The following is a 72089-nucleotide window of genomic DNA, read 5'->3' on the forward strand; positions in this document are numbered from 1 at the left end:
CACATTGAGCTCACTTTAGAATGCTGCCATTCACAGAACTCATCAGGGGGCCCTCCCCATGACACAGTCCTGTATGATAAAGAAAGATCTGAGGCTGGGAAATCAAAGACTTCATGCACTGTAGTCTGTATTTCCAGGGGACATCTACACAGGAGTTTACAGCACAGGCTGGGGAGAGAAATGAAAGGGATGTTTTCATTATAAAATAAAACACATTGTTTTTTTACTCTGTGGGTGGAATGTGTTTATTTACTCTGATGATCACAGAGCACTGTGGCTTATTTAGTGCCAAAGTAAACAAAGATTCCCAAGACGCACGTTTCATCTCCATCTGCCATGTTATCTCTCAGACTCATTTACTCAACGTTTTCATATGCTCTTGTTACTTAACAGCTGGCCTAAAGGTTTCCATATTTTATTGCTTTAATAATGTATACCCCCCCGCTTGGCAGCGACGTGATCGGAACTTTCTGATTTGAAGGCATATTAATTCACATTGTCCCCAATGCACAATGCCCTTCTCCCAGGAGAGCATTCATTATTGAGGAATTTAATCACAACGCCAAAGTCTCTATGCTGCATAGGCCTACTCTTTAGATTTGGTTGCGACAGGGAAAAGTAGTTCTGAAAGTGGGAAAACAATTGAAACAATCTGCCCTTGATTTAGACCAGACTTGCAATTATAGATCCAACTGCACTGTGTTACTAGTTAATAGTCCTGCAGGGGTGTGCTCTTGACAATTGTAGTATATAAAAAATAATAATACAGTAACTGGCTGCTTCTGAACAGCTGTAGTTTATAGACATACCGTTGCTTAGCTAAATGCTCCTCTTTGATTTCAGGTGTAAGCATATTTGCATAACATTCTTAGAAAGTGGTATGAGCTTGTGGCACTTATTGCTTCTAAAGATGAGCCATGTGTTATATTAGGCTTTGTATTCTTTTTATTCAAATTCTTCAACACGCAGGCATTTTGTTTTAATGTAAAAGTAATTACAGCATGACCATCCTCAGAGGCCTGTGTAGTTGATGTCTTTTATGTGGGTTTGTGTTGAGGGACTAAGTTTTCTTTGTCAACGTTTCATGCGTCTTCGTCATGATGCCTTTCAGTGATTGGTTAAGATGCTGATTAGGGACTTTCTCAGGGGGCCATGTTCCACAGTTTGGGAAATGTTCTACAACCACAAATACCTGCATTTGAATTATTTTGGTTTAATAAAAGTGACATTGTGGCCAGGGGGAATGTCAATCATCAATGCCAGAAATGACAGTCACATTTGAATGATCAGACTGTTGAAAATGTGGCCTTTTTTAATCTTTCTCTTTCTCCTGCCCAAGCCCCAGCCAGGATTAGGCTGATTGAAGTGTGCCAGCCGATGCCAAGGCTGTGAACGCAGAAAATACCAAATATTCCTAAAATACCAAGCATTTTGCATTCATCAAAAGGGGTTGGGAATGTCTGTCAGCAAGTCACACTCTGTGACTCACTATGTTCAAAAATAGACCCTTTTGAATATATTCATGAAAATGTTTATCACGTGGGAATTATGAATGTACTTGAATGCATCAAAGGTTGCATTGTTAGTCATCACATTATCTCTGTAATGTATACTGCCAATGCATTACTTAATGCACCTGGAAATGCTGTGGAAATTGAATGATTACACTGTCTTATCACTAGCATTATAGAAAAATACACTAGCATTATAAAAATTACACATAGAAAAACCCAATAGGGATCCGACCCCCGCGCCCCTCTTTCCGCGTTCATGGTTCCGGAACTGACACACCCATTCATTTTAAGCATACACATTTCAACAACATGCTGGTCGCGTGGTTCCAAATGTTGAATAGGTACAAACATTTCCGGGGTGAACCATTCATTCAAAAGATTAGAAATTGCATTTTTTTATTTATTATACTGTATATGAAAGAAAAGTAGAGAGTACAAGACTGTGTATAAACTACTCATCCCATACAGCATTGCGGTCTGTAATATCCCATCACAGAGCAGATACAAGTCACTTGACCACTGGAATCGTTCCTTGCGTTTCCAATGTATAGTAATTTAGCTAGCTAAGTTACTATACACAGCCCTAAAATAAACCATGAGATATGTTAGCGAACACATGATGGCACTAGATTGCACTGTCACAGGCGCAATCTGAATTTGAAGGGTCTAACCAAATTACCCAATATTTTATTCGGTGTCCACAGAGCATAACGGCGGGCTGTCAAGCTCTCGCATATTCCTCTCTTTGGATTGGTGGATATATCTCATTATTTTAATACCTTTTTGAAAATTAGATGAGGGGTGTTGACGTCAACCGCCTGTATTCAATGGAGAGTGAGCTGCTATGTTAGCCTCATGCATATGCATAGACCATCTCGAATTTCAACTCCGATATAAAGTATTTTTTCTCACAGTTGCCGGGATGTCACGTGCATCACACTTACAGTATATCAGTACACTCGTAACAACCTAAACATTATGAAACTTCTATTAGATCAATTAAGCCTAATATATCAAAATAGCAATTTTACCTTGACTAAATTCGACACTCTCTCATCCCCCCCATACAAAAACTCCTAACTTTCTTAATAATTAATGATCTGGACAGATTTTGTACGGAGTAAACCCTTTCTCTTCGCCTCTTCATCTCTGCCCAGGGTCTGCACTGATATTGGGCGATTAGGCCTGGCTCGCAGTCGGCGTTCCAATGCATCCCAATGGTGTTAGATGGGATTTATGTCAGGAATCTGTTCTGTGAGCTTGTGTGGCCTAACACTTCGCGGCTGAGCCGTTGTTGCTCCTAGACGTTTCCACGTCACAATAACAGCACTTACAGTAAACAGGGGCAGCTCTGGCAGGGCAGACATTTGACGAACTGACTTGTTGGAAAGGTGGCATCCTATGACGGTGCCACGTTGAAAGTCATTAAGCTCTTCAGTAAGGCCATTCTACTGCCAATGTATGTCTATGGAGATTGCATGGCGGTGTGCTCGATTTTATACACCTGTCAGCAACGGGTGTGGCTGAAATAGCCGAATCCACTAATTTGAAGGGGTGTCCACATACTTTTGTATATATAGTGTATGTCACTTCAGATTTGACTCTGTATTACTAAAGGGACAATACAGCCTTAAGATGTAGGTAACTGACAGACTGACAGGTTACAAAAGGTACACTCAACATGAGGTACAGTACAATACATTTAAATGTAGCCTATAGCATACTACATTGAAAAGCTGCAATGTTATTCTGTTGTAATTGTAACAGAGGGGTATGTGGTTTGAGTAACATTAAGTACTGTACAGTACTTATGTGTTTATACTTACTGTAATATTCTTAGACATTCTGATTACAACAGTGGGAAAATAATAATAAAGACATCTGAAAACATTTCACAAATGTTCTGTTTTTGTTCTCCTTTCAATATAAATATTATTTGGGGCTTGATTTTTGAATTTATTATTCCCATTAGCTGTCACCATAACATCCTGCCAATCATCCTGAGGTCAATCACAGAACAAAAAATACATTTCAAACAATGACAATTTACATAAAACAGGTAGGCATTAAAGCTTATTAATATACATTTACGTCATTTAGCAGACGCTCTTATCCAGAGCGACTTACATGAGCAATTAGGGTTAAGTGCCTTGCTCAAGGGCACATCGACAGATTTTTCACCTTGTCGGCGCGGGGATTAGAACCAGCGACCTTTCGGTTACTGGCCCAACGCTCTTAACCACTAAGCTACCTGCCGCCCATATACCAGACAGGTGATACATTTAACATTCAGTAGATACTCTCTGGGATTAGTATCTGTCCAGTTATATGGTCAATCACATTAGATGTTATTTTATTGTTTTCTTGAAGGTGGATTTACTTTTTGCCTGAGAGATGAGTTGGTTAATAATCCCATTCAGTGATGGCTCTGTATATAACTGTAGATTTGAGGAGATTTGTCCTTTGCCTGGGGGTTATCAGAGGCCCTGAATTTGCCTCTCTAGTTTGGTGGTTATGTTTGTTGGTAGTATACACTAATTGGTCTAAAAAATATAACATTCCTGAAGAAAATCAAGAATGGATAGTAATCTGCTTTCAACGGGAAGCCATGAGATATTATGATGCATTCGGTTGACAGTAATACAGATATAGCAATGAAGAGCTACTCTGGGAGTCCTGTTTGGAGCGAGTTGGAGCTTTATTAGATATTTATTTGCTGCAGATGACCATATGACTGGACAGTATTCTAGGTGGGATGGAACCAAAGATTGAATAACCTGATTCAGAGTGCTGGCTGTTACATACTCAGAAAATGTTATTGTTACAGCAATGCCCTCATCCATTTGATTTACAATATTATCTACATGTTCAGACCAGGACAGAGCTGCGTCCAACATGACGCTAAGTAGTTTGTTTATTTTTTAACTTCTTCTACAGTTACAATTGGGGGTCACCAGCAAGCTTATCTTGGACAAAATACAATACATTTTGTTTGATAAATATTCAACACCAATTTGTTCATATTATTAAGCCACTCAGACACCATTCTTAGTTCTTTGCTCAGTACATCTGTTAGTTCATTACATGCTGATGCAGCGCTATACATTGTAGAGTCATCAGCATACATAACCACTCTTGCTTTATTCATTGCTAAGGGTAAATCATTATTAAAGATAGAGTAGAGGAGTGGGCCTATGCAGCTGCCTTGAAGAACACCAAAGTGTAAGTCTTTACTGTCTGAAAAGCTACCATTAAAGAAAACATTTTCCCTTCTCCGTGATAGAAAGCTTCCAATCAGGAAAGAGCGGCAGACATAAAACCATAACATTTGAGTTTACCTAGCAACAGTTCATGACCAATTACATAAAAAGTCTAACAACACTACACCCACTAACTTTCTGTCATCCATTCTCTTTAGCCATTTATCTGTCATTTACACTAAGGTTGTACTTGCAGAATGCCCTTCTCTGTATGCATGCTGGAAATCCGTTATCAGACCATTATATGAGAAATAATCCTGGATTTGTACCGATTTTTTTTCTCCAATAATTTACTTAACACTTAACCTTTGACTCTTTCCAGACTTCTGGGCACACCCCACACATCAAGCATCTTTTAAAAATATGACAAATTGAAGTGGATATGTGGTTGGCTGTAACTAAGCAATTTTCCATCAAGATTATCTGTATTCTGTACCTGGTGATCTATAATCAGAAATAGACAACAGCATCCTCTCAAACTCATCTTTTAAATTTGCAATGCCTCTCATTCATGATACAATGTTTTATAAGGGTATATGAGAGAGAGCTATCAGTTGGACTCATAGTATTTCTCAACTTGTCCACTTTGCCCTTAAAAAAGTCATTAAAGTAAATTGCAATGCCACGGGGTTTCGTAATAAATATACTCTCTGATTCAACAAAAGAGGCAGATATGTTTGAATTCCTACCCATTATAACATTCAAAGTTCTCCATAGTCAATTTTCCATCACTCTTGACTTTGTCCATTTTGTACTGATAATATGAGTGGTTACTGTATGGCTGTAGGAATATTGTAATATTATACCAACTCCTCCACACTATATTGAAAATCTTCTATGGAAGTTAAAAATGCTTTATTACTTTCAAAATGACATCCTCCTGATGGACAGCCTAAGCATCTCATGATCATGTATCTGCGGAGTACATGTGTGTGTTGTCAAAAGTCCGATTTTGTGCCAGTAAGTAGTATTCCATTGCTGGAACCAATTTCCCTTTATCCTTGAAAGCAACCACTTTCGGTTTCTGTGATAGCAGTTTAGGAAGATAAATCCTTGCATTCAATTGAGTCCCTTTTGCAAATCACATGGAGGAAGATTAATTGATTGTGAAGACAGGGAAGACAAGAGAAGGTCATGAAAGCTAGAGAAGCGAGAGAAGAGAGGGAGCCTCTCCTCTATTAGAGCCGGGCCTGGAGGAACTCAGCTAGCCAAATGGGACAGCTCATTAAGTCACATCAGCCCCTGGCTCACCATCAGTGCCTGACCCACCAACTGTTCCAACTTGCTTCTGTTGTTCTGTTTGTTGTTCTGTAGCACTGGAGGAAGTGGATATAATGAATGCTTTCCAGAATGATCGTGGTGATGCTGGTGGTGCTGGAGCGAAGATAGACTGTTATTCTATTGTTGTGGAAGAGGGTTGGCATGGGCTACCCTGCAAGGTTTTGTTTTGTTTTCCATCCTTCTATTTCAAATCAAATCAAATGTATCATATCAAATTGTATTTGTCACATGCTTCGTAAACAGGTGTAGACGAACAGTGAAATGCTTACTTATGACCCTTCCCAACAAAGCAGAGAACATTTTTTAAATAATCTAAAAAAATAACTCAAATAATAAATTCACAATGAGTAACTCAAATAAAATAAAATAAAGTTTTATTGGTTGTGTACACATATTTTGCAGATTTTATCGCAGGTGCAGTGAAATTCTTATGTTTCAAGCTCCAACAATGCAGTAATATGTAACAATACTAAACAATACACACAAACCCCAAAAATTTTAAGAAATAAATTAAGAAACATCAGAATGAGCAATGTCAGAGTCCGGAATATAAATATACAGTTGAAGTCGGAAGTTTAGCCAAATACATTTAAACTCAGTTTTTCACAATACCTGACATTTAATCCTAGTAAAAATTCCCTGTCTTAGGTCAGTTAGGATCACCACTTTATTTTAAGAATGTGAAATCAGAATAATAGTAGAGAGAATGATTTATTTTAGCTGTTATTTCTTTCATCACATTCCCAGTGGGTTAGAAGTTTACATCCACTCAATTAGTATTTGGTAGCATTGCCTTTAAATTGTTTCACTTGGGTCAAACATTTCAGGTAGCCTTCCACAAGCTTCCCACAATAAGTTGGGTGAATTTTATCCCATTCTTCCTGACAGAGCTGGTGTAACTGAGTCAGGTTTGTAGGCCTCCTTGCTCGCACACGCTTTTTCAGTTCTGCCCACAGCCTTTCTATAGGATTGAGGTCAGGGCTTTGTGATGGCCACTCCAATACCTTGACTTTGTTGTCCTTAAGCCATTTTGCCACATCTTTGGAAGTATGCTTGGGGTCATTGTCCATTTGGAAGACCCATTTGCGACCAAGCTTTAACTTCCTGACTGATGTCTTGAGATGTTGATTCAATATATCCACATAAAAGTGAAATAATCTGTCTGTAAACAATTGTTGGAAAAATTACTTGTGTCATGCACAAAGTAGATGTCCTAACCGACTTGCCAAAACTATAGTAAAAGCTTGATTGGTGTAGTGCTGCAGAGATGGTTGTCCTTCTGGAAGTTTCTCCCATCTCCACAGAGGTACTCTGGAGCTCGGTCAGAGTGACCATCGAGTTCTTGGTCACCTCCCTGACCAAGGCCCTTTCCCCCCGATTGCTCTGTTTTGACGGGCGGCCAGCTTTAGGAAGAGCCTTGGTGGTTCGAAACTTCTTCCATTTAAGAATGATGGAGGCCACTGTGTTCTTGGGGACCTTCAATGCTGCAGAAATGTTTTTGTACCCTTCTCCAGATCTGTGCCTCGACACAATCCTGTCTTTGAGCTCTACGGACAATTCCTTCGACCTCAAGGCTTGGTTCTTGCTCTGACATGCACTGTCAACTGTGGGACCTTATATAGACAGGTGTGTGCCTTTCCAATCAACAAAATTGACCAACGGTGGACTCCAATCAAGTTGTAGAAACATCAATGGAAGGATGATCAATGGAAACAGGATGCACCTTAGCTGAATTTCAAGTCTCATTGCATAGGTACCCTATGCAATGAGACTTGAAATTCAGCTAAGGTGCATCCTGTTTCCATTGATCATCCTTCCATTGATGTTTCTACAACTTGATTGGAGTCCACCGTATGTAAATAAGGTATTTTTGTTTTATTTTGAGGCTGAAGAGGCATTGTTGCGCCTTCTTCACCACTCTGTCTGTGTGAATGGACCATTTCAGGTAGTAAGTGATGTGCTAGCCGAGGAACTTGAAGCTTTTCACCCTCTTTACTACGGCCCTGTCTGCTGTTCAGGGCTGCTGTTCACAATCAGTTCCTTCATTTTTTTGACGTTGAGGGAGATGTTATTTTCCTGGCACCACTTCACCAGCGCCCTCACTTTTTCCCTGTGGGCTGTCTCATTGTTGTTGGTAATCAGGCCTACCACTGTTGTGTCGTCAGCAAACCTGAGGATTGAGTTGGAGACATGCGTGGCCACGCAGTCATGGGTGAACAGGGTGTACAGGAGGGGGCTGAGCACGCACCCTTGTGGAGCCCCCGTGTTTAGGAACAGCGTGGCGGATGTGTTGTTGCCTACCTTCATCACCTAACGTCAGCCCGTCAGGAGGTCCAGGGCCCAGTTGCACAGGGCGGGGTTCAAACCCAGGGCTTGATCTTAGAGTTTAGCTTTGAGGGCACTATGGTGTTGAAGGCTGAGCTGTAGTCGATGAACAGCATTCTTACATAGGTATTTCTCTTGTCCAGATGAGACAGGGCAGTGTGCAGTGCTATGGCGATTGCGTCATCCATGGATCTGTTGGGGCGATATACAAATTGAGCGGTGGTGGCCGGGTCGGCGGCTCTGTGTTTTCCTAGAAGCGGTTGAAGAAGGTGTTTATCTTGTCCGGGTGGCCTCTGAGATAGTTATTGACGTATAAAGGTGTCGGTGTCTGCGACATTGCTGGCTTTCCCTTTATAATCCGTGATCATCTAGAGTCCTTGCCTCATACTCTCTTGTCTGAGCCGCTGAAATACGACTCCACTTTGTCCCTGTACTGTCGTTTTGCCTTTTTTAATGCATTTTGAAGGGCATAGCTGGTCTGTTTGTACACGTCTATGTTCCCAGTCACCTTGCCGTGGTTAAATGCGGTGGTTTCCGCTTTCAGTTTTGCACGAATGCTGCCATCTATCCTCTGTGTTTGGTTTGGATAAAATCTAATCATCACAGAGGGAGCAACATCCTCTATGCACTTCCTGATAAACTCAGTCACTGAATCAGTGTATACGTCAATAATATTCTCAGAGGCAACCTGGAACATTTCCCAGTCCGCGTGATCAAAACAATTTTGAAGCATAGATTCCGATTGGTCAGACCAACGTTGAACAGTCCTTACCATCGTTACTTCCTCTTTAAGTTTCTACCTATAGGAGAGGAGGAGCAAAATGGAGCTGTGATCTGATTTACAGAAGTGAGGGCGGGGGAGGGCCTTGTAGCCGTCCCAGAAGGAGGAGTAGCAATGGTCAAGAGTGCTCGATGCACGAGTAGCACAGGAGATGTGTTGATAGAACTTCAGTTGCGTTTTCCTCTGATTTCCTTTATTAAAGTCTCCAGCTACAATAAATGAGGCCTTAGGATATGCGGTTTGTCCAGTGTAGTTCCTTGAGAGCGGTCGCGATGTCGGCTTGGGGTGTAATATACACAGCCGTGACGATGACCGAAGAAAATTATCTTGGGAGGTAATGCAGTTGGCATTTGATGGTGAGGTATTCCAGATCGGGAGAACAAAAGGACTTGAGTTCCTGTACATTACCACAAACACACCATGAGTAGTTAATCATGAAACATACACCTCCACCTTTCTTTTTCCCGGAAAGTTATTTCTTCCTGTCCGTGCGATGGACAGAGAACCCCTCTGGCTGAATGGACAGGGATAGTATATCCGAAGAGATCCATTATTCCGTAAAACAGTATGTTACAGTCCCTGATGTCTCTCTGGAAGGAGATCCTCGCCCTGAGCTCATCTACTTTATTGTCCAGGGACTGAACGTTACCAAGTAATATACTCAGAAGTGGTGGATGGTATGCATGCCTCCTGAGTCTAACTAGAAGCCCACTCCTTGGCTATATACACAGGATACCAGTACCAAGTCGATGTGCAGGGGTATTTGCTTACAGTATTAATATATGACAAAGGGGAGTGATGTAATGTAGCAAAAGTATTTGTTATATGCCGTGGTTGTGCGTTTGTGTGAATGATGAATACCAATTTGATTCAGAGTGATGTTTCTTTCTTCCCCACACAATTTTTCATTTATTTTGTCAATAATCATAAGCAAAAGTTTGCTAACAGCATATATTTTCAAAGGCAGCCTGAAACAGATCTGTCAAATAGCTTAGTGCTAGTGGAGTGGAACGGTGATGAGGGCAGACAGACAACAACATGCCAATCTGGATAAGTGTCACTGTTGCTCTGGAGGAGATGAGGTAAAATTACACATCAGCATAAAAATAACAGTTTTCTTCCTGTACCCATTCTTGTCCACGACCAGCTTCACTATTCCCCAGTTTTGACTTGGAAATAGAGGTCTTGCAGAAAATAGGCTACAGAACAGAACCCCATATTTCCCTACAGATGTTGGGTATTTGAATTAAGATCACTACATTTACATTTGCATTCTAGTCATTTAGCAGACGCTCTTATCCAGAGCGACTTACAGTTAGTGCATACATTATTTTATTTTTTTCATACCCCCCTAGCATCAGCACTGAGAATAATCTTATACTAACACAGTATAAACCTACAGTATACTTCAGTATAATACCACATGCAGGGGCCCTAGTCCCACAATTCTCGAGGAATGGCTTGCTCTTGATTCTTCGTTAAAAAAAAACGTGTTTTTCTATAGGAGATTCCCCTTGGACCTAAAAAGCTAAAGGTGCTCCAGTATATACGTGTCTGCTCTACCACCCGAGGGCAGTGTTGTGCAACATTCCTACATCACATCCCCATATGGCTTCACTACCCCCAAAGCATACAGCAGTCACTAAATTACCATACATTATTGATTTAATAGGAAAAATTATATTTCAAAAATGTATTAATTTCAACCCCTTCTTGGCAATGGCTTAATTTGTTACAGAAATTAAACTGTTGCTTGAAGCCTAGATTGGTCAAGTTTTAGTCCCGTGTAGCTCAGTTGGTAGAGCATGCCGATGGCAACGCCACGGTTGTGGGTTCGATTCCCATGGTGGACCAGTATGAAAATGTATGCACTCACTAACTGTAAGTCGCTCTGGATAAGAGCGTCTGCTAAATGACGAAAATGTAGGTGTGTTAGCTTACATTATCCATTAGCAGTGAAGGCCTAGGGGAAGACACAGACAATGATGTCATATTTTTAAAGTAGAATGACTTGTGGCAATGGTACTTGGATTCAATTGGCACGGACACTTTGTAAAACTGGTATATATTGTATCCGGTCATTTCTATTCAGCTGTTGTACAGTGTACACATTAAACAAAGCAATATGGCTAAATATATCTTATTTTGGCCATCCACAATGTCAATAATGTGAACAATACAACCAAATCTCTTCCAATGCCTGTGAATTTACCAAGAGTTGACTACATTAACCCTTGGATTAAATTGTAATTTGAGTTTTGACCTTCATAACTTTAGTAATGTATGTTGTACAAAGCAGTGGAAGTCTCTGCCACTGTTCACTTATCCTCCCTGCAGACATCAGATAATCATTTGTTAGGCGGCTCAGTGTAGAGTCATTACGGACTATTCCCACCAACGTTATCAAGGGTCCTGATTGTTGCCCCCCCTGCCCATTGACTAAAGTCTCATTCATCTCTTTTCAACAGACCTATTACTGTGTTCGTCCACACTATGAGGGTGGCCAGGGCTGTTTTCATCTCCTATGGCTTTGATGCATGACTTTATTCAGCACAAACATTTGAGAAAGTATGTCGATAAGCTACAGTTTTACGTACTGACCCATATGTTCTTTAGATGTAAAATGTACACAACCAAAGCATTTCTGCCAGGTGCTGGATTAAGCGAAAAACAGGTCACAACAATTAGAATAAAACAGCACAATGTTTTTTTCATAAGGACAACATTTCGACCCATCTTGGGTCTTCATCAAGAAACCTTGACCAATTTTTTAAAAAATCCCTTATTCTAATCACCTTGATTCAATATATTCTATTGTTGCGCATTCCTCTATTTCTCACTTTATTTCCAGATCAGTTAAACAGAACCACCTATGACATTTCCATGGAAACTGAGGATGAGATCAGGTGACAGGAAGTAGCCCCAGACAGTGCAGGAGGTGTCACAGTTCCTGGCTGCCCTTGGGTGCCTCACGTGAGACCAATAGGAGAGGAGAGAGGAAGGGCTGCAACATGACCGGAGGCCCTACCAGACCAGGTGTGACCCCTAAATCCATCAGTACGTACCTAGACTTTTCCACACAGCTCATGACAAAAGGCTTGTGTCGAAAAGCAGCTACTTCCTCTGGGAGTGATGGCTGTTCACAGTACATCCTGTTTGTCATTGAACAGGAACATTGATTCGATGAGTCAACCGTTATTATGGGTGTTGTCGTCGTTTAAAATGTACCGGTTTCTGTAAAGGTGCAATTATTTGCGTTTTTGAAAATATTTGCGTCAGAGGGATGTCTAGAAACGTAACGTGAAAGTAGCGGTAGAGGACATAATTGTTTTATCTGTATTGATTATCCTACCCACATGTACATATTACCTCAACTACCTCAACTAGCCGGTGCCCCCGCACATTGACTCTGCAACGGTACCCCCCTGTATATATATAGCCTCCCTACTGTTATTTTATTTTACTTCTGCTCTTTTTTTTCTCAACACTTTTTGTTGTTGTTGTTTTATTGTTACTTTTTTTGTTAAAAATAAATGCACTGTTGGTTAAGGGCTGTAAGTAAGCATTTCACTGTAATGTCTGCACCTGTTGTATTCGGCGCATGTGACCAATAACATTTGATTTGATTTGATTTGATTTTTGATTTAGGACGGTATAAAAACACGACTCATGACACTTAACCATCAATACACAAGCGTCTGACTGAATCTAATTGATCAGTGGAAACAAGCTCTGTGATTACAGTCATTTACCAGCACTTCCCTTAATCAATAGCAGTGTTGATCAGCTCAAATGAGGGCACCAAAAAATATTGTTTTGAAACTGCAGTAAAAGTGTAGTAACTGCAGTCGACTGTGGTATTTTGGACGCAGTGATTGCAGAATAACTGCAGTGTAACTGCATTTGCACAGCAAAATTACTGCAGTAAAACAAACTGTGTTATTTTGGACGCAATATTTGCAGCATACTGCAGTTATACTGCATTCTAACTACAGTTATACTACAGTGTACTGCAGTTATACTACACTCTGACTGCAATCTTTTTTTGTAAGGGGGAGTGGAGTGAGGATGCCATTAGCAATTTTTTCATTCTCATTACAAATCATTTAGAAAGATTAGGAATTTGGGGGTAGCTTTGCCTCTGGATCTACCCAGAAAGTCTCAATGCGTTTAGTGTCAGGGTTTATTTATGTTTCTATTCTAAAGGCTTCCAGAGGCGTGTGTCTGCTTTCTGTCCCTGGTTTAACGTGACAACAGAGCAGATACGGAGCCACATAACATGCATACTTCCTGTTGGAAATCTAGAAGGTAGATCTCTTCTCAAATTATCAGGCAGTTTCCCCCCTGCCAGAAATCTTTGTCTGGGACTAATTTACACAACGAATGGAGTTGACAGTGGATTTCAGTGCTGTATAATATTCACTAATCCAACCAGAGTGAAACATACACCACTGCATCGAAGTTTGTGATGCAGCACTGGGAGAGATGATGCATAACAACTCACTTGTATGCCACTTAGAAATACTAATTCCTTGTAGCGTGTGTTAATTCCATCATCTGTGGGCAAACAACTGCCTTTCTGATTCCTAATGTTCTTTGATGACCCGTCAGGCTATTTAAAGTTAGCTACAGTCTTCCTTATAAATAAATCTCACACTAGTTGGAGAGAGAAATTAAGAAGAGCTTAAGCTGTTGTTGTGGTCAATACAGTAGTACCGGTACACTGTTTTGTAGATATGCCTTCAAGCGTGAACTTTATACTATATGTCCAAATGAGATTAAGTGTGTTGGTCGTGTAACTGTACAATAATACATCAGCACTCCAGAAAACAGAGCATAACTTTGGCTTCAATAACGGCATGTAAAGGTACATTAATACTGTACAGTCAAACTATTATTTGTTTGGGAGGTTATTTTTATTGATACATTTTTTATTTCATCTTATTTTCTTCCTGCTTTACCAGTTGATGTAAGCCTGTAGTCAGATATGCTGTCTATAATTTTGCCAAATTATACAACAACAAAAAAGAAAAACTTGGCTTAATGTCTCAATAGTACAAAGGGATAGCAATCATTGAGCAGAGAATAAAGCATTTTTCAACAGTGCTAATTAAAATTGTACTGACTAGGACATTGCCTTTGATGTTGCTATACCACATCAACATACAGAACTCTATGGATGTCTCCCTTGTTCATGTATTTTCAAAGGCGATGGTATTATGCCAGCATAAGATATGTAAACATGATATACCTATAAGTATCTAAACTTCAGAATTTGCATTAGTACAAAAGAACATTAGGAATGTCATTAAATTCCTTATGAGGGATTCGGCTATGGGACAATATCAAGACATCATTATGGTCAGAATCAGATACATCTCTATGGGCAAGCCAATACTCCAAGTATGCGCAGTAAATACAGGTACCAGAGGCATCATTTCCCATAGCAAAATAGATTAGATTAGGGTAAGGATAACCACCAAACAAAAACACAGTGTTCTGATAAACTACCAAGCAGGTGTGACCCCTAGTTCCATTTGTGCAAGGCATGCTTGCACAGATTGGAATTGATATACATTAATGAACAGGTTTTGTGGGAACAAACAGTCAGGGAGGGATCAGATGGATTAAGGAGCTATATATAGGACTGACTGGCTAAATGTGATTGAAATAAGTATGGCGCTCATTTCAGGGGATACTTACACATCACATCCCTACTAATCATCCATAAGTACAGGCTGCGTCTACACATCTATCCACAGCACTTTGTGCCCCTATTACTGGCCTGTAGTAGAGCAGATAGCATATTACTGGTTTGGAGAGAAGATATTACTGGCCTATAGAGCAGATTTAATCCAGCTCTATAATCTGGATCACCATACCTGCCTTTTTGTTCAAGGTGTATCAGTGCACTGTAATGTACTTCATATTTATCTGAGAGACTTTTGCATAACTCATATTTGCTCACATTGAAGCAATTGGAATGAACATGTGTTTAATTCAATTTCAGTGTGGGTAAGTGGCTGTGTCATCATGATAAGCGAGTGTGTGTACATGAATGGTGTGTGTGTGTTTGCATGCATGTGTGTGTGTGTGTGTGTGTGTGTGGATGTGTCTGTGCATGTGTGCAGTAAGTACGTGCATATTTATCTGATTTGATTACTTTCAATTTTACTGTGACTCTCACAAGTGAGTATCAGATTGATTCCGACATTGTGTTCACCAAGCAGAATACAAGGCACAGGGTGGCTTAGGATAAAAACTTTCCTCACTAAAACTCACTAGTGTTTCCAATGCACAAAGATGCTATTTTCTGCATTCGTTTTTTTTCTTCTTTGTGCAATGAACTTAAACCTCAAGGAATGCACATTTAATTCAATTAAACCATGTTCACATTTACCCTCTCAGTGGACATCACTGTAGAATTTTGGAGGTCAGTGTATATATATATATATATATATATATATATATATATATATATATATATATCATATATATTACATCTCTCACATTTGAGCGAATGTGTTGTGGTTGAGTGGACAGTATGCCTTAGGAGTTGACTGACTCCAAATCCTAGACTACAGTCGTGGTCAAAAGTTTTGAGAATGACACAAATATAAAATTTTCACAAAGTCTACTGCCTCAATACTCCAGAATGTTATGAAGAGTGATCAGATGAATTGCAATTAATTGCAAAGTCCCTCTTTGCCATGAAAATGAACTTAATCCCCAAAAAACATTTCCACCGCATTTCAGCCCTGCCACAAAAGGATTAGCTGACATCATGTCAGTGATTCTCTCGTTAAAACAGGTGAGAGTGTTGACGAGGACAAGGCTGGAGATCACTCTGTCATGCTGATTGAGTTAGAATAACAGACTGGAAGCTTTAAAAGGAGGGTGGTGCTTGAAATCATTGTTCTTCCTCTTAACCATGGTTACCTGCAAGGAAACACGTGCCGTCATCATTGCTTTGCACAAAAAGGGCTTCACAGGCAAGGATATTGCTGCTAGTAAGATTGCACCTAAATCAACCATTTATCGGATCATCAAGAACTTCAAGGAGAGAGGTTCAATTGTTGTGAAGAAGGCGTCAGGGCACCCAAGAAAGTCCAGCAAGCGCCAGGACCGTCTCCTAAAGTTGATTCAGCTGCGGGATCGGGGCACCACCAGTGCAGAGCTTGCTCAGGAATGGCAGCAGGCAGGTGTGAGTGCATCTGCACGCACAGTGAGGCGAAGACTTTTGGAGGATGGCCTGGTGTCAAGAAGGGCAGCGAGGAAGCAACTTCTCTCCAGGAAAAACATCAGGGACAGACTGATATTCTGCAAAAGTGTCAAGGCCGGGCGTAGGTGTGGTGTGGAATCAATTGCAGGATGCAGATGCAAGTCCAAAAACACTTTAATAAAGTCCACAGAAACAACGGCTATAAACAGAGCCGGTTGAACAAGGGAAAAATAAACGCACTCAGCGTAAAAGTACAACAAACGCACAACGTGCGGACTCTCTAATAACATAGAGCACAAACTGACTGGCAACACCTGCTGACATAGAACAACTACACACAACCACAAGACAGAAACAACGAGAACTTAAAGGACACATAATCAAGACGAAATGAGCAACAGGTGTAACAAATCAGACCAAACCAAACACACACAGACACAACGAACGGTGGCAGCTAGTACTCCGGGGACGACGACCGCCGAAGCCTGCCCGAACAAGGAGAAGGAGCAGCCTCGGCCGAAACCGTGACAAAAAGGTACAGGGATTGGACTGCTGAGGACTGGGGTAAAGTCATTTTTTCTGATGAATCCCCTTTCTGATTGTTTGGGGCATCCGGAAAAAAGCTTGTCCGGAGAAGACAAGGTGAACGCTACCATCATTCCTGTGTCATGCCAACAGTAAAGCATCCTGAGACCATTCATGTGTGGAGTTGTGCTCCTGAGTGGCGCAGTGGTCTAAGGCACTGCATCGCAGTGCTAACTGTGCCACTAGAGATCCTGGTTCGAATCCAGGCTCTGTCGCAGCCGGCCGCGACCGGGAGACTCATGGGCGGCGCACAATTGGCCCAGCGTCGTCCAGGGTAGGGGAGGGAATGGCCGGCAGGGATGTAGCTCAGTTGATAGAGTATGGCGTTTGCAACGCCAGGGTTGTGGGTTCGTTTCCCACGGGGGGCCAGTATATATACAAAAAATATATGTATTCACTAACTGTAAGTCGCTCTGGATAAGAGCGTCTGCTAAATGACGTAAATGTAATGTAAATGAGTTGCTTCTCAGCCAAGGGAGTGGGCTCACTCACAATTTTGCCTAAGAACACAGCCATGAATAAAGAATGGTACCAACACATCCTCCGAGAGAAACTTCTCCCAACCATCCAAGAACAGTTTGGTGACGAACAATGCCTTTTCCAGCATGATGGAGCACCTCGCCATAAGGCAAAAGTGATAACTAAGTGGCTCGGGGAACAAAACATCGACATTTTGGGTCCATGGCCAGGAAACTCCCCAGACCTTAATCCCATTGAGAACTTGTGGTCAATACTCAAGAGGCGGGTGGACAAACAAAACCCCACAAATTCTGACAAACTCCAAGCATTGACTATGCAAGAATGGGCTGCCATCAGTCAGGATGTGGCCCAGAAGTTAATTGACAGCATGCCAGGGCGGATTGCAGAGGTCTTGAAAAAGAAAAGTCAACACTGCAAATATTGACTCTTTGCATAAACTGAATGTAATTGTCAATAAAAGCCTTTTACACGTATGGAACGCTTGTAATTATACTTCAGTATACCATAGTAACATCTGACAAAAATATCTAAAAACACTGAAGCAGCAAACTTTGTGAAGACCAATACTTGTGTCATTCTCAAAACTTTTGACCACGACTGTACAGCACAGGGCCTACATTTAACTGACATTCTACTAGGGCGCCCAAGAATATGAACTGTGAGCCCGGTCTTGACTTCCCAAGGTGCTGACTTGTTGAGGTGAAAGTGCCTGTGAAAATGTGACATAATTATCCAGATTTCAGCAGTCTACCGTTGATAATGACCACACCAGCAGTAAACTGTCATGACAGATTGTCTCTCAGTGACCATTGATCAAAGAGCATGAGGAATTGCCCGGAATCATGCTCAGTCACCAGAAACAGATTTTTTTTTACGATGCTCAGCTCATCCAAATTCTGGGGAAAGAAGAAGGAAAAGGATCATGCCTGGCTTGGCTTTACATGGGAGGATGTGAAGTAGCATTTAATTATGATGAACTCAGAAGTAGTCCTCAAAGAACTCTGAAGAGTTAAAATGTATAATATAATAATTAGCAATAGGGAGAAACATAGTTCTGTCTAAAACCATAGAGATAAATATACGGCAGCAGTGTATGAGATCATATAATATCATGTGGATAATGAAAAGCAGCCGATGTCTCTGACCTTGAGTCAGCCAAGGGGATAATACCAATTAGACAGTATCCCCATCTCTTGTCCTCCTGCATCACACTACTAAAAAACGAACCGATACGTGATGAATAACAATTGCATAACATAATCCAATTCCCTTCTGGTGCAGTGGAATTCTCCTACAGCTAATTGATTGGAGGGAGTCACAGTAGGACGTGAAAGATTTTCCTATAAGCTCAGATTCAAGGATCTGTGAAGAGAAAGGATTCAGATGTTTAATTACAGTCATCATCATGAGAGTTTATCATCGCAATGTAATCAAGACTATCTGCTTTTTGTATTACAAGTCTGAAATGAATAACTTGTAATACACGTTGAGTTAGTTGTCAATGTTTTGCATGAAATTCAGTAGCAATTTAAGGTGTTAACTTGGTATTTATTTTTGAACTATCCCAAAGCCTAGGACCAAGAGGCATGGAGAGGCAGCCTTTACTTATTATGCCACCAGCCTCTGCAATATTCTGTCTGTCACGCACGTTGAGAGACGGGTCGGACCAAGGTGCAGCGTGAAAAGCATACATGTTTATTATATAGAATAAACATACAAAAACAACAAAACCACGTAACGTGACGTGAAAGTCCTATGGGCTATACAACGACCAGCCTACACGGAACAAGATCCCACAAACAAGGACTGCAACCAGGCTACTTAAGTATGATCCCCAATCAGAGACAACGAGCGACAGCTGCCGTGACGTGACGTGACGTGACGTGACGTGACGTGACGTGACGTGACGTGACGTGACGTGACGTGACGTGACGTGAAAGTCCTATGGGCTATACAACAACCAGCCTACACAGAACAAGTTCCCACAAACAAGGACTGCAACCAGGCTACTTAAGTCAGAGACAACGAGCGACAGCTGCATCTGATTGGGAATCATACCCGGCCAAACATAGAAGTATAACAACTAGAATCTAAACATAGATATACAAAAACCTAGAACTAAACATGCACACCCTGACCAAACTAACTAGAGTTCTATAGGTCAGGGCGTGACACTGTCAGAGAACCTGAGGGGGGCCGAAACTGTGGACTTATTTAAGAGATCTTAAAACATATTTTTAGCTTTGCTTTTCCTTAGGGTGCGTTTTAGTCGTTCAGTTTGTGTCATTCTTTTGTTTTTTTATCTTATGTTTGTTGTGTAGTAAATGTTTCAGCTTTTATTTTCATAGTTTTTTCCTGTAAAGCACATTGTGTTGCATTCCATGTCTGAAATGTGCTGTATAAATGAAGCTTGATTTTATTCGATTTATTGTCGGCTTGTGTTGCTGTTTATTGAGCTACATTTCAAAATATTTGCCTTGTTTAAGCATCTTCAAAAATGCAAATGCTCTAGGTTATTTGGCACATGACAAACAGCTTTTTTTCTCTTTGTCACTGGGATTTGATAAAATTATAATGAGAACACATGCTGGTTCATGCAACAACACAACATGAGGACTCAACAGGTGCCACTGCCAGCTAGTAGTGTCAGATATGGCCTGTTGCCCAGGTGATGGTGTCGCCAAGCCCTTGGTCCTGGATAGGATAGGCTGCACATCATCCATGATCCCCTGGATCCCAGCTCATCTTAGATCTAGTGCCATTAGCACTGATCTGGATGTTTGGTGATGAATCCCAAAAATTACAGTTCAGCTGTAGGGCTGGGTGGAATACAGTATTTTACGATATACCGGTATTGATGCACGGACCGGTTTGGGTTTTTACTTTACCTTCTATAACAGTATTTGAATGTTTGGTTTGTTAAATGTTATATGCCGTGTGTAACGTCAATTTTTATAGTTTACTTCGCTACTTGAGTCATCTCTCGCCGCTCTCTTTCCATGCCGCTTTTCACACAGACATAGCCCTGCCCCCTGTCACTCAAGAAACGCATTTGTTTTTCCTCTACCACAAGACACTTGTGTTCAGTCTTTGCATGGTCAATGCAGCACATTAAACAATGCTGTTTTAACCTTGCTTCCTAATATAAATACACTAGCGTTCTATAATTACACTATTTGTTTGTGTTTCTTACATCTGCAAACAGCTAGTTTGTCTTTTCTTAGTAAGTTGTGCCTAAATCTTGTTAGTCGCTAATGCTAATCGCTAGCTAGCTAATAAAGGTACTGAGTCAGAGCAAACGTAACTAGCTATACAGCCTGATAATACCAGTGATGGTGTAGACCATGTTTTTTGTGCAACAGTATCTTCTAAATCAAAGAGGAATACGCTAAACAAGAATATGTCAGCTATATGAAGTAGCTAAGAGAAAACATTCAATGTAGCCAACGATTATAGGGTCCCCTAGGGAACACTTGTCAACACTTTGGTTCCTACCCTTTCACATTAACTCCTCCCAAGTATTTTCATTTGTTGTCATGTCAAACACTATTCAAAGTGGCCACTATTATATTCTAACTATAGAATTTGAATAATCATTATATTTCCATGATTCCAAGTGTTTTGCTCTAAATCACAAGTCAAATGTATGTGTTGCCACCCTAGGGTCACGCACTACTCATAAAGCACATTTTGAACTTTATCATTCAAAAACATAAAATACTGTCAAATACCGTGATATGATATTTTGGCCATATCGTCCAGCCCTATTCAGCTGTGTGTGCCTGTACAGTGAGGGAAAAAAGCATTTGGTCCCCTGCTGATTTTGTACGTTTGCCCACTGACAAAGACATGATCACCCTATAATTTTAATGGTAGGTTTATTTGAACAATGAGAGACAGAATAACAACAAAAAAATCCAGAAAAACACATGTCAAAAATTTTATAAATTCATTTGCATTTTAATGAGGGAAATAATATTTGACCCCTCTGCAAAAGATGACTTAGTACTTGGTGGCAAAACCCTTGTTGGCAATCACAGAGGTCAGACGTTTCTTGTAGCCACCAGGTTTGCACACATCTCAGGAGGGATTTTGTCCCACTCCTCTTTGCAGATCTTCTCCAAGTCATTAAGGTTTCGAGGCTGACGTTTGGCAACTCGAACCTTCAGCTCCGTCCAAAGCATAATGTTTCCACCTCCATGTTTGACGGTGGGGATGGTGTTCTTGGGGTCATAGGCAGCATTCCTCCTCCTCCAAACACGGCGAGTTGAGTTGATGCCAAAGAGCTCCATTTTGGTCTCATCTGACCACAACACTTTCACCCAGTTCTCCTCTGAATCATTCTGATGATCATTGGCAAACTTCAGACGGGCCTGTATATGTGCTTTCTGAAGCAGGGGGACCTTGCGAGCGCTGCAGGATTTCAGTCCTTCACGGCGTAGTGTGTTACCAATTGTTTTCTTGGTGACTATGGTCCCAGCTGCCTTGAGATCATTGATAAGATCCTCCCGGGTAGTTCTGGGCTGATTCCTCACCGTTCTCATGATCATTGTAACTCCACAAGGTGAGATCTTGCATGGAGCCCCAGGCCAAGGGAGATTGACAGTTATTTTCTGTTTCTTCCATTTGCGAAAAATCGCACCAACAGTTGTCACCTTCTCACCAAGCTGCTTGGCGATGGTCTTGTAGCCCATTCCAGCCTTGTGTAGGTCTACCATCTTGTCCCTGACATCCTTGGAGAGCTCTTTGGTTTTGGCCATGGTGGAGAGTTTGGAATCTGATTGATTGATTGCTTCTGTGGACAGGTGTCTTTTATACAGGTAACAAGCTGTAATTAGGAGCACTCCCTCAAGAGTGTGCTCCTAATCTCAGCTCGTTACCTGTATAAAAGACACATAGGAGCCAGAAATCTTTCTGATTGAGAGGGGGTCAAATACTTATTTCCCTCATTAAAATGCAAATCAATTTATAACATGTTTCAGGATTTTTTTTGTTTATTCTGTCGCTCACTGTTCAAATAAACCTACCATTAAAATTATAGACTGATCATTCATTTTTCAGTGGGCAAACGTACAAAATCAGCAGGGGATCAAATACGTTTTTCCCCTCACTGTATGGGTGTGTGTGTGCACTACAGATGTAGGATCTTAATTTGAGCCAGTTTGCTACAGCAGAAAAAGAATCCGGCAGCAACAGGAAATGTTAAAGTGCAATATGTAATGTTTTGGGTGACCCGACCAAATTCACAAAGAAATGAAAGCAAGTCTAAGAAGCGGTAGATCTGTTCAATGTGCGCTATTCCTATGCTTCCTAATCTTAAGTTTCGTTTTTGCGTCTTTTACATTCGGTTTTGTACGCCAGCTTCAATCAGCTGAAAATACTATATTTCTGGTTATGGAAAATATATTTCACAGCGGTTTAGATGGTACATTGATTCTCTACACTATACTTGGTTCTTTTGTCACATAAACTGAAATTAAGCGAAGTATTAGAATTTTTGCAACCAGGAAATGGCCGAGCAATTTCTGCATACTGCATCTTTAATTATTATTTGGATTATAATTAATGGCCATTTTTGTAGGGGTTAATACATTTTTCGTAAGGGAAAATCAAGTCTGACATTTCTAAGTGGAAATTATAAACTTCAGAAGCCTTTTTAGACCTCAAATATACTACAAGTTTTCAGGAAAGCTCTCCTGCAACAGGGTGATCAAATTAAGATCCTACATCTGTACAAGCTTTGATAGATGGCTGGAGGTGAAATTCCAAGCCTATCTTGCTAATTTCATTCACCTGTTCAGTGGCCTGTCATTTCATGCATCAGTAACTCCTGTGGAGCTGTGACATTACTGAATGTCAGTATAGGAGGTATAGCAGACGTATCGACGCTCTGGTCCAGCACTAGCAGTCAGTACTGTACAATATATCCTTGCCTTTGGGTAAAGCATTTTTTCAAATGGTCTTATTATAGCATGCCTACCTATGCAATAAAAACTGTAAATGCCTTTATGTTGATCTGTATCCATGACACATTAGTAAAACATGTTTTACCCTTTAATTCAAACATTCAATCATCATTAACCATCACAAATTAACCATCAAATAAAATGCATTCTTGAAACTAGCTTCATCAGATGTCTGATTGCCTCTGTAATAACCACCTCGGCCATGTCTCATTGTCTCAGTGACCCTCGTTGAGATGGCTGCAGAGAACATCTGCCTAATTGTTTTGTGCCGTGGTCCTGTTTTGACCTGGTGGGGATGAAATGGGATGTGTGACAGCGTGCTGAGCGCGGGGTGTGAAAAGGCATGTAGCAGTGACATACCGCAGCATGCCAGCCGTGGCACCACCGTGCCTGCACGGAGCCCCAGCCAGCCAAAACCCTCTACTCCTCTTGCAGACTAAACACAGAGTGATGTCAGTTATTGTGATGTGCGTTAGCCAGTCGCCCGTGGCTCTGGTGGAGACAGTAGAGCTCATAAACTTCTCATTCAGAGGTTATCCGTCTGCCTGGCTGTGTTGGCAGGAAGCCATATTGTATAAATGCCCAACTGAGCAAATCATGGCATGATAGTGTCACAGGGGTGCATCGAAGATAATTGTCCGTCTGTTTTATTTTGTGGGGATGGGGGGGGTTTCATGAGACACTGGAGTGGCTGCACGAGGGCAGTTACATTATTGAGGCATCTGTTGGTCCTCTCTCGGAGCAATTAGAATTTCAGCTTTTCAAGACAAAGACAAAGGAGATGGCGTTATCTTATTCAAAATTATTCTCAATTCTAGGTATCTGAAAAGCTGCAACAGTTATGCAATATTTATGCTTTCATTTCAATAAGGAAAGCATTGTTTTCAGAGGACTTCAGAGGGATGTTGGGAGTAATTAAAATGATTTGTTTTTGTCCACAAACCTTACACAGAGATTCTAGTTGATCCTGACACAGTGGTCTATGTACTGTATATGAACAATGATTAGTCTGTATAGTTGGTATATACATTCTACAGAATATATTATGTTTGGGAAAAAAACTATGCAACTTATCGCACATATACCATGAATGTGTACATTGTTTGAATGTTAACTAGCTATTTCCCCAATAGCTCTGACTGTTTAACAGATGCAGATCCGGAGGTGGCATCATTCAAGGCACAGTGGAGTCACTATGCATATTGAGGATATGACCCTTAGTAACACGCCACGCTATAAAGACGTGTAACCATGACCCTCACATACCCTACACTAGCAGACACCATGACGGCCATTCATCTAGATATGCAGGCTGAGAAATTTAACAGTTGATAGGTCACATTATTTCCTCTGTCCGACTCTGTCTTTATGCTTTCGCCCCTCAGAAACACAGCTATGTGAGCAGAGTAGATACTGACTTGGACTGTTGTTTACATTGCCCTGTGTTGACTAAGAATAATGATCTGTTCTGGAGTTGTATGACAGCTGTGGCGTATCACACTATGGTGCCCCTATGGAAAGATCAATGGAATGAAAGATGCCATTTATAGCGTCTTTGTAACCGTCATAGGAGTGTCTAGAAATCATTTTATTTGATTAGATCTTTGATTAAACTAACCTTGTTCACATTCTTCACTAGCCTTTTAAGTTATTTTAACACCAAATGTAATCTTGCTTTTTAAGTTTGAATGGTTAATGCAATTTACGGTAGTCTACAGTATAAGGCTATTTCTAGAGAAGTGTCATATGCGACAATCATTCTCCAACATGTTTAGCCGAACAATGGATGTATGTAGCTTTTCTTGCTATTATTATGCAGTTTTCGTAGAAACCAGAGCTGATAACAACATGCAGACCATCATAAACCATAAATACCCAACTTCAGCAATGCCAGGAACCACAAATCCAGCAATGCATCACAGAGAGGGTACCTTGAGTTATTGAAGTCTACCAACCTAGCTTATCTAATATACTGTAGTATTGTTCCCCTAACAAGTCCTTATCATCAATCACTTCCAAGTACTGTCAGACATCCATTTGGACCCAGGCAGTGGCACCCATGGTGGTATTACTCTTATTTAAGCCTCCGCCATTCACTCATTCAAGGGCCCATCCTTGTCGTGAAGTGGCCCTCGGCTCCAACCTCAAACCTGCCTAATGATCTCAGTTGCATCCTGGGCCCCTTAATTGCCCACGCCCATCCTTACTAAATTGAGTTTTGGGATCGACCCCTTTACTTTCTCACTCTGGGCTGTTTTTAAGTGTTTAACACTCTAGCCGCAACAATTAAACTTGAACTGCACAGTGAAATAGTGCAAATGCTTTGAAAAGAGATTATAGATTGTGAAGGAGTGGGTTCTAGAGGGCCTCTTTGTGCTATAATCCTCCCCCTGTGAGTTTAAATCACTAAATTATATTACTTCTGTAACAGTTAAAAATGATGTTCATGCTTCCCAACTTCCACAAAATTGTCTGTAGAATGCATCTCTTTAAATTCGGTGTTGGCAGAAGGCGCTTAAAGGACCCCTCCAGAGGAAGTTGCCGCCACTATTTTGACCTAATTCCTGTCCTGGTGCGGAAATGCTTGTTTAGTTCCACCCTCCGAACACCGACGTATGGCTCCTCCTAAATATTGAATAATCGGTTGTGCAAATGTCCACCTTCCTCCGAGTGCACAGCCCATATGGTCTCTGGCACAGCCCACACTCTGCGATTTGTAAACAAACCAAAAACCCAGGGTCAGGGTAGCTTCGCTAATTGCTATGGAGCACAGCACAGCTAACGATAGCTACGACAAGGTGAAGGACTATCTTACTGTCCTTCTGCAACGGCAAGGATGAATTCAGAATTTAGCGATAATACTGGAGTTTCACCAGTGAAGCTAGAGGCTAGTTAACCTACTCCCTGGACCAATAAAGCTAGCTAGCTAGCCAGGTAGCGTAGCTAGCTACAGGTAACTATTAGCTACTGGGGATAATTGGTTCCAAATTTGTTTAATGCATAAGAGTACCTGTAACTATGCTAATTATCTGAAGAGTAAGGGTTAGGTAGTAAGTAGCTAGCTAGCTAACTAAATAACAGCTGGAATGACCTAGCTGTAATGTTTGCAAGTATCTCCACTAGCTGGCTACTAGATTACCAATATAACAGTTGTCCCTGAAGCTTTTTGTAGGGAGCCAAGGAAAGCAGCTATTGCCTGTATCAGTAATAACTAGCTAGAATTTAGACCAATACTTGTATAGCAATATAGATAGCTACTAATACAATAGCCCAACTTCTTGAACATTGTTTTGATGAGCCAGTTAGAATAGGGCTGTCACTTGGTCAAAACATAAATCATACTCTGTACCAAATGCATTGCCTATCAATAAACATCTTACTATGTATACATATCATGTAATTCTACTGTATGTTCCTTATTGTTTATTTAGAAACTTCATCCAGATATTACACTGTTGATGCATATGGAATACAACATTACTAGTTAGCTTGTATTCTCTGATCATAACACTAATGTTCCTGTAACATAATGTGGACAGTATACTGTAATGTAGGTTATAGCCAAGACAGGAGGAAATGGTGACCTGTTAGAGCACAGACATGGTTTTAACTTCAGTGGTGCTCATGAGGACCCCCATAACAATTGAAATGTCAATGTGGCCCCCCTCAAACATATTGTAACATTGGGAACCCTCAGTCAATGAGGGGTCTTGTGTGATAGGACCCTGAGCGCAGTAGACTATAATTAACATGTGGGCTTTCTGTACATTATAATCTTTTATTTTCCATTACAGTGTTTGCTCATATTGTAATTGTAGTAGGTTATATAAACATTATCAGAACATGCATTGAATGATAAACAGAACAGAATATCCACATCTTCACTTTATGACAATATTGCTGCTTGCTCAGCCTCTGTCCTTGGTCTGCATCACACAGCCCAGTCCTCAGTCCTGTAAAACACATGAAACACATAGGTAGGTTGTTGAATTCTCATTATGTCTGTCATGGATCTGGTCCATACATTACCATTTTGCTGTTCTCAGTTTAGCCCAGAGAACTAAGAATCAGGCAGGGATTCTCTCTCTCTGTATACAGTGAAGACAGTGCTGTCGGATTCCTACCCACTGTGTACATCAACACCCGGGTCCACTGTTGTAAAGTACTTAAGTAAAAATACTACTTAACTAGTTTTTTGGGGTAACTTTTACTTTTACTTCACTACATTCCTAAAAATGATGTACTTTTTACTGGATACATTTTCCCTGACACCCAAAAGTACTTGTTACATTTTGACAAGAAAATGGTCCAATTCACACACTTATAAAGAGAACATCCCTGGTCATCCCTACTGCCTCTGATCTGGCGGACTCACTAAACACAAATGCTTCATTTTGTAAATTATGTCTGAGTGTTCGAGTGTGCCCCTGGCTATCCGTGAATAAATAAAAAACTAGAAAATGGTGTCTTCTGGTTTGCTTAATATAAGGAATTTGAAATGAGTTATACTTCTACTTTTCCTTTTAATACTTAAGTATATTTTAAACCAAATACTTTAAGACTTTTACTCAAGTAGTATTTTACTGGGTGACTTTGACTTGAGTCATTTTCTATTAAGGTATCTTTAATTTTACTCAAGTATGACAATTGAGTACTTTTTCCACCACTGCCCAGGTCAAGCCACCCATGATTGTCCAGCCTTGTTATAGTCCTGACTCTACTTCACCTAGATGGTGTAAGGATGTTAGCAGGGTTGGACAGTCATGGACGGTGATCTGATTTGCATTTTTTGGGAGATAAAGAATCCTCTCTTTCTCCGTTTTCTGAACATGTGTGAGTTATGATGTTATTTACAGTGACATTGGCCTACCTTCACAATAAGCTACTAAAATTTATGTGTACACAGCATTTTTCTGGACAAACTCCAGTAAGGCTGAATTTTTGTTGTCTGTTGACTCCTGAAACACAGACACAAGGTGGAGTTAGTGAATAGTCACATTGTCTGTCTATCATGGATCAATGTATAGCCTAAATTCTATGAACTTGACAATGACATACTCAAACATTCTCAGTGGAGAAGGTGTCTGTCTGGCCAAGGTTTCACTTCTGTCGCCATGCAGAGAAGAGGGGGGCTGCGATAGGTAGCCTAAGAGAAAATGACATGTAAGCAACTACAATTTTAGTTCTCACATTTGGTGCCTGTTGGATAGGGCAGAATGTTATTGGATAGGACAGAATGCAAAATTGAGGGATGAACTAATTTCAGTAGCTACATACACCCAATCTCTCAACTTTGAAAGCAAACTAGTTAGCTAATTAAAACATAATTATAATTGGTCCTTACAACTTTACCTGAACTGTAGTTTGCACATTTTGATATTACTTTGCAGCATTTTGTATCACATTGGCCATCAAGCACATTCCCATTGACAGCTAGGTTTATTACTGTAGAGGCACCTTGCAGTTTTGGAAACAGCTTCGCGTTTGGTAACACAACTAAGGCGATGCGGTAGCGTTAGTACTGGTTAACCAGTGATTTACTCACTGAACTATACTGTATATGAACTTACTTAATATGGATTTACTTCACCACACATTTAGCTATGCTAGCTATAACTAGCTAGCCAGCCAAACATGTATACTTAGCAAGCAACTGCTACTTGCTAGCTAGTTAGCTACACTATTGCTGTAGCGCCGCCATGCACGTGTCTCCAGAAACAACGAGGTGTCCCAGCTGTGTTGACATTTCACCTATCCACTACATCCACTCATCAGAATAATATAGCTCTTTTCTTACTCACCGTTTCACCGGTGTCATCCCATCCAACATCTCCCAACAGTCGAAGTGCATTGCAGACCGCAGTAAGCCATAGTAGCAGCAGGTTGTAAACAGGAAGAAAGGAGCCCACACGTGTTAGCTATAACATGTTTACAGGTAAGTGTTTCCAAATGAACTAAAACTAGCCCTTTAACTGACACGTAAGTCAGAAAGAACATACAAGTCATTAACACTGATTTCCACGAAGTTCGCACTTCGGATTTCCCACTTCAAGCCCAAATATATCATAATTTGACTAAAATGATGACTTAAATCATTGTGCAACATCATTGCGAAGCTCTGGGCATTGTCTTCCAGCTGAAAAAAAGTGGATTTTCGCTGGTGTGGGCATTTAAAGGGACGATTGCAGAATTAGGTTGCTGTTAAACATTATGATTTGTTTAATCTTTCCAACTAAACATCCCAACATGACATATCACTTTGCATTTGTATTGTGGGAGAAATTTATATTTTATCCGAATGTCAGAAAAGCCTTCAGAAAAGAGATGTAAAGCAGAGCACTACACGAGCAGGAGTGAAGCCACTGTGCACATAAGACGGTGAAGACCCATATTAAACCGAGTCCTCCTATTGTTTTAGAAAAATAAATGTGGCACTCTGAATAAAGCCAATTTATCATCTGACCATATCCTGTGATTTGTTTATTCTGTATCAGCTAAAAAAAATAAAAATAAAAACGTATACAGCTCGCAGGATCCAACATTGCCACTTTTACACCCCTGGCTTATCCTCACTAGCTAACCACTAGCATAATTGAAACACATCACTTATTAGTAGCTCAGCACTTCTCGTACTGTTACACAAAATCACGATACACCTTTACCATCATAGTAGACATTGAACGTCTAAAACCAAATTGGCTAAAACTCTTGTTGGCTGATGGTAGCTATAACTAGTCACATGCTTACATGAGTGTTACCACTAAAATCAAACCAAATGTATTGGTCACATACACATGGTTAGCAGATGTTATTACGAGTGTATCGAAATGCTTGTGCTTCTAGTTTCGACAGTGCAGCAATATCTAGCAAGTAATATCTAACAGTTCTACAACAAAAACCTAATACACACAAATCTAAGTAAAGGAATGGAATAAGAATATATAAATATATGGATGAGCAATGTCATTATCATTATCAGAGTGGCATAGTCTAAGATGCAATAGATAGTATAGAATACAGTATATACATATGAGATGGGTAATGCAAGATATATAAACATTAAAGTGGCAATATTAATTGTAAGTGATTTTCAAGTCTGTATGGAGGCAGCAGCCTCTCTGTGGCTCTTTAACAGTCTGATGGCCTTGAGATAGAAGCTGTTTTTCAGTCTCTCGGTCCCAGCTTTGATGCACCTGTACTGTCCTCGCCTTCTGCGTGTTCAAATCAAATCAAATTTTATTTTGTCACATACATGTGTTTAGCAGATGTTATTGCGGCTGTAGCGAAATGCTTGTGCTTCTAGCTCCGACAGTGCAGTAATATCTATCAAGTAATATCTAACAATTTCACAACATATACCCAATACACACAAATCTAAGTAAGGTATGGAATTTAAGAATATATACATATATGGACAAGCAATGACAGAGCGGCATGGACTAAGATACAGTAGAATATTAAAGAATACAGTATATACATATGAGATGAGTAATGCAAGATATGTAAACATTATTAAAGTGACTAGTGTTCCATTTCTTAAAGCCATGAATCATTTAAGCACTAAGTTTGCAGAACATGACTCATCTCAGGGACACGAATGACAAAATAAAATTTTTTATTTAGGCCAGTGGTCAGGCCAAGGGCACAAATTAAGTAAATATATAAATAAAGAAGACATTTAATGGTCAGAGGGCATATGGAAAGTCATTGGGAAGGAAGTTCTAGAGAGAGAGACGCTGAGGACTGAACAGAGGGTTTCTCTGCTAGGGAACATCACTTGGCCGCCTGCAGGCCTGTCAGCTGTCAGCTCCTCCAAACTGTGCTGTGCTGTGCAAATGTCCACAAGGTTGAGCGTCAAAAACATCATCAGGTCAAGCAGAGAGATGGATAACTTTGATGGCTGCGTGGCTACGTTTTGTCACCAGCGAGTGCAGTTAGAGGAGCAGTTAGAATCAAATAAAAATGAATACAAATAATAATTGTATGTATTTGAATATGAGTGTGGAGATATTGTTCAATTTTCATCAAGGATTTCAAGACGATTTAGCACTTGTTGTTTGTTCTACGGCAATTTGATCTAAAGTGTTATCTTTCAACTGGAGTGAAATTGTTTTCTCTGCAGGATAAAAATACATTCTTCCTCGAGCAGATATTGACCTAAGTGATGGTTCTAATTAGAACCTGGGGTTGAGAATTGAACAATGAATGTTCCTCACGGGAGGACTATGAGTGGCCTCATTCAGCCAACGACTCTCCACAGAGCAACAATTGTCAATGATAGTGTTTTTTTCAAGTGTCAAACTGAATTGCCACTATGAAATGAAAGAGCAAGCAACTCATAAAAGGTCTGTATTGTTTTTTTTGTCAGATGTGAATCGTCACTGCGGGAAGAACTGGACTGCTTATCTTTGGCAAGTCATAAAGCCCTGGTTACATTCTTCTTCTCCAAATAGTTTATCAAGCACAATGAAGCATTGTTATGAGCAGTCCATAAAGAAGACAGAGGTACCCTCTAGGAAAACGTCCTACCCACAAAGTTACAAATGAAGGTCTTTAATAATTGAATAGCCTATTGACAATAAAGCAATGTCAAGGATATTCAACATAAGAACCCTTTCCACAGAGGGTTCTACCTTGAATCCAAAAGGGTTTTCCTATGGGGACAGTCGAATAACTCTTTTGGAACCCTTTTTTCTAAGAGTGCAGTGCAGTGATGGATTCCTTCTGTTCTTCATCCTCCCACACCAAAAGGCTCATTGCCTGAAGCACAATCCTTTAGACTGTCTTATAGTCTGTGTGGTCAGGTCACTCTACTGTATCCTTTTTAAATAAGTCCACAGATCGCCTCAGAAATTGTTCAGCTTTAGGTTTGTTGATGAAAGGCACCCAGAGGAGGTCTTAGTATGTATCACAGAGCTGACGTGAATAATGCAACACCAAACGCTTGTTGACATCTCATTAATTGCTAGCATCCGACTATCAAGCTATCCACCACCATGCCTGGATAAATGACTAAATGAAGAGATCTTCCCACACATTTTATCTCTTATGACAGCATCCTTAACACAAAATAGTATTCTCTATTACAGCTTTCCTGACTCCAGAAATTACAATTGATACATTTTTTGCTTAGGGTGCTGGAAATGATAAATTATGTATTTATCATATTATATTGTCAGGCTATGTCTATGTTGACGCTAGAGTCGTCGTGGTGCTATGCTGTGGAATCATGGCTTTGTTTAGAACTAAAGAAAAATAGCACGGCGCTTGTAACGCCAGGGTAGTGGGTTCGATCCCCGGGACCACCCATACACAAAAATGTATGCACGCATGACTGTAAGTCGCTTTGGATAAAAGCGTCTGCTAAATGGCATATTATATTATTATTATTATTATATATATGAGAAAAAAAATATGCCCGCGCTACAGCCGGCTATACCGGTCCACTAATACAGGGCTAGTAAAGGCCCAGTGCACTACTTTTGTGGGGAAAAAAGTTATACTTTAAAAAAAATGATGATGATTATTATTATGATTTTTCAGAGGGTGCTGCACCCTCAGCACCCCTACTTTCCGCGGCTATGACAATTACTATATGGCCTTCAGCAGTTCAGGCTTAATCAAAATGAAGATGGCCATGATATGAGGTTATAGATAAGAGAGTACTGTCCATATGAGAGAAAATACCTTACTGTATACACTGTAAAAAAAAAAAAAAGGGTTTGAATCTACTTTTATCAAATTAAGGCAACAATTTACACACAATATTATTGAGTAGATGTCCTATGTTTCTGATTAGAAAAATGTGAATAAGCTATTCAAATTTACACAATTAATGTAAGTCCATTTTTTGTGTGTTACATACACTCATATTTAATCATATTATCAGTAAATCCACAACATTTATACGGCTAATCTTATTTCCCTTGACTAACTTTAATTGTGTAAATTCGAATAACTTTTTTTTTTTAATTACTCAAAAACATAGGACATTACATCTACTCAATAATATTGTGTGTAAATTTGTTGCCTTAATTTTTTAAAGTACATTCAACACCTCATATATAAGAAAATACACCAGGAAACCTTGTCAAACAATAAGCATTTATTTGTTAACATGTTATTTTTACTCTTTAGATATACAGTACCAGTCAAAAGTTTGGACACACCTACTCATTCCAGGGTTTTTCTTTATTTTTACTATTTTCTATATTGTAGAATAATAGTGAAGACATCAAACTATGAAATAACACATGGAATCATATAGTAACCAAAAAAGTGTTAAACAAATCAAAATATATTATATATTTGAGACTCTTCAAAGTAGCCACCCTTTGCCTTGATGACAGCTTTGCACACTCTTGGCATTCTCTCAACCAACTTCCCCTGGAATGCTTTTCCAACAGTCTTGAAGGAGATCCCACATATGCTGAGCGCTTGTTGGCTGCTTTTCCTTCACTCTGCCGTCCGACTCATCCCAAACCATCTCAATTGGTTTGAGGTCGGGGGATTGTGGAGGCCAGGTCATCTGATGCAGCACTCCATCACTCTCCTTCTGGGTAAAATAGCCCCTACACAGCTTGGAGGTGTGTTGGGTCATTGTCCTGTTGAAAAACAAATGATAGTCCTGCTAAGCCCAACCAGATGGGATGGTGTATCGCTGTAGAATGCTATGGTAGCCATGCTGGTTAAGTGTGCCTTGCATTCTAAATAAATTACAGACAGATCCACCAGCTAAGCACCCCCATACCATAACACCTCCTCCTCCATGCTTTACGGTGGGAACTACACATGCGGAGATAATCCGTTCACCCACACCGCGTCTCCCAAAGACACGGCGGTTTGAACCAGAAATCTCCAATTTGGACTCCAGACCAAAGGACAAATTTCCACTGGTCTAATGTCCATTGCTTGTGTTTCTTGGCCCAAGGAGGTCTCTTCTTCTTATTGGTGTCCTTTAGTAGTGGTTTCTTTGCAGCAATTCGACCATGAAGGCCTGATTTACACAGTCCCCTCTGAACAGTTGATGTTGAGATGTGTGTGTTACTTGAACTCTGTGAAGCATTTATTTGGACTGCAATTTCTGAGGCTAGTAACTCTAATGAACTTATCCTCAGCAGCAGAGGTAACTCTGGGTCTTCCATTCCTGTGGCGGTCCTCATGAGAGCCAGTTTCATTATAGTGCTTGATGTTTTTTGTGACTGCACTTGAAGAAACTTTTAAAGTTCTTGAAATTGTCAGTATTGACTGACCTTCATGTCTTAAAGTAATGATGGACTGTCGCTTCTCTTTGCTTACTTGAGCTGTTCTTGCCATAATATGGACTTGTCTGTTACCAAATAGGACTATCTTCTGTATACAACCTTTACCTTGTCACAACACAACTGATTGGCTCAAACGCATTAAGAAGGAAATAAATTACATAAATTAACTTTTAAGAAGGCACACCTGTTAATTACAATGCATTCCAGGTGACTACCTCATGAAGCTGGTTGAGAGAATGCCAAGAGTGTGCAAAGCTGTCATCAAGCCAAAGGGTGGCTATTTGAAGAATCTCAAATATAAACTATTTTTTGATTTGTTTAACACTTTTTGGGTCACTACATGATTCCATATGTGTTATTTCATAGTTTTGATGTCTTCACTATTATTCTACAATGTAAAAATTTTTTTACCTTGAATGAGTAGTTGTGTCAAGACTTTTGACTGGTAGTGTCCATGTACGTATACTGAAAGTGACTTTGCACAGATAATAAACAGAGATTAGCAGCAGAGTAAAAGAGGGGGTGGGGGGTTGGAGGGTGACAATGCAAATATTCCAGGTAGCCATTTGATTAGCTGTTCAGGAGTCTTATGGCTTGGGGGTATAAGCTATTAAGAAGCCTTTTGGACCTAGACTTAGCGTTCCGGTCCTGCTTGCCTTGCGATAGCAGATAGAACAGTCTATGTCTAGGCTGGCTGGAGTCTGACAATTCTTAGGGCCTTCCTCTTACACCGCCTGGTATAGAGGTCCTGGATGGCAGGTGCTTCAACAAAGTACTGAGTAAAGGGTCTGAATACTTATGTAAAGTTGTTATATATATATAAATTAGCAAGAATTTCTTTAAAAACGTTTTTGCTTTGTCATTGATGAGGGAAAACAACAACAATTTAATCCATTTTAGGATAAGGCTGTAACATAACAAAATGTGGAAAAAGTAAAGGGCTCTGAATACTTTCTGAATGCAATGTATGTTGTAGGCCTATTTTGTTAGGATGTAGCCCGGTGTTAAGGTAGGTGTACTATAGGAAAATATGGGCTTCTCCTTTCCAACTCCCCGCCCGTTAATGCTGTAGCCTATTTTACATTCCGCAAGGAAGAGCAAGTGTGCATCTGTCCTCCAATAGGCTATCAGTAGGCTAAATAAAATATGTCGAAATAAGTGTCCAACAAGCTTTTGTAGTGTGGCTTTTCCTGGGACTCCACAAGATTTAAAAGGAATAGCCGTGGCAGCAGAGAGGCCAGGTCAATTTACAAGGCGAAATAAAAAAAAGTTCATCAGATAACGAAATCATAGGTAACCTACACTATGTGCGATCCCAAGGCTGCGCTGACTGCGCTCCCTCCCAATCCCAGGGTAGGCAGCTCGAAAAGCTACCCTATTGTTTAAGTTTTTTAGAGACAAAACATTGATCCTACCTAGGCTACAACAACACAACATAATTAAGAATGTTGAGTACAAAACTCTAGGCTGTAAACTGCAGTGAATAGCCTATGTTTGAATATCTGCTCAAAAGCCTTGCGTTTTTAATGTATGTTAATTTCAAAATAACTGCATATAGCCTGCCTAATTGGGCAACCATTTGGATCAGTTATGGGGGTTTTCTCCGCAATTTAGCATACAAGGTCCAGGCACATTAGCAGGACAGGAAAATCACAGATAGAACAATCTTTGGTAATATGGTGTATTTTGTCATGAAGTACTGTATCAGCTAACAGAAACATGCTAATGCATGGATTTCTAGTGGCCCGCATATTAATTATGATAATGCACAGACATGGAGGAAGTTGTAGGGTACTAGGGGGTAGATATATTCCAATGAAGTTATATCTACAATTGTTTTTATAAAAGTAGGAAAGCCTTAAGATAAATAATCCACTTGTTTAGAGAGACAAATGTAGATACCTTTTGAGTAAAGTAATAATATGTTGGATGAGTGTGTTTGTGGCAACTTCCCCCCCACTAGGGGGTAACTTGCCCCTGTGGGCTAGTTACCCCTTTATGGTTATGAATGTGTTTCTACTTGTCATTTAGACAATGGCTAGCCCAGTTAGCACTAGTTTATGCTAACTTACTAGCTAACAACGTCACTAGCAGTAAATGCTAGCCAGCTAGCTAGTTAGCATAAGCTGCTAGGAGTGCTAGCTAGCAACCTTATTACCAGACCGTCTGAGGTTAAATACATTAAAAAGATAGCATAGCTTAATTGCAGTTGCAAATGTTTCCACTAGTGACTGATAGCTTTACAGTTAATGTTAATTTATAGCCTTTTAGCTATTTTACACAGCATTTTATGTCATATAGCTAGATAGCTAGCTACGTTTATAAGAAAGAGCTTTTCAATTGGCATCTCTCCCCCTGTTTTCAGTCACAGGTGGGGACTGGATTAGGTGTGAGCAGTGCAGGAGGTGGGCTCATGGGTTGTGCTCCAATTTTACTGGGGATAGCTTCATTTGTGACCTATGTACAAATTAGAATTGTGCAATAGCAGAGCATAAGAGAGTTGCCACATCAATGTTACACTGAATTAATTAGTTAAGTTATTGTTATTGAATATTGTTATCCAATGAATATTTGTTTTAATTAATTAAAAACAACTATTGAAATCCTTTTGCTCCTGAATGTCATTTTAAAGACTGCTGGTATTTAAAATCTTGCATTATTCAAATAATATTTAGTGCAATTGTACACAACAAAGAAAGACCACAGAAAATTAATGTGCAGGTCAGTTAAAAAGAGGGACTTTACATCAAATCTTCTCATTGTGCGGATATTAAATGATGACATGTGCAACACCATCCCCCCCATATTTTATTTAAATAATTAAAATAAGACAACTAGACTTAGCTTTTCAGTATTACTTACTAAAGCATTTCTAAATGAAATGGATTAAATGGATTTTAACACACTTGTGTGAAACCCTATGCCATAATCTTCTACCGGGGTAACTGGCACCCCCGAGGATTCGTCAATTCACTCTGTCTATCTACTCCGATTTCAGAGCACTCTCGTCTGAGTGTGCCAGAGTGCAGAATAACTGATGACTTTACGAATGTCGGCAAAAAAAACTAATTCAATTGTTGCCAGCAACACAGTTACAGTCACCAACGCTCTGGAGCAGGGGTTCCCAAACTTTTTCACTCAGGCCCCCCATCCAGCATTGGCACGTGAGTGCATCACCCCTCTTGTTGTCAGAGACAAACCTTTGCAGGTTGAAAGCTTATTTTCTGCAGTTCTGCAAATTTTGCCATGTCTAAAACTGGGGCGGCAGGTAGCTCAGTGGGTAAGAGTGTTGTGCCAGTAACCGAAAGGTCGCTGGTTCTAATCCCCGAGCCTACTAGGTGAAAAATCTGTCGATGTGCCCTTAAGCAAGGCACTTAACCCTAATTGCTCCTGTAAGTCGCTCTGGATAAGAGCGTCTGCTAAATGACTAAAATGTAAATCCTAAATATAAAAACGTTAGCTGATAAGGGCTAGTTGATCTGGACATTTCTGACAAGTTATCAAATGCTTTCTAAGGTATGCAATGACTGAACTGATGATTCCTCTTGGGGGATTTATTATAAAACAATTTGGTAAAAAACAATATATATACAGTGGGGAGAACAAGTATTTGATACACTGCCGATTTTGCAGGTTTTCCTACTTACAAAGCATGTAGAGGTCTGTAATTTTTATCATAGGTACACTTCAACTGTGAGAGACGGAATCTAAAACAAAATCCAGAAAATCACATTGTATGATTTTTAAGTAATTAATTTGCATTTTATTGCATGACATAAGTATTTGATCACCTACCAACCAGTAAGAATTCCGGCTCTCACAGACCTGTTAGTTTTTCTTTAAGAAGCCCTCCTGTTCTCCACTCATTACCTGTATTAACTGCACCTGTTTGAACTCGTTACCTGTATAAAAGACACCTGTCCACACACTCAATCAAACAGACTCCAACCTCTCCACAATGGCCAAGACCAGAGAGCTGTGTAAGGACATCAGGGATAAAATTGTAGACCTGCACAAGGCTGGGATGGGATACAGGACAATAGGCAAGCAGCTTGGTGAGAAGGCAACAACTGTTGGCACAATTATTAGAAAATAATGACTGAATGGAGTGACTGACCATTCAGAGAAGCAGGTGTGGTGCGCTGTTGAAGAGCTCCTGGCATGTTTTTTCAGACTGTCTTTGTTTCTGCTTGGCTGTCCAATCGATGCCCCCTCCACTGAACTTACACTGACTTTCCAGCCAAAGCTGCCCCAACTTCATCGCAAGCCGACTGAGACTTTCAATCTCCATCATTTAGCCTTTATTTATTTTTTTACTTTTTATGCGCTTTGAGGTTCTTTGAAAAGCTCTATACAAGTTTTAAAAAAGTATTAATTGTTATTATATCTGTAACCCAATTATGCCTTGTAGGTTAGGTCTACTGTGTAACCTAGGCCTATTATGTTATGTTTGTACATTTTGAGGCATTAATTTAATAAAAAAGTTGTCAAACTTGTTTGAGTCATCCTTGATGATTTTAAATGCATTATCTACATGTGCGGTTGTATTGTGTTCTAAATGATCACACAAGACCTTGTCAGGATCACTGGAGACTGAGGAGATTGGTCCTGGAGCCACTGTGAGCCAGAGCCATGTCAGTGGCAGCAGCTGGACACAGTGTCACATTCTTTTCCAGACCATTCCACTCAAGTAAATGTTTCATAGCGTGTCACCATCGGTTCCATCTTACAAGTTTGTGTATTCAGTCAGTCAGTGGAGCTGTCATGACGCTGATCTGTAATACTCTAGCTTAGTTTTTTCTGTTTGGATTGGGATGTTGTGGGATGCTTTCTTCCATATCATGCATCTTGTTCCTTGGAATTAGAACGGACAGAGATGTCAACTAGAGCGTTTTCTTGTTGTTGTTCCAACACCAAAATGGAGATAGGAAAATAGCGGTGCCTTTGGGCAGTACCACAAGTTAAAAAGCTGAAAGAGAGAGAGACCGAGAGAGAGAGGGGGGGAGGGGGGAATAAGGAGAGATGTGTAGAGGGGAGATAGTGAAATACTCTGTGGGGGTATCAGGGGGAGTCCAATGTGGATTCAGAAAGGTGATATCATGTACCTCGCTGTTCCACCCTCTTGGCAATAACAATGTGTCAGGAAACTGCTTGGTTATTCATGCTGTCTGGTCCATCCCACATCTGAATACATGCAAGAATGAAACTTACATCACTTATCTTCCCTGTGAGATGTGGGGAGTCCAGATAAGTGCTCACCTCACAGCTGGTCTTCAGAGATAAGGCCCGAAATCGAAACACATGGTAACTATTTACTTAATTAGAACAGCAAGCTGGGGTGAAACACATTTCGGGTATGCTATTTTGGTGATAGCCAGGTCAGAGGTGTTCATTACAGAGTTGTGTTCTTCTGAGTCATAGTAATTTCATTAAAGAGAGAGGTGACAAAGAGTTGTAGAGCTAATTTTAAAGCACTCCTATGAACACCAGATGGGAAGCTGCTGTACCATGAGTGGGTTAAGTTACTAAATCAAGCATCTATCGTAAGCAATATGCCTCCACCTGTGATTAGTCACAGGCAAAGTGAATCCTTTACGTTTCCATCCTCTCCTATCTCTGTTAGTCTGCCTGTTGAAAATCAACCCCCGAGACCTGTCCATTTCTTCAGACCAACTGGCTATCTGTGTAACTGAGAGCCCTGCTGCCGGTCTCAACACATTTGCGTCACACACCTTCCCTCTCCCCCTCCTTTCAGCATACACACACACAGAGACAGAGACAGAGACAGAGACAGAGACAGAGGGTTGGTTTCCTGGCATCCCATGTCACCATGGCAGGCTGTTGTCCTGTGGCCCTCATCATCTCAAATATCCTGCTGTCACCGTTTATCATTCTATATTCACCTCATTACCTCACATAAGTCTTTATGTTTACAGTAATTAATCACTTGTGAGATATCGGATGGTGTGCATTTTCTCATTATATATTTGCTCTATATTCATGAGCATAAATGTGTATGAAGGAAAATAAAATGTTCTATAATTTTCTATATTTATCTTATGTTTCCATAATATAGTTTAATGTTAAATTATGTGGTATAACTAATCTCAAACCACATCTTTAGATATGTTTCTTGTTATTGTTTTATGAAATCATGTAGGAGAGATTAAATCAGATGTTATTGATAGGGTGAAATATCTCGTTGCAATTTTAATGGGGCTTTTTATATCCACCCGCACCCAACAGAATAAATTGCTAATAAATAAATCAAATACTCCCTATTTTCTGTACCACTCAATACGTATTGCCAGTGGCAGGCACTTATACAGTGGCCCCTGCTATAAATCTGCTGTCATAAGAGCAATATAAATCAAATGCATTATTGCGCCTCAATGCCCAAGGCTCCAGCTCCCCTCCCCTCCTCTCATTCACTTCCCAGATGGATCTGGAGGAGGATTTTCACATTCCAAGATGATGAGAATGGACAGAACAAAGACTAGAAGAGGACATTGGGATAAGAAAATAAGGTTCAACATCCAGCCGTTGATATCTCGTGTGTGTGACCGCCACTTGCTTGTTGAGGTTATGCCTTGTCCTTAAGCTTGCGTGTGCTTTTGGAAGCACACCCGAGAGTCATCTGTATACTAGCCAAACTATTTTTTCGTCTTCCGAATTCTGATGTAAAATATTCAAGTTTTATAAAGGAAATGTAAATGATGCATAAATGCCTAAAAGATGACACTAGTAGAATATAGCAGCATAGAGACCCACTGGTTAATATACTGTTGTCAGTCATCATGTTTTATTCTCAGTCATGAATATAACCAAATGAAATGTAACCTTGTGCATCAACATGACTTGGGTGCAACAGGAAAGGAAGACATTGAAGCCAATGCCATTTGCAATGTGTTTCCCCTCCCCAGGTGACAGTTATGTCTGTCTGCCCAACAACAGCAAAAAGACGGTCAACCTTGCACTGAAGAGCACTGGTATTTGTTGCCTATCTGATATAGCATGATGACAGTGAATATCCTTTACTGTGAATGTGTTGTTTTTATTTTTTTAAATGATCATCTTACTTATAGCTATATTGCTTTTAAAGCAATCGTTTGTCTTTGTTGTGTCTCGGCCTTGATATTGCCCTGTCACGATCGTTCAAGGAAGTGACGGACCAAGGCGCAGCGTGGTAAGCGTACATTTTATTTAATTAACGTACTTAACACACACGAACAAAAACAACAAACCAAACGATACGTGAAGTCCTAGGTTAACACCAAAACAAACTATACGGAACAAGATCCCACAATGACTAGTGCCAAACATGCTGCCTAAGTATGGTCCCAATCAGAGACAACGAGAAACAGCTGCCTCTGATTGGGAACCACCCTGGCCAACATAGATCTACACGATCTAGATCAACAACATAGAAAATACAACATAGACACTACACACCCTTGCTCAACATTTAAGAGTCCCCAGAGCCAGGGCGTGACATGCCCCGTCCGTCGTCATGTTAGCACGTGTAACACAGTTAAAGCCTGTGTGTTATTTGCCTTCTTTCCTCCCTGCCTGCCTGACTATATCCTAAGGAACAAGATTTTATTATCTCCGCAGCGCCGATTCGTTCAGGGCATCAGGGTGTAACCAACGGTGACCCCAGTGTACACTACCCACATGGTGGCATTTCAGATAACTGAAAACGGTTTCACTTCTCCAGCAGGTAACAGCACAACTGCTAGGAAATGAAGTTTGGAGGCTTGATGAGCACACCGCTTGGTTCAGAGAAAGGCGAGGTCAAGATGAAGATAAGACTACCACGGCAGGCACACAGCTCGCTGGAGGTGGGGAGAAATTGCTGAAGATTGAAGATAATGTCGCCGCTGTGTTGGTGGTGGGGCGGACATACAGTTGAAGTCGGAACTCATCGACTCCAGCCACCCTAGTCATAGACTGTTCTCTCTGCTACCGCACGGCAAGCGGTACCGGAGTGCCAAGTCTAGGTCCAAAAGACTTCTCAACAGCTTCTACCCCCAAGCCATAAGACTCCTGAACAGCTAATCATAATATGCCATTTAGCAGACGCTTTTATCCAAAGCGACTTACAGTCATGCGTGCATAAATTTTTGTGTATGGGTGGTCCCGGGGATCGAACCCACTACCTTGGCGTTTCAAGCGCCGTGCTCTACCAGCTGAGCTACAGAGGACCACATGGCTACCCGGACTATTTGCACTGCCCCCCCACCCCATCATTTTACGCTACTGCTACTCTGTTAATTATTTATGCATAGTCACTTTAACCCCTACCCACATGTACATATTACTTCAACTACCTCAACTAGCCGGTGCCCCCGCACATTGACTCTGCACCGGTACCCCCCCCCTGTATATATAGCCTCCCTACTGTTATTTTATTTTACTTCTGCTATTTTTTTCTCAACACTTTTTTTGTTGTTGTTTTATTTTTACTTTTTTTGTTAAAAAGAAATGCACTGTTGGTTAAGGGCTGTAAGTAAGCATTTCACTGTAATGTCTGCACCTGTTGTATTCGGCGCATGTGGCCAATAAAATTTGATTTGATTTGATTTGATCACAATTCCAGTGGGTCAGAAGTTTACATACACTAAGTTGACTGTGCCTTTAAACAGCTTGGAAAATTCCAGAAAATGATGTAATGGCTTTAGAAGCTTCTGATAGGCTAATTGACATAGTTTGAGTCAATTGGAGGTGTACCTGTGGATGTATTTCAAGGCCTACCTTCAAACTCAGTGCCTCTTTGCTTGACGTCATGGGAAAATCAAAAGAAATCAGCCAAGACCTCAGAAAAGAAACTGTAGACCTCCACAAGTCTGGTTCATCCTTGGGAGCAATTTCCAAACGCCTGAAGGTACCACGTTCATCTGTTCAAACAATAGTACGCAAGTATAAACACCATGGGACCACGCAGCCATCATACCGCTCAGGAAGGAGACACGTTCTGTCTCCTAGAGATGAACGTACTTTGGTGCGAAAAGTGCAAATCAATCCAAGAACAACAGCAAAGGACCTTGTGAAGATGCTGGAGGAAACAGGTACAAAAGTATCTATATCCACAGTAAAAAGAGTCCTATATCGCCATAACCTGAAAGGCAGCTCAGCAAGGAAGAAGCCACTACTCCAAAACCACCATAAAAAAGGCAGACTACGGTTTGCAACTGCACATGGGGACAAAGATCGTACTTTTTAGAGAAACATCCTCTGGTCTGATTAAACAAAAATATAACTGTTTGGTCATAATGCCCATCGTTATGTTTGGAGGAAAAAGGGAGATGCTTGCTAGCTGAAGAACACCATCCCAACCGTGAAGCACAGGGGTGGCAGCATCATGCTGTGGGGGTGCTTTGATGCAGGAGGGACTGGTGCACTTCACAAAATAGATGGCATCATGAGGAAGGAAAATTATGTGGATATATTGAAGCAACATCTCAAGACATCAGTCAGGAAGTTAAAGCTTGGTCGCAAATGGGTCTTCAATATGGACAATGACCCCAAGCATACTTCCAAAGTTGTGGCAAAATGGCTTAAGGACAACAAAGTCAAGGTATTGGAGTGGCCATCACAAAGCCCTGACCTCAATCCTATAGAAAATGTGTGGGCAGAACTGAAAAAGCGTGTGCGAGCAAGGAGGCCTACAAACCTGACTCAGTTACAGCAGCTCTGTCAGGAGGAATGGGCCAAAATTCACCCAACCTATTGTGGGAAGCTTGAGGAAGGCTACCCGAAACGTTTGACCCAAGTTAAACAATTTAAAGCCAATGCTACCAAATACTAATTGAGTGTATGTAAACTTCTGACCCACTGGGAATGTGATGAAAGAAATAAAAGGTGAAATACATCATTCTCTCTACTATTATTCTGACATTTCACATTCTTAAAATAAAGTGGCGATCCTAACTGACCTAACACATGGAATTTTTACTAGGATTAAATGTCAGGAATTGTGAAAAACAGAGTTTAAATGTATTTGGCTAAGGTGTATGTAAACTTCCGACTTCAACTGTATAGTCATACTCATCACTCACAACTGGTCATCTTAGAGCTTTTTCTGGTACAGTATTGTGTGAACATCACAGTACTTCAAGTCTTGAGTTTCTAATGAGATACAGTGTGTTACTAAGAAGGTACTGATGTAAACTGAGTGCAGCGCAGTGTAGGTGTGTCTCTGTGTTAAAGGGTGACATTTGACAGGTCGTCTCGATCTGGATGACAGCGTCATCTATTCCATCCCTCAGAGGGTGATTAGGACTGGCACAAACCCCTGGTCCCTCTGACAACCCTCATATTTCATTTGAACCTGACTGTCCTGGGTGATTTATACCTTGATAGGGGAAGATTGAAAGGGCAAGAGGTATGTTTCACATAATGATGGAAATGTGAACAATATCTTAGCTGAATTGTATTAACCCAAATGCTTGGTTTGGCTTGCTTGTTTTTTTGTCATTACTCAATAACTGTGCATCACATTGTCAGAAAATTCCTACCATAATACCTCTGCCGTGTAGCCTAAAGTAAAAACAGTATGGGTCAATATGTTCGAGACCTACAGTATATTGGAGACTTATGCTCGGAAACACTTTCACTTAGAACTAAAACCCACCCACTTCTATTATTTTTTCAGTCCTAGTCAGCTGATTACTTCAGACATTCAACTAAAATAATATACAATGTTTTATTTAGATAACTCACACTTCTGTGCACTCTCCCCAAAACCATCAACCATTTCCTCTTAGTGTGGAGAGAAATATTCATTTGGGGGGATTAGAGTGTGTTTTTAGAGTTAATCCACGCTCCCATATGCAATACCATTTCCTGGCACCAAACTCATGTCTGGCCTGTATGGCTATCCCACATAAGGGCTGTGTTTAGGCAGTGCTCTACCCAGCTGTTGGCTCAGCGGGATTAGGGTAAGTGACAAGGTACTTGTGTAATTACACATAGGATACTAGGTGATTATTAATGATGCTGGCTGGTGGGGAAATCTACTGCGAAGCCCAAGTGGAAACAACGGGAATGGGGTAACAGGGAACTCTGAAACCATATCTCTGTGATCAACTAGATCCTTTAATCCCTGTAGCAAGTAAAACAATGATTTAAAAGCTTTTCAATTAAAACTTAAACAATCCATTCAGTATGTGAGTGGTGTGTAAGATCGAAGTAATGACATCACTCTGTCAAACTCAGTGAATGTGTTTTTGCTTGAATGGTTTTTGTAGGCTCAATTTTCACCTAATGTGTACAGTGTGGACCTCACTTTTAACAGAAAACATGTGGAATGTAGACCTACATTCTGATAGTGAGAGTAACCCTAGATAATCACTTCAGAAAAACACACAAAATACAGCGTGTCATGTTCAGAATTTTTTCTACCATCCAACCTTACAGCATCAAGTCTTTTTGGGTATGACGCTACAAGCTTGGCACACCTGTATTTGGGGAGTTTCTCCCATTCCTCTGTAGCTCAATTGGTAGAGCATGGCGCTTGTAATGCCAGGGTAGTGGGTTTGATCCCCGGGACCACCCATACCTAAAAATGTATGCGCGCATGACTAAGTCGCTTTGGATAAAAGCGTCTGCTAAATGGCATATTATTATTATTATTATTCTCTGCAGATCCTCTCAAGCTCCGTCAGGTTGGATGGGGAGCGTTGTTGCAGAGCTATTTTCAGGTCTCTCCAGAGATGTTAGAATGTGTTCAAGTCCGGGCTCTGGCTGGACCACTCAAGGACATTCAGAGACTTGTCCCGAAGCCACTCCTACGTTGTCTTGACTGTGTGCTTAGGGTCGTTGTCCTGTTGGAAGGTGAACTGTCACCCCAGTCTGATGTTCTGAGCGCTCTGGAGCAGGTTTTCATCAAGGATCTCTCTGTACTATGCTCAGTTAATATTTGCCTCGATCCTGACTAGTCTCCCAGTCGCTGCCGCAGAAAAACATCCCCACAGCATGATGCTGCCACAACCATGCTTCACCGTAGGGATGGTGCCAGGTTTCCTCCAGACGTGACGCTTGGCATTCAGGCTAAAGAGTTCAATCTTTGTTTCATCAGACCAGAGAATCTTGTTTCTCATGGTCCGAGAGTCTTTAGGTGCCTTTTGGCAAACTCCAAGTGGGCGGTCATGTGCCTATTACTGAGGAGTGGCTTCTGTCTGGCCACTCTACCATAAAGGCCTGATTGGTGGAGTGCTGCAGAGATGGTTGTCCTTCTGGATGGTTCTGCCATCTCCACAGAGGAACTCTAGAACTCTGTCAGAGTGACCATCGGGTTCTTGGACACCTCTCTGACCAAGGCCCTTCTACCCCGATTGCTCAGTTTGGACAGGTGGCTAGCTCTAGGAAGAGTCTTGGTGGTTCGAAACGTCTTCCATTTAAGAATGATGGAGGCCACTGTGTTCTTGGGGACCTTCAATGCTGCAGAAATGGTTTGGTACCTTCGACCTCATGGCTTGGTTTTTTGCTCTGACATGCACTGTCAAGGGGCCTAGCCCGAACCATGAAAAACAGCCCGAGACCATTGTTCCTCCTCCTCCAACTTTACAGTTGGCACTATGCATTTGGGCAGGTAGCGTTCTCCTGGCATCCTCCAAACCCAGATTCGTCCGTCGGACTGTCGGTCTGCCAGATGTTGAAGCGTGATTCATCACTCCAGAGAACGCGTTTCCACTGCTCCAGAGTCCAATGGCGGCAATCTTTACACCGCTCCAGCCTATGCTTGGCATTGCACATGGTGATCTTAGGTTTGTGTACGGCTACTCGGCCAAGGAAACCCATTTCATGAAGCTCCCGACGAACAGTTCTTGTGCTGACGTTGGAACTCGGTAGTGAGTGTTGCAATTGAGGACATATGTTTTTTACGCGCTCCAGCACTTGGCAGTTCCATTCTGTGAGTTTTGTGGCCTACCACTTCGCGGCTGAGCTGTTGTTGCTCCTAGACGTTTCCAATTCACAGTAACAGCACTTACAGTTGACCGGGGCAGCTCTAGCAGGGCAGACATTTGACAAACTGACTTGTTGGAAAGGTGGCATCCTATGACGGTGCCACGTTGAAAGTCACTGAGCTCTCCAGTAAGGCCATTCTACTCCCAATGTTTGTCTATGGAGATTGCATGGCTGTGTGCTCGAGTTTATACAACTGTCAGCAACTGGTGTGGCAGAAATGGCCAAATCTACTAATTTTAAGGGGTGTCCACATACTTTTTTATATATAGTGTACCTTTTAAAGAAAAGTAGGGGTGTGGATCAGAAAACCAGTCAGTATCTGGTGTGACCACCATTTGCCAACCCAATCCTTCAGACAAAACTGAAAGAACTGACCAAACCACAATGGCTTCAAGTGATTCCACTCATCCACACAAATTTGACGATGGAGATATTGTGCACCAGCTGTTGTTTACAAATATACATAGACCGCCACCTCTTGTCTTACCAGAGGCTGCCGTTCTATCCTGCCGATACAGTGTATAACACACCAGCTGTATGTTATTCATGTCTTCGTTCAGCCACGACTCGGTGAAACATAAGATATTACAGTTTTTTATGTCCCATTGGTAGGATATTCTTGCCTGTAGTTCGTCCACTTTATTATCAAGTGATTGTAAATTGGCGAATAGTATCGATGGCAAAGGCAGATTAGCCACTAGTCACCGGCTCCTTACCAAGCACCCCGATCTCCTTCCCCGATATCTCATTTTCTTTCTACTGCGAATGACGTGGATGAGGGCCCTGTCGGGTGTCTGGAGCAAATTCCTCTCGTCCGACTCATTAAAGAAAAATTATTTGTCCAGTTCAAGATGAGTAATCGCTCTTCTGATGTCCAGAAACTCTTTTCGGTCATAAGAGATGGTAGTAGCAACATTATGTAAAAAATATGTTACAAAATAGCACGGTTGGTTAAGAGTCCATAAAACGGCAACCATCCCCTCCTGCGCAATCTTTATTCCCCATCCGTTCAGCCTGAAAATCCCTCCGAAATAATCTTTGGTCACCGTAAGCATCATTTTTGATAGCTGCAAACCACTGGCAGCATCGGGGTAAATCTCTGGTAGGTAGAACGGTGAAAGAGAACTCATTCTCACACTTGTTTGTAATTTGCGCAGGAATGATGACAAACGTTCGTAAAAAATAAAATACCTAGAGAAGTTCTGAAATTACTGTGTGTTGGTCGTTCGAAGTAAACAATGCCATGAACCAAGTTTGTGGCCACGCCCCATCTACCTAGCGGGGCGGTATCTGCATTCGCTATGAATGCTGGACTTTGTGGTTTATTATGAGCAGATGAATTCACAGGAAGTCGAAACATCCCGATTGTACCAGTGAAATGAAAATACGTTCATTCTAGATTGTGGTTTGGATAATGTTGATGTTTATGACAAAAACGTAATGTTGTTAGTATAGTAATGACTATATGCCTTGGCAGAGCCATCATCAAATTCCCCTTGAAGTATTTACATGAAAATGTACTTTAAAGTTTACTGAAGAAAGGCTTAGTACTACATTACCTGTAAATAAGAGTGAGTTATTACAAAATATACAATTTACAATCAAACTTATCTTCATCAGACATAGTAAACTTTGTACATACAGTTCAGGGATGGCCACAATTGATCTTGAAGAGCTACAGGGTTATGCAGGCTTTCTTATTCAAGCCCAATTCTACCACACCTGATTCTACTATTCAAGGTCACGATGACCAGCTGAGTAGTAGAATCAGGTGTGGTAGCACTGGGCTTGAACAAAAAAGCCTGCATAACCCTGTGGCTCGTCAATAGCAATTTTGGTAACTCCTGATACAAACATTGTGACAAATGACAAACTGCTGAGAAACACCTGTAAAATACAAAGTCATTAGACAAGTACAAAACACTTTTAAGAATACAAATTTACAAATTTGACATTGGATAGGTGCTCAAATGTTCTTAGTAATGCTGTACACAGCTGTCCAACTCCAGTAAAAGAGTACACATTCCCACATTTATAAATGGCAGTATGACTATAAAAACAGATGGGAGTATTCACAGATTTGGAACAGAACATACATAAGTGCTACTGATAGTGTGCGATGTACTGTGTGCATATGAATAAGCGTAAGTCGTTTGTCAGCGCCACGTGGGCTAGCTTGACACATTTTTGTTAGCTTCTCAAATGACAGAAAGTGGCGCCTGAAAAGGAAAACTTTTACAACCTGTGCAACTTATCGCGTGCATTTGTATTGTAGGGATGACGTGCATCTGATGGATGAGGGCAACAACATCTTCCTTGAGAGTTTAAGAGCTGGTCTCTCCACCGTTCTCATCCGTAGTGGCAAGACGCGCGCACTAGAAGTAGTACACATCACACTCCCTGTCCTTTGCCACTCAACGATGCACAATGAACCCAAAGGCTCTTTTAAGAGACACCTAATATATTAAAATAAGCAGACACCGTGCGTGCATGTGCGCACCGGTGTGTCGGGAAAGTGAGGGGGGTGTCAAAAACAATACACGAAAGAGAATGGTCAAAATATCTCCTCCAGTAGGTGAACCCAGGACCTTCAACTCCCAGGGCGGTGATGCTAACCGTAACGTTACGAACCCTGTTATAGATATGTCAACTTGACACTATTTTGTATTGTATTTATTTTATTTCACCTTTATTTAACCAGGTAAGCCAGTTGAGAACAAGTTCTCATTTACAACTGTGACCTGGCCAAGATAAAGCAAAGCAGTGTGGAAAAAACAACAACACAGAGTTACATATGGAATAAACAAAAGTTACAGTCAATAACACAATAGAAAATCTATATACAGTGTGTGCAAATGTAGTAAGTTATGGAGGTAAGGCAATAAATAGGCCATAGTGCAAAATAATTACAATTATAATTTAGTATTAACACTCGAGTGATAGATTTGCAGAAGATGATGTGCAAATAGAGTTACTGGGGTGCAAATGAGCAAAATAAATAACAATGTAAATAACAATATGGGGATGAGGTAGTAGGGTTGGCTAATTACAGATGGGCTGTGTACAGGTGCAGTGATCGGTAAGCTGCTCTGACAACTGATGCTTAAAATTAGTGAGGGAGATAAGTGTCTCCAGCTTCAGAGATTTTTGCAGTTCGTTCTAGTCATTTGCAGCAGAGAACTGGAAGGAATGGCGACCAAAGGAGGTGTTGGCTTTGGGGATGACCAGTGAGATATACCTGCTGGAACGCATTCTACGGGTGGGTGTTGCTATGGTGACCAATGAGCTAAGATAAGGAGGGGATTTGCCTAGAAGGGATTTATAGATGACCTGGAGCCAGTGGGTTTGTCGACGAATATGTAGTGAGGGCCAACCAACGAGAGCGTACAGGTCACAATGGTGGGTAGTATATGGGGCTTTGGTGACAAAATGGATGGCACTGTGATAGGCTACATCCAATTTGCTGAGTAGAGTGCTGGAAGCTATTTTGTAAATGACATCGCCGAAGTCAAGGATCGGTAGGATAGTCAGTTTTACGAGGGCATGTTTAGCAGCATGAGTGAAGGAGGCTTTGTTGCGAAATAGGAAGCTGATTCTAGATTTAACTTTGGATTGGAGATGCTTAATGTGAGTCTGGAAGGAGAGTTTACAGTCTAACCAGACACCTAGCTATTTGTAGTTGTCCACATTTTCTAAGTCAGAGCCGCCGAGAGTAGTGATTCTAGTCGGGCAGGCGGGTGCAAGCAGTGTTCGATTGAAGAGCATTCATTTAGTTTTACTAGCGTTTAAGAGCAGTTGGAGGCCACGGAAGGAGTGTTGTATGGCATTGAAGCTCGTTTGGAGGTTTGTTAACACAGTGTCCGATGAAGGGCCAGATGTATACAATATGGTGTCGTCTGCGTAGAGGTGGATCTGTGAGTCACCAGCAGCAAGAGCGACATCATTGATATACACAGAGAATAGAGTCGGCCCGAGAATTGAACCCTGTGGCACCCCCATAGAGACTGCCAGAGGTCCAGACAACAGGCCCTCCGATTTGATACATTGAACTCTATCTGAGAAGTAGTTGGTGAACCAGGCAAGGCAGTCATTTGAGAAACCAAGGCAATTTAGTCTGCCAATAAGAATGCAGTGATTGACAGAGTCAAAAGCCTTGGCCAGGTCAATGAAGACGGCTGCACAGTACTGTCTTTTATCGATCGCGGTTATTATATCGTTTAGGACCTTGAGCGTGGCTGAGGTACACCCATGACCAGTTCGCAAACCAGATTGCATAGCGGAGAAGGTACGGTGGGATTCTAAAGGGTCGGTGATCTGTTTGTTAACTTGGCTTTCAAATACTTTCGAAAGGCAGGGCAGGATGGATATAGGTCTGTAACAGTTTGGATCTAGAGTGTCACCCCCTTTGAAGAGGGGGATGACCGCAGCAGCTTTCCAATCTCTGGGGATCTCAGACGATAAGAAAGAGAGGTTGAACAGGCTGATGATAGGGGTTGCGACAATTTCGGCTGCTAATTTTAGAAAGAAAGGGTCCAGATTGTCTAGCCCAGCTGATTTGTAGGGGTCCAGATTTTGCAGCTCTTTCAGAACATCAGCTATCTGAATTTGGGTGAAGGAGAAGCGGGGGGTGCAGAGCTGGTGGCCGGGGTAGGGGTAGCCAGGTGGAAAGCATGGCCAGCCGTAGCAAAATGCTTGTTGAAATGTTCGATTATCGTAGATTTATCGGTAGAAACAGTTTTTCCTAGCCGCAGTGCAGTGGGCAGCTGGGAGGAGGTGCTCTTATTCTCCATGGACTTTACAGTGTCCCAAAACTTTTTGGAGTTAGTGCTACAGGACGCAAATTTCTGTATGACAAAAGTTAACCTTTGCTTTCCTAACTGATTGTGTATATTGATTCCTGACTTCCCTGAAAAGTTGCAGGATGTTTTTGTGCTGGTCAAGGGCAGTCAATTCTGGGGTGAACCAGGGGCTATATCTGTTCTTAGTTCTGCATTTTTTGAATGGGGCATGCTTATTTAAGACGAACAAAACGTTTTCGAGTCTGACGTTTGGCAAGTCGAACTTTCAGCTCCCTCCCCAGATTTTCTTTGGGATTAAGGTCTGGAGACCGGCTAGGCCACTCCAGGACCTTAATGTGCTCCTTCTTGAGCCACTCCTTTGTTGCCTTGGCCGCGTGTTTTGGGTCATTGTCATGCTGGAATACCCATCCCCGACCCATTTTCAATGCCATGGCTGAGGGAAGGAGGTTCTCACCCAAGATTTGACGGTACATGGCACGGTCCATCGTCCTTTTGATGCGGTGAAGTTGTCCTGTCCCCTTAGCAGAAAACACCCCCAAAGCATAATGTTTACACCTCCATGTTTGACGGTGGGGATGGTGTTCTTGGGGTCATAGGCAGCATTCCTCCTCCTCCAAACATGGCGAGTTGAGTTGATGCCAAAGAGCTCGATTTTGGTCTCATCTGACCACAACACTTTCACCCAGTTCTCCTCTGAATCATTCAGATGTTCATTGGCAAACTTCAGACGGGCCTGTATATGTGCTTTCATGAGCAGGTGGACCTTGCGGGCGCTGCAGGATTTCAGTCCTTCACGGCGTAGTGTGTTACCAATTGTTTTCTTGGTGACTATGGTCCCAGCTGCCTTGAGATCATTGACAAGATCCTCCCGTGTAGTTCTGGGCTGATTCCTCACCGTTCTCATGATCATTGCAACTCCACGAGGTGAGATCTTGCATGGAGCCCCAGGCCGAGGGAGATTGACAGTTATTTTGTGTTTCTTCCAATTTGCGAATAATCGCACCAACTGTTGTCACCTTCTCACCAAGCTGCTTGGTGATGGTCTTGTAGCCCATTCCAGCCTTGTGTAGGTCTACAATCTTGTCCCTGACATCCTTGGAGAGCTCTTGTGTCTTGGCCATGGTGGAGAGTTTGGAATCTGATTGATTGATTGCTTCTGTGGACAGGTGTCTTTTATACAGGTAACAAACTGAGATTAGGAGCACTCCCTTTAAGAGTGTGCTCCTAAAATGCAAATAAATTCATAACATTTTTGACATGCGTTTTTCTGGATTTTGTTGTTGTTATTCTGTCTAAACCTACTATTAAAATTATAGACTGATAATTTATTTGTCAGTGGGCAAACGTTCAAAATCAGCAGGGGATCAAATACTTTTTTCCCTCACTGTACCTTCCTTTTACTTCCCATCTAACAGGTGTTAGCTAGCTAGCTACAGCTGCTAGCCTTCTACTAGCTAGCTGCTACTGTTGCGCAGCAGCCGAGTTGCACCCGGTTTTAGAACTTTGAGATTCGGCTGAAAATATCTTAGCATTGTCAGAAATGCTACAAAAAGGTAGCACATTGTTTGTTTATATTGGGCAGGAATATGCACGTGAGAGCGGTAAATTGTGAATTCAATCAAAACTGTTGCACCTACTAACTTTTACAGTCCAAATGGATCTACGTCTAATGGTCACCTTATTGACGCTGTAGCCTCGTTTTAATCCGACGTCTAGAATTTGATCTAGATTTGGGCAAAATATTGTCTGACGACCCTAATGCTAATGACCCTAATGAAAAATCCGGTATAGTGGATCTCAGTAACGGCCGGACGGATGATGACGAGAGGCGGGAATGTGTTGTGTACCTCCAATCAAGTTGATTTGTGAATGTTCTTCGACATTGGTGTCATATTGGCTTAGATATGACAGTAGGGAGATTTGAATTTAACATTGAGCTTCAACCAATGCATACTATAGTCGCGCCAACCGGAGTGACTATAATCAATGGATTTACATTTCACACCAAGCTCTTTTGGTTATCCCCAAACTTCGGTCTTAGGAGATACTGTAAATGGACTTACATTGCACTCTTGGATGTATGACAGTTTAATTAACTGTTTTCATGGACAAATTAAAGGGTAACATCATCAGACATTATGGGTTGACTTCTATCTTCTACGTTGGAAATCTCCCACCCCCACAGTGAGAGGCAGTAACACACATATTGTGTTAAGTTATTTCACTCACGTAGCCAATTACACAAGTTACTCAACACATAATGTCCGCTAGAATTACGTTTTTACATTACTCAATGAGTCATGTGATGGGAATAGGGCCCATTCAGTTTTTAATAAGGCACAAGCAATCAACCCGGTATTAAGTCATCAGGGACTTTCTACCACAAAGGATTAAAATCATCATAATGAATTGGTTCAATCGTTTGAGGAGAAACAATAGAAGATTGTCAAGATGGAGAGAAATGGGGTATAAGGATTTAGAAGCTTGGAGATGAAAGTTCAACTGCACGTCTAAGGAGAATATAAAGATCTTTACTGTATAAACACATTTTATCGAAAGATCAGACATACAGTGTGGCATGAAGCCGTTTTTTGTGTCACTTCATGAATACTGTGATTTTAGGCTGCTTCACAACTGTAATGGGAAGATCATGTACATAACTGAGATTTCATGCTGCTGCATGAATATATAAATATTTATTTACATTTTAGTGATTTAGCAGATGCTCTTATCCAGAGCGACTTACAGTTAGTGAGTGCATACATTCTTTTTATTTTTTCATGCTGGCCCCCCGTGGGAATTGAACCCACAACCCTGGCATTGCAAACGCCATGCTCTACCAACTAAGCTACATCCCTGCCAGCTATTCCCTCCCCTACCCTGGACGAATTGTGCGCCGCCCCATGGGTCTCCCGGTCACGGCCGGCTACGACAGAGCCTGGATTCGAACCAGGATCTCTAGAGGCACAGCTAGCACCACTCGGGAGGTCATATATATAAATTATATAAAATATTGTGAACAAAGCTACCTAGAATTTTTAACATTTTCAGCCAGGGCGACATTCAGTTCTGTTTGCATCAATTAATTAAACATTTTACTGTCCAAGAGAAAATGAAAGGTTGATGAAATTGCCTGTGCTTGCCTTCTACATTATCAACACACTGCTTTACAAGACATCAGAATGTGTAAGAGATAAAAACATATATTTTTTAACATTCTAGACCATAAGACAATTAAAGCTTTTGTCCTCCTTTGAATGGTCATTTATTGGTCAATCATATTTTTGTAATTTCACAGAAAAAATACAGAAAAAATTGTGCGAGGGAAAGCTTGGATTTAGTCATTTCAAGATAACGACATCTGGGTATGAATAGGTTCCTTTATATTATAATTATTTATCGTAAACAAATGTGTTTCCTTCAATGTCAAGAGCCCAATTTACAGTAATCAGTGGCATCTCTTTCTGTCTCTGTTGGTCTCTCTCTCTTTCTGAGTCTCTGTGTGTGTCTCTCTCTGTCTGCCTTCCTATTCAGCTCATATTCAGTGTCTAGATGGTGGCTCAGGAAACAGAATCAGAGGTTAATAGTGGATCGACAGTGTGATACCATTGGCCGAGACAGTTGTTATCTGAAAGGCCTAGGCTGCGGATCCGAAGGTAACCGCCCCGTTCTGCCTCAGTCCTGCCCCCCTGGAACCCTGTTACCCAGAGCTAAGGATCCGTATGCGCATGTGTTCCTTTACCTCTACTTTACGCAAACATTTTTGTGGTCACTCTCCCGTCACATTCCTTAATGTCAATCATGAATGATAATGATACGTTTTACCAGTGAAATGTCCATGCAGCATCTGCATGCAACCATTTTATCTCAATCAGTTTCATGGGAAGATGCATTTAGATCTTCTTCAGCTATGTACAGTGTTGTTTCGAAGAACAGTGTTGTTTTTAATTATGTACAGTGAGTGAATTTTAGAGCAGATGTTGTTAACAAACTGTAGCATACCTATGTTTTGTTTAAATCAAAGCACATATTTTGCCTTTTGCCTTTTTTGTCTTGCAGTAACATTATACTATGCTATTATATCCGGTTCTGTTATGTAGAATAGTATCATTATGTGATATTGCAGACATTGATACAGCTTTGATCTACCTTTATTTTAAAAGAGCACCATTCTCCATTCATCACTGAATTTCGCCCGAGTAGCCTGTTCTCTGGGCAGCCGAATGAGTAGAGCAGAGACTGTGCGTAAAGTACAGGCTTCGGACCTTTAGCTATTGGGAAGAGACTTCCAGAGAATTCGGACCCTCAGCCTCTCTGTATATGAAAAGGAGAAGCAGCCGGTAAGAAAGACTATGGGATTGTGGGTCTTCCTGTATCCTTCACCCTCAGCTTCAAATTCACACAATTACTAATTATTTTTAGACCCTGGTTCATTCCACCAATTCGTAAGTTGGTGAAAAAAACGTATGATTTCACTTAATTTTAACATTCTGTCATAAAAACCGCATGTTCTACTTAATAAAAATAACATGTTTTCCCATCTCAAGAGGTTAAATAAATGAATGACTATAGTAAGTGCCAAATAAAGTAACAGGGTTGACGATTTCATCTTAAATCAGCCATAAATCCCCTTGGAAGCTTGTTGTGTGCAACAGGGAGGGGCAATTGAATGAAAGCTTCACTGTACTAGAATTGGGATAATTTGCTTTGATCTTTAGACTTAAGAACTACAACAAAAACAGTAGCTAAATGGAATTTAAGTTATATTCTGATCAAATCATTGTGGGAAATTAATATTGAATCAAATGAACCAAATGAAGCATTCAATAAAAATAACACCCTAGCTACAACGTGTGTAAAACATCATGAAATCAGAAGATTATCAAGGTTTTTTGGAGTGTTCAACCCAGTGTCCAAAAACTGGGTCCAGGGTTTTTCTTTATCTTTACTATTTTCTACATTGTATATAGAAGATAGCCCTATTTGGTAAAAGACCAAGTCCATATTATGGCAAGAACAGCTCAAATAAGCAAAGAGAAATGACAGTCCATCATTACTTTAAGACATGAAGGTCAGTCAATACGGAAAATTTCAAGAACTTTGAACGTTTCTTCAAGTGCAGTCGCAAAAACCATCAAGCGCTATGATGAAACTGGCTCTCATGAGGACCACCACAGGAATAGAAGACCCAGAGTTAACTCTGATGCAGAGGATAAGTTCATTAGAGTTACCAGCCGCAGAAATTGCAGTATGACTATCTTAAAACAATTCCATATGTCAGCTTAGCACCCCTCCTCCCCCAACGTCTTATACTCTAAAGAATGAAGGTTGTTGGTCTTCCAGCAGGACAACAACCCCAAACACACATCAAATGCACCCTGGAATGGTATAAGAAGAAGCGCTGGACTATTCTGGAGAGGCCAGTGATGAGTTAAGATCTGAATCACATTCATAACCTATGGCGGGAGCAGATAACAGCAGTTGGTGGAGGGCACCCCTAAAACATTGAAGAATTAGAGCAATTTGCTGTTGAAAAGTGGGACAAATTGCCAGTAGAAAGGTGCAGTAAGCTCATTGATGGCTAAAATAAGCATTTGTCGGGAGTTATCTTCGTTAAAAAGGCTGTGCAAACAAGTACTTGCTCCGGGGTGCCAATAATTTTGTCCATGCCATTTGCAAGTGGATCTTCCAGCAAGACAATAAACGCCAATCACACATCAAAATCCACAAAGAAATAGTTAATTAATTGACCACAAAATCAACATTTTGCAATGGCCATCTCAGTCTCTGGATTTCAACCCCATTGAAAACATGTGGTTTTAATTGAAGAGGACAGTCCATAAGCGCAGACGAAGGATATCAAGGATCTGGAAAAATTCTGTATGGAGGAATGGTCTAAGATGTAGCTGAATTGGTAGAGCATGGCGCTTGTAACGCCAGGGTAGTGGGTTCGATCCCTGGGACCACCCATACGTAAAAATTTATGCGCACATGACTGTAAGTCGCTTTGGATAAAAGCGTCTGCTAAATGGCATATTATATTATTATCCCTCCCAATGTGTTCTCCAATTTCATAAAACATTTTAGAAAAAGGCTCAGTGTCGTTATCCTCGCAAGGAGAGGGTGCTGGAGTATTGAAAACAGGGGTTCCAATCATTTTGACCCATATTTTATTTTATTTTTTATTACTTGTTAAACAAAATCTTTCTCTTTGCAATTGTATTAGTATAAAATAATATAATGTTCCCATTTTTTTTAGAGCATATAATGTAGCTCAGAATTTGTATTATTGATTTTATCATATTTATCAAGGGTGGCAATAATTTTGGACCTGACTGTATATATATATATATATATACATATTTTGCTGTTTATTATCTCAAACTGTTATCTAAATCTGGTTGTGCATTGTCCCTTTTCAAATAAACATAATAAATAAATGAACCATGGGATGGGATGGCTGTCACAGCGACGTGTATGCGGTAGGCGAAGTCAAGAGCAGGACACCGAGCTACTGGCAGAAACTTTACTGGATGCAGTGCAAAATACAAAGTACACAGGCAACCTCAAACAGCGAGGAAATAATAAGACCCGCACACATGGGCAACTGCCGCAAAGACCAAAATAATTACGCACAATACACAATGAGAAACAGAGGGTTATAAAGGGAACACAATTAAACATAATGGGAAACAGGTGTAAACAATAAAGACCAAACAAGACAAACACCGAAACATCGATCGGCAGCAGCTAGTACTCCGGGGACGACGAACGCCGAAGCCTGCCCGAGCAAGGAGGAGGAGCAGCCTCGGCTGAATCCGTGACAATGGCACAGAACATGAAGCCACAGAACATGAAGCCACAGAGCCACCTTTACTTCAACCTGGCTAACCAAGCTCCAGTTGTGATCATACAGCGTACTGTATGTAAGTCCATCCATTAGACACAGATTGTGCCTGTTTTATGTCGTCTGGGTGGAGAACTCGGCAATTAGGAGACTTGTACGGAGACAGCTCTATCACCCTCACATTTTAACATTCCATCTAGAGATCCCAGTGGTATTTACAGTTCTCATGATGAAAGATGGGAGAGAGGGAAGTCAGTGAAAAAGAACATTCGCTGTCCTCATCCTCTCAGACACAAACTACTGCTGCATTATGGGGGTCCAACTTTACAGGTTCAGGAGTCCACCAACCCCCCTCCCCCCCAGGGACAAAAACAACCTCTTTTTTTTTCAACCCACATTGTCTCACCAACAGTTGGGGAGATGAGGTGCCACTTAAAGTGTAATTTGCTGGGGTTTTAACAAAGATATGAATCACTTTTACTCACATCTGTTGACATATAAGCGTTGATGTTATACAGATACATTGGTTCTGTTGAATTATGCATGGCATGGTGTTGTGCATCAGATTACTGTTACTCTATCCGGATCTGACTAGTCAATACATTTATGACATTATCAAGGATGTTATGTTTATCTATTCATTTATTTATTTATTTCTATCCCAACATTCAATAATGAAACTGTATGTTAAAACTGCTGTACAAGCCTATCCTGATGTAACGCAGTCTGTGAACTTGTCACCACAGTAATAACGTGGTTAAACAGGGTCGGTCAGCCAAGAGCCAACGCACAATTCATGTCTGTAGATAATCCTCTGTGGAGTTTCAAAGTGAACCTATGGTCAAATAAATTGCGTTAGCAGACTGGCATCCAAACTCTGCCTGGCCCACTCTGCCCCTGTCTCCCCCTCCAGCCCTTCTCCCTCAGTCCCCCTCCCTCCAGGCCTGGTAAGTGGTCTCTCCCTCTTGAGATTCTCCTGTCCCTGCTGCCTGCCTGCCTGCCGTCGCCCCTGGCACTCCCTTTCTGTAGCTCTCACCAAATGGCTATCAGATTTAAGATCAACCATTTAAAAAGTCAACAGTTGTGCACTTAGGATGGATTGCAGACACACTTCTGCTCACATATGTAATGCAATAACAAAAACCCAATACATTTGGGAGAGATCACCATTTGGTGCTACCCTGGTGGTATAGTTAGAAAGGATTGTTTTTGTTTCCCCAAAATGGTTTAACATGCCAGTGGTATTGTTCCAAATGTCAGAAATAACAACTTTTTAAATGTAAATGTAAGCCCAAATGGTGCTTTTTCTGCTTGCTCTTTCCGTGAAAAGTTTAAAATGTACCAGTTATTTTAGGAAAACCATTTTTTACATTAAAAAAAGGGATTTATCACAAAACAAAAGTAATAATTTGACAGCTTAATGCAACAGAATCTGCACAGCCAAAGTTATATTATGATAATTGTACTGTCAGTTTCTGCTGAGTGAGAGCCTAACCATTCTGCACTGCTTTTAATTCAGTTTCATTAAAAATTTGTACAATTCCCCCAAGTGAATTTCACATCAAAGTCAAGGTCTAATCAATAAATTGTTTAAATATATTACCAATATAAAACATTGATTTCATGAACATAAATTGCCTTGCATGTGGCTTGGTAATGGATATTATCCATATGGAGCCATTTCCCCTGTGGGGTAAAGTAGTGCTCCATGCACACCCCAAAATCACATCTACAGCCAAAGGTTAACATTCCCCTGGAGTATGAAAACCTGAGGGAAGAACTGTTTAAGTGTTTCATATCCGAACTCTGTACCATGAACCATTGCAGTCAATCTTGGGTTAATAATTGTACCATAGAGTATAAATAGTTGTAAAGCTGCTTAGTATCCTAGTCATTGATTCCCCTAGTTATGTAGCAGTTACATGAGTATGATCAAAACCATGATGCCATAATTGTCTGACATGAATGTGGTCTGAAAGAGCCTCAGCTGTGTGCCTTTAATCTTATGTGGTGACCGAGGATACTATACCAAGGAAAACCGAACACATACACCATATTTTCTTGCTGTGTTGTGTGTCAGCCCCATTCCTGTGGCCCGTGACACTCTGTGCACTGTGCTTTCACAACTGTGGTGGAAGGGAACAGAGTGGGTAGTAGGCGATTAACTGTGACGGCTAGTGTCACATCAAACACGGATCAAGTGAACCTTCTGTGCATGTTGTGCCTTGTGCTATTAACAAGTCCCACTTGTTTTACATGGGGAGTCAAGACAGCGTCACACTTGTGATATACACGTAAATCCAAAACAAGGCTTAAAAGACTACCATGCAGGGGCTTTGAGAATACTCACTGTGTAAATTTCTTGTCGCCTTTGCTCTTAAGTAGTGAACATGCTGTTTGAACACAAGGACAACTCCAGCGAGACACCAGGTATTGAAGGAACAAGTTGCTGACCTCCATTGGCTTGTTGTGATAGTAGTAACAGCAGATGGAGGGTGGCAGCAATATTCTTCAAAAGAGTGGGAAATGCAGTGCGTTTTTTAAAATACATTTGTATACATTGTTGAATATATTCATCACACCTGCACATGCCAAGGTTTACACATGGAATAATGTGTTACCTTAGAAGAAAAATGTGGACAGAATATGGTATTGATATGCCAGAATTATGTTGAAGATATTTTTATGCAACAGGCTTTTTCTGAAAAGCTCAAAATCTTAATTGGCATAGATTTTTCTAGCTTGAGTCTTTGCCTGCGGCTATGTGCCTGTTCAAACTGATGCATGTTGGCATTCAAAAGCATTTCGGAACACTTTATTTTCTCATGCCAGCCATCCCCAACCATATGAAGGGTAAAAGAATAGGACAACAGAAGAAAAACTCAAGTGATGAAACAATTTCTAGAATGTTCTTTTGAAAGTCAGATGTCTGGGAATGTGTAATAGCAAATAACCCTGTTGTACAGTTAATTTATTTTATCTGCAGGCCATAGTTGCATTTCTATTGCATGGCTAGAAGTTTTAAGCCTGACATTTGTTCAAGCCTCCAGTCCACCCTCTAATTAACCATCTAGTTTCCATAGCCAAGTCAACTCCCCATCATCCATCCTTCCCCAAAGCCAGTTTGTGAGAGAAAGCACAACCCCAACACACCTTATGCCCAAGGATCAAAGGATCACCCTGCTACATATAATTATCATGCAAAACGAAATAAACAGTAACATAAAAAGTGAGACGTTTCTAACTTGAAAAAAAAACACATCCAAAACTACTGCGAACAGAGGAAGGAATTTGCTGTGGAAGCGCCTCTTGAATAATTTCCTACCAGAACCCTATAATTCCCTTTTGCACCGTAATCTCCCTATCCCATATTAAGTGATATTCAGAATTAACCAGTGGCTATTAATATTTTCTCTTCTTTTTTTTGCTGGGTTATAGCTGTCATCCGGGTGTGTACGGGATGGGTAACATGACATTGGGGGCTTAGCCTGCCCAAAACCTCCAAACATCATCCAGGCAGTTGAATGCCACTCTCTCTAAATGAGTACGGTGTGCTATTTCCAGTAGCATGGCACTCCATTACACGGCACAGAGCTGCTCCTCCGTTTGCAGTTTCAGAATCTGACAGTTCCTCTGAGTACTGCTTGGCTCTTATTCAACCAGGCCTCCTGAGCTTTTGACAGCCATTAAACTCTGCAGCCATTAAAGTTAGCACAGGCTTTTCATTAGAGGAGCTGCCTCTTCCAAGACTACCAAGACTGGTGGGGCTGTTAGCAGGTCATATAATATCTCTATCGGCAGATAATAGTCACTATGGATACACTCCACTCATTCAACTCAAACACTGAAGACCTGCAAGTAACTGACTGATTCCATTCATGCCTCCAGTGATTGTTCAATACATACAAGGAGAGCATATTACATCTTCAGATCTTGTACCAGCAATATCTGCCATCAATTTAGGGTTTTTCTTATCCTTGAGTGTTCAGCAGTTTCCTAATCCCATGACAAGACAGGCAACTAGGATCATAGCCTGCCGTCCTGCCCAGTTGACACACTTTATTTGAGCTATTATAGACCCCAAAAAACGAATACATCCAGAATATTAAAAACAAGCCCAGCTGTGTCTTCGGCCTTGGTCCATCTCCTCAGCACCAGGCTTGCCCTTGCCACTCCCCCTGAGGGTAGCAGCAGGGAGGTGGGGGGCTGCCGTGGCCGACTGTGCTGTGGTGGTGCCATGTCTTCCCTGACTGGCACGCTGCTGTAGCGGGTGATTTTGACGGAGTCAGGCGTGGGAGGGTAAATCACAGAATAAATGGTTTATTCGGCAAATACAGTGGTACGCAGCAATGCGTAAAACACTACAGTGCGGTATAACGGCGCACTGGAGAAAACAAAGCACACGGGTGAATATCCCGGGGATACAAATATATAAAGCTCCACCGAGCTATCGTCACTTCCACAATAAACAATCACACATAAAGACATGGGGGGCAGAGGGAATACTTATACAGGTACTGATGAGGGGATATGAACCAGGTGTGTGTAAAAACAACACAAAACAAATGGAATGATGAGATGAGGAGCGGCAGTGGCTAGAAGGCCGGTGACAACGAATGCCGAAGCCTGCCCGAACAAGGAGAGGAGGCAGCTTCGGAGGAAGTTGTGACAGCTGCTCTGTGTTCTTCTGTGTGACCAGCGCTAACTCAATGTTGAGGGGGGCCAAGCTTGATGCTAAAGAGCTTTTATAGTTGACAGGGCCTCCGACCGAGGGGGCTGACTGACAGCCGTTTTCTGGGTGGTGTGGAGCTCCATAGAGAGGTGGCAGCTTGGAGAGAAAAGTGTCCTAAGGTGCATCCTGTGTGTGGCCCTTAGGTACGAAATGACGGCATACTTCAGAGTAAAGACACATGGTGCTCTATCTATTGCATGCCGCCAGTCTCAGACAAACCACTGAGTCACAAATATCTCAGTTGGAAGTTAAATGGTTAATTAAACGCCTTGTGAGAGGGAATACAGTTATAAATGCCAGTAATTCAGAGAATTACATTATGGTTAATTTACATGGCTTTTCATTACAAGGTTTATTTTGGTTCTAGCTATGTGTTCCATGTGGATAATTAATATGGTTTCATTGGAAAATCTGTTGGGTTGTTTGGATTAATTTCAGCTGGTCGTGAGTGGAATGTGAAATGCCAATCCATGTAAAAAATCTTCCCACAAGTGTTATAATGTAATTGGTTGTTTTCTATTCAATTATATCATACAAGCATGGATGTGGTAAAAATACAATTGACTTGTTAATGTGTTTATCTAGTGGCCATAATGTAATAACATTCCTCCAACCCCTCTCGGTGGAATTGACCATCATAGAAACCTCTGTGTCCTCATGACAGGAAATGTGTAGAAAATGTTGACACAGTTTTTTTCTCTCTGTGTGTGTTATTCTGTCCAGAGGAGGAAACAGTAGGCAGTGTTGTCCTGAGAGTTGCCTTTGTCTTGTGGAGGTTACGGCGGGATTGAAGACCTTGTCTGGTGGGGACCTTTCTCTTGACATGCGCTAACCCCAGACATAGCCAATGACAGATGGGCTTCAAATGGCCTTTGAAGAACACCCTTGAGTGCTGATCAGGCACTTACTCTGGTTTCCTCTCAGACCATCTCACAGCTCTCGGGCCTCTCAGACCTCAACCATTCAGCTGGGAGTAAGATATTACTCTATCCATGTCATGCCTAGCTATGTGTCCATCTTATAGGTGTGTCATCCGTCCACGCAGGAATTGGAGAGTAGGAACATCCATTTCTTTATCTGGTTGTCTTTTGTCAAGAGGAGGGAAACATTAATTGAGTGCACACTTTTCCTTTCCCCATATGTTTTCCTTGCAGACAAGACAATGGAAAGTTTCTGCAATTAAATCACGGTCAGGGAACCCTTATCAACCAATGGGAGGGAGCCAAGGAAGATTATTCCAGTTGGTGGCCATATCATGGCTCTTACCACTTGAATTGCCCTATCAAATTGAACAGACATAGTTTGATCACGCAGTGAACTTATCACAGAGCTGTGTGTAAAAAGTGGTCAGATGACGCAGACGCTAAGCTACAGGACTGTTTTGCTAGCACAGACTGGAATATGTTCCGGGATTTTTCAGATAGCATTGAGAAGTACACCACATCAGTCACTGGCTTCATCAATAAGTGCATCGATGATGTTGTCCCCACAGTGACCGTACGTACATACCCCAACCAGAAGCCATGGATTACAGGCAACATCCACACCGAGCTAAAGGCTAGAGCTGGCACTTTCAAGGAGCGGGACTCTAACCCATACGCTTATAAGAAATCCCGCTATGCCCTCCGACGAACTATCAAACAGGCAAAGAGTCAATACAGGACTAAGACTGAATCGTACTACACCGGCTCTGATGCTCGTCGGATGAAAAACTATTGAAAACTATTACAGACTTTAAAAGGAAGCACAGCCTCGAGCTGCCCAGTGACACAAGCCTACCAGATGAGTTAAATCACTTCTATGCTCGCTTTGAGGCAAGCAACACTGAAGCATGCATGAGAGCACCAGCTGTTCCGGATGACTATGTGATCACGCTCTCCGTAACTGATGTGAGTAAGACTTTTAAGCAGGTCAACATTCACAAGGCCGCAGGGCCAGACGGATTACCAGGATGTGTACTCCGAGCATGTGCTGACCAACTGGCAAGTGTCTTCACTGACATTTTCAACATGTCCCTGACTGAGTCTGTAATACCAACAAGTTTCAAGCAGACCACCATAGTCCCTGTGCCCAAGGACACTAAGATAACCTGCCTAAATGACTACCTGTAGCCATGAAGTGCTTTGAAAGGCTGGTCATGGCTCACATCAACACCAGTATCCCAGAAACCCTAGACCCACTCCAATTTGCATACCGCCCCAACAGATCCACAGATGATGCAATCTCTATTGCACTCCACACTGCCCTTTCCCACCTGGACAAGAGGAACACCTATGTGAGAATGCTATTCATTGACTACAGCTCAGCGTTCAACACCATAGTGCTCTCAAGCTAAGGATTCTGGGACTAAACACCACCCTCTGCATCTGGATCCTGGACTTCCTGACGGGCCACCCCAGGTGCTAAAGGTAGGTAACAACACATCCGCCACGCTGATCCTCAACACGGGGGCCCCTCAGGGGTGCGTGCTCAGTCCCCTCCTGTACTCCCTGTTCACCCATGACTGCATGGCCAGGCACGACTCCAACACCATCATTAAGTTTGCCGACGACACAACAGTGGTAGGCCTGATCACCGACAACGATGAGATAGCCTATAGGGAGGAGGTCAGAGACTTGGCAGTGTGGTGCCAGGATAACAACCACTCCCTCAACTTGATCAAGACAAAGGAGATGATTGTGGACTACAGGAAAAAAAAGAGGACTGAGCACGCCCCCATTCTCATCGACGGGGCTGTAGTGGAACAGGTTGAGAGCTTCAAGATCCTTGGTGTCCACATCACCAACGAACTATCATGGTCCAAACACACCAAGACTGTCATGAAGAGGGGACGACAAAGCCTATTCCCCCTCAGGAGACTGAAAAGATTTGGCATGGGTCCTTAGATCCTCAAAAAGTTCTACAGCTGCACCATCGAGAGCATCCTGACTGGTTGCATCACCACCTGGTATGGCAACTGCTCGGCCTCCGACCGCAAGGCACTACAGAGGGTAGTGCGTACGGCCCAGTACAGCACTGGGGCCAAGCTTCCTGCCATCCAGGACCTCTATACCAGGCAGTGTCAGAGGAAGGCCCTCAAAATTGTCAAAGACTCCAGCCACCCTAGTCATAGACTGTTCTCTCTGCTACCGCACGGCAAGCGGTACCGGAGCGCCAAGTCTAGGTCCAAAAGGCTTCTCAACAGCTTCTACCCCCAAGCCATAAGACTCCTGAACAGCTAATCATGGCTACCTGGACTATTTGCACTGCCCCCCCACCCCCACCCCATCCCCCTCTTTTACACTGCTGCTACTCTGTTTATTATTTATGTATAGTCACTTTAACTCTACCCACATGTACATATTACCACATTGACTCTGAACCGGTACACTCCTGTATATAGCCTCCCTATTCTTATTTTATTTTACTACTGCTTTTAGTTATTTGCATTTATTTTTTTACTTAACACTTTTTCTATTTTACATTTTACATTTTAAAATGCATTGTTGGTTAAGGGCTTGTAAGTAAGCATTTCATTGTAATGTCTACACCTGTTGTATTCGGCGCATGTGGCAAATACAATTTGATTTGATTTGATTTGAACTAGGCAACAGGGTGGTGGTGACAAAGGGTCCCATTTTAAAGTGTTAACAGTGGCCTGCTGTGGGAGGGCCACATGAGTGGGCAGGCTGACCATGTAGAACTGGGAAGGGTTATGACTGGCGACTGCTGAACCGCACTGCCTTAAGTGATCAAAGCAGACACGGAGGGAGGGGTGGGAGGGTACTGGGGGCACAGAAGGTCTGGAGGAAGGCGGCTACGAGAGGGCATGGGACCATGGGGAGGGAGGGGAGGCCAGGGGGAGGTGAGGTTCTGAAGCCAGACATTCCTTGTCTTGAGTCATTGAGGCCCCTGGATGACGGAGCACAGCAGAGTAACAATGGCAACTCAGTGGTGCTCTGTTACTCTTTTGTACTGTACACAGGGAATGGCTGCCTGTAACACCCTACCTGGAACACTGCTGGGACTTTGTTATGGTAATTTTCACCACAAAGGTCAGGTAGGATATCAGAAATAGTTCATTTTTTTATCACATATGTTCAAAGTGTAGCAGTTCGTTCCGATACCTCTGACTATATTATGTGCTCCCACTTTGGTAATGTCATGGGAAGAAGGGTCAGAAAGTGGACATTTATTACAGGGGGATTTAAAGCAGTTGTTATCAAGATCCAAGTTCGTTATTGTTTCAGCAGTTAGTGTGGTTTTTGAGATTTCATAGTGATACACATTTCCACCTCTCACTTCAAGATACATAATTCAAACAATCTGCCACTGCAGATAGGCATGAATAATTTAATACATTCCTAATAAGGCTCCACTGCTGATCTTTGTCTGCCAAATTAGGCCAGCCATTACCTAGATTCCGCATTTAAAAGTCCTGAGGTAAGACTGACAGGCATGAACACAAGAGGAATGTGCAATACATTATGAATCACAATCCTCACGTGTTGTAATATTAATAAAGGATCATGCCATGTTAATCTATAACCCCCTTAATGATCAGTAAAAAACTGTACAGCACTGATGCTGGTTAGGCAGAATAAAACCAATCTGAATCCAGATTGATCCAAAAGCTTTATCAATGTTTAGAGATGATTCCAAGCACTACCCCAGACATGGTGATGAGGAACCTTGTCTGCACCTGGCACCTGGTATCTGGTCATTTATCAGCTGAAGTGGTTACCGCAGAGAGGAGGAGGTCAACAATGGGAGATAAAGTGTAGCAGGGGGTGGTTTTCCAAATTACACTGGCCTGATCGTGATGAGTAACCCTGCCCGAATACTGTTAAGCTTTAGAACAAATGCCCAAAGAGACTTTATCTCAGTGGGCTAATGCTGTCTTGAATCGCGTTGGTGATTCAGATTTGATACCTGGGGGATTGCACATTCACTGATTCCTTGCAGTTTGCGGCTAGTCTGGATGCCATTGTTGCCATATGGAGAGTCTCCCCTCAGTCCCCTGTTATCTGCGGCCCTCTGTTTAGCTCTTCCTGAGGGCATGGGTAAGTGGCCTATTCCATACTGGCCTGGGGTCAGACAGCAGGGAGTTGGTACTGAAAGAAGGGGGGTGGTTTGGGGGCAGAGAGAGAGATAGAATTAGACCCAACCAAATCATGAGAAAACAAAAATACAATTACTTGACACAAATAAACTGAGCAAACTTGAATGCTATTTGGCCCTAATACCTGACCACTGTGACTGACCCAAAAGTAAGGAAAGCTTTGACTATGTACAGACTCAGTGAGCATAGGCTTGCTATTGAGAAAGGCCGCCGTAGGCAGACCTGGCTCTCAAGAGAAGATAGACTATGTGCACACTGCCCACAAAATGAGGTGGAAACTGAGATGCACTTCATAACCTCCTGCCAAATGTATGACCATATTAGAGACACATACAGTATTTCCCTCAGATTACACAGACCCACAAAGAATTCGAAAACAAATCAAATTTTGATAAACTCACATCTCTATTGGGTGAAATACCACAGTGTGCAATCACAGCAGCAATATTTGTGACCTGTTGCCACAAGAAAAGGGCAACCAGTGAAGAACAAACACCACTGTAAATACAACCCATATTTATGTTTATTTAATTTCCCTTTTGGACTTTAACTATTTGCACATCGTTACAACACTGTATATAGACTTAATATGACATTTGAAATGTCTTTATTCTTTTTGAACTTTTGTGAGTGTAATGTTTACTGTACATTTTTTATTTCACTTTTGGTTTATCTATTTCACTTGCTTTGGCAATGTAAACATATGAGTGAGAGACAGAATAACAACAAAAAAATCCAGAAAAACGCATGTCAAAAATGTTATAAATTGATTTGCATTTTTCATTGATTTGAAATGCTAATAACGGTCCTCTGAGTATATCAAAAAAGGTTTGGTATACCTCGACTGGTATGCCATCCAACCCTTGAGTTTTCCCGGACTTAAAGTCTTTAATTGTATCCAGAAGTTCCTCCTCTGTAATTTCACCTTCACATGAGTCTTTCTGCATGGCTGTTAATTTTACATTATCAATAGAAAAAACATCTCTACAATTTGCTTCAGTTAGAGGAGATGGAGGCGACTGAAACGAAAACATATGCTTAAAGTACTTTGTTTCCTCCTTCAAAATATAATTTGGTGAATCATGGGTGACTCCGTCATTTGTAACCAGTTTCAATAAATTATTTTTGGTAGCATTCCTATGTTGAAGATAAAACATAATTTGGTGCATTTTCCCCCTATATTCCATCCAGTTTGCTTTATTTTTATAATATATTTCTTGAATAAGTTTCTCCATTTTTTTTTGTTTTTCCTCTAATTTATTCTGAGCCTCTATGTTACAGTTTTTATTGCTATCTATCTGTTCTGTTTGTCAGTGTGGACTCTTTTGACCAAAATTTCTTTTGTTTTCGAGATGAGTACTGAATTGCATGGCCTCTAAAGGCACATTTAAAGGTGTCCCATACAATAAGGGGATTTGCTGTACCTATGTTATGTCGGAAAAAATCAGTTATAAATTCCTCTGTCCTGGTTAAAAACAAGTTATCATCCAATAGGCTTTGATTACATTTCCAATATCCTCGCCCACGTGGAGAAAATTGAATGTTGATACTTTACAAGACAACCAACCACACCAGAGAATCTCCTTTCTTCTTCTCCTATTAACCTAACCATTTCTCAGCCCCAGCTGTGGTCTCTTCGGGAAAAACATGGACTGAGTTTTGTGCTGTGTGGTTCCATTTGTCAGTTCAACATGTCCCTGAGCATCACTCAAGGTTCTATTTTTGGCTTGCTGTTTCAATTCCCCTGTATAGTCATGGGCCTGACATTGTATTACTTCTAAATGGTGATTCAAAGCAATTGTAAGACAAGGCTATGAAAATGGTGCAAACACAAAATGGCTTGTCCACAAGTGGAAGAACTGAAAGCCTCTATTGTTCTACACTCTTTGAAAAAAGGGTTCCAAAAGGGTTATTTGGCTGTCCCCATAGGAGAACCCTTTTTGGTTCCAGGTAGAACCCTTTTGGGTTCCATGTAGGACCCTCTGTGAAACCAAAATGGTTATTTAAAGGGTTCCCCTATGGGGACAGCAGAATAACCCTTTTAGGTTCTAGATAGCACCTTTTTTAAAGAGTGTACTGTTCATTTTCATTAAGTACTCTCATCTGGGAATACGAGGATGGGGACGCTGCACAGAATCAGATGTTGACGTTTGATGTTTTGTTTCAATCATGGGAGATGTTTTATTTGTAGCAACAGTTAGATGAGATACTGCAGTGATGTATAATGATTAACAGTCCATTGACTAGCGTACTGCTTGTCAACATATGGTGGAAAAAAGATAATGTAGTGTGATTTAGAGCTGTGAAATGAAGCGTATGGTTATGTTTTATTGTGGCAAAAGATTTAGATTGCAGTGAGAAGCAACGCCTCTCATCAAATTATTAATTGCCTAGAACAATTAAAAGACTGTAAAAAATATGATAAGAAAAGTAATGGTTGGAACAATTGGATAATGCCTCATTTATGGAGAACGTGGTTTGATTAATTGAAAATAACTGTTCTGGCTAATTACATAAAAACCAAGGCGATAGATGATAGAAAGCTGTTGAATAACAGGAAGCTAAAATATGTGTTTTATATTTGTTGAAGTTAGTAAAGATGGAATGATGTGCTGGGTAAATTGTGTCAGTGCAATCTCCTGGTAGGATGTGATGTGCTATAGTGTACTCTGGGCTTCGATGTCCCTGTGCTCAGAGGAAGACCGTAGCCTACACTAGTGGGCCTGGAAGAGGTTGTGACTAGGTGGTATACAGCTACGGATGGAAGTGACGCCAAAATCCTGTGATTTGGTGCTTTTTGTTGCTATGGCAACAGCTAGCTAGCGAGTGAAGTTAGCTAGCATATTTAGTGTCCCTAGTAGGTGATGTAAGCAAATATACGTTTAACTAACTGCTTTCCCCATTCATCTGTGATGATAGCTAGCTAGTGTTCATATGGATGTCACCGAGACATGCCAATTAGC

At 41.3% G+C, this 72089-nt stretch overlaps 1 long non-coding RNA gene across 1 annotated transcript; it reads right to left on the reverse strand.

The window, feature by feature from the left end:
• Positions 1 to 26916: 26916 nt before the first annotated feature.
• Positions 26917 to 29575, reverse strand: LOC121581509. The gene is made up of 4 exons (XR_006003214.2): positions 29216 to 29575; positions 28473 to 28560; positions 28285 to 28372; positions 26917 to 27367 (listed from the first exon to the last, which is right to left on the reverse strand). It is a non-coding gene; the product is annotated as an uncharacterized LOC121581509 (long non-coding RNA).
• Between the last annotated feature and the right edge of the window lie 42514 nt (positions 29576 to 72089).

The sequence above is a fragment of the Coregonus clupeaformis genome, chromosome 14 (assembly GCF_020615455.1).
Source record: "Coregonus clupeaformis isolate EN_2021a chromosome 14, ASM2061545v1, whole genome shotgun sequence".
NCBI lineage: Eukaryota > Metazoa > Chordata > Actinopteri > Salmoniformes > Salmonidae > Coregonus > Coregonus clupeaformis.